Genomic DNA, 53640 nt, shown 5'->3' with positions numbered 1-53640 from the left:
TGTGTGTGTGTGTGTGTGTGTGACAGGCCACCCACACTGTAGTCCATAAAGGACAACTTCCAGGAGTTGGTTCTCTTCTGCCATTCCGTGGGTCTTAGGTTTACCTGAAGTTCTTGAGAGCCATCTTGCCAGCCCTCTGTCTTATTTTTTGACCGTCGCTCCATGAACTTGGGGCTCACTGATTCAGCTAGACTGCTTGAAAGGCAAGCTCTGGGGATCCTCCTGTCTGCCTTCTCAGTGCTGGATCTGCAGGTGTGTGAGATGGTGCCTGGTTTCTCACATGCGTGTTGGGGACACGTCCTGTTTGTGTGGCAAAGATCTTAGCCCCAGAACCGTTTGTAGCCCCTATTTGTGTGTTTTGTAAATCTGTTTTCTGAGACACTGCTGCTGTCTCTCTAGCCCAGGCTGGCCTGCAGGCTCCTAGCAGGCCTCCTTCCCCAACCTCTCACATAAGTATAGGTGTCAATGTTCATGCCTGTCACATCCAGCTTCCGCTAATTTCTTTTTTTTTTTGAATATTTCAAAGGTACTTTATTTTTTCTTCAATATGCCATATTTTGGTGAATACATGATTCTTTGACTTGGGATCACTCATAGGTTGGTTTTGAAACAATTCCTTGACTATTGCACCAGCTGACATGACTGCTTATCTCTCCGTTCCTTAGGGGTGACTCTGCCAACAGGTGACAGGTTCCATTCTACTCCAATTTGTGTTGCTGTATATGTCCATGCAGAAATACAGAAGAGGCCTCCAGCTGCTAACATAGCTTTTCCATATTTGTCGTGGAAATTAGGTGTCCACTCCTGGTGTCTGTAAGAACAGTGATTTCCTTTCCAGTGAAATCACAACTCGGTGACTTTCCAAGAACTGCCTGTCATGAGCAGGTGCCGGAAGTGGGTGGGGGCTTCCTACTTAGCTACAGGTTTGCCATTGAGTTCCTTCAATTTTCTTTTTTAAAAAAATGCAGCTTGCTGGGTGGTGGTGGTACATGTCTTTAAACTCAGCTCCTGGAAGAAGGAGACAGGTGAGATCTCTGCGAGTTCAAGGTCAGACTGGTCTATGGAGTGAGTTCCAGGACAGCCAGGGCTATACAGAGAAAGGATTTCTCAAAACAAAACAAAAAAGTAGTTCTTTGCAAGACTAAAAAAAAAAAAATGCTTAGTTTTTTCTGTTTTCTTTTGATGATTATGTTGATTTGGCTCAACATATAAAAATTAAATAATGGAAAAATAATGGAAAAATTAAAAATGCTGCAGGATCCCTGGAGGCAGCAGGCAGTGGAAATACTGCAGGTCCCCCAGTGGTGGCAGTGGGCCATGTGGCTGCAGGTAGCAGGCTCTGAGAGCAGCCAGTCCCAGGCAGGGATGGCTGCAGGTCCCTGAGCAGTGGCTGGTCCAAGGCAGGGAGACACATGGCGGGCGGGCAAGTGACAGGGACATGGATGGGCCTGACATGCAGAGTGAGGTTGGATATTTATTCAGTGGGTTCTGGAGGGGGAAGGGAGAAGGGGAGAAGAGGAGAGAGAAAGAGAGACGAGAGAAGGGAGAGACAGGGGAAGGGGAGAAGTGGGGAGAGGCAGAAGCTGTCTCTTCGAAAGGGAGACAGAAAAGAGAGAGAACTCAGGCTGGAAGCTGAAGATCAGCCTGCCTCAGCAGACAGGGGAGGGAGTGGGAGTGGCTTATCTCTTAAAGAGACAGAACAGATCATTACAGCTCCTATATGAGCTGTTTTCCATTTTTTTTTACTTTGTGGTGTGTGTGTGTGTGTGTGTGTGTGTGTGTGTGTGTGTGTGTGCCCTTGGAAGCCAGAAGAGTGTGTCAATCTCCTGGAGCTGGAGTTACAGGTGGTTGTAAACTGCCTGTGTGTGGACACTGGCCCCCTGTTTTCCAAATGTTTGATACTAATATCTAAATTTGTTAAATTCTCTCTCAACATTCGCCCCTATCTGGTCTGGTAGTTTGAAAGATATGTGCCCCACAGGCACATGTACTTGAATACCTGATCCCCAGTTGATGCTGTTTGGGGAGTCTTGCTGGAGGAAGTCCTTCACTGGCAGCAGCTTGGGAGTCCACAGCCTTGCTCCACTTCCAGTTGGCTCCATTTGCCGCTGAAAGTGTGACCTCCCTGCTCTGGCTGCCATGCCTCTCCCGCCATCATGGGCACCTTGTTAGAAACTGAAGCTAAAGTGAACTCTTCCATGGTTGCTTTGGGTCATGGTGTTTTTCGCACAGCAACAGAAAGTCACAAATACAGTACTTTACATGGAAATACAAAACCCAAGATGCTCCAAAATCAAAAACTTTTTTGTTGTTTTGAAACAAGGCCTCATGTAGACCAGGGTGTCCTAAAACTTGATATGGAACTGAAGGCAACTGTGAATTTCTAACGCTTTGTTCCACCTCCCATGTGTTGAGATTACAGGAGTAAGATGTCATGTCCAGTGCCTTTTTTTTTTTTGGTGGGTTCCTCTGTGTGGCCTCTGCTGTCCTGGAACTCTCACTGTAGAGTAGGCTGGCCTCGAACTCACAGAGATCCACCTGCTTCTGCCTCCCAAAAGCTAGGACTAAAGGTGTGTACCACCACAGCCCCATTTGTCCATTGTCTTAATTATTTCTCTTGCTGGGAAGAGACACCATGACAAGGCAACTCTTACAAAAGAAAGATTTAGTTGTGGGCTTGCTTACAGTTTTAAAGGGTTAGCTTGTAATCAAGGCAGAAAGCAGGCAGGCATGGTGTTGGAGTAGCGGATGAGAGCTTTACATCCTGATCGACAGGCAGCAGGGAGAGAGAGATAGACAGACAGACAGACTAGGAGGCTTGGTGTGGGCTTTTAAAAGGTCAAGTCCTACCCCCAGTGGCTTACCTCCTCCAACAAAGTCATACCTTCTAATCCTCCCCAAACAGTTTTGCTATAGAATAATCCTTTTGTACACTATATGATAAGTTTTTAATAATTTTTAATAAAAAACTGATTGGCCATTAGCTAGGCAGGATTTTGGGGGCAGAGAGAACACCGGGAAAGAGGAGGGTGGAGTTGGAGGAGTTGAGAGCCAGACATGGAAAAAGCAACATGGGAAGTTCATAGATGAAGTAACAGAGCCTTGGGGTAGCAATAGATTAATAGAAATGGGTTAATTTAAATTGTAAGATCTGGCTGGGGGCAAGCCTAAGCTATCAGCTGAACATTAATAATTAATATTAAGCTTCTGTGCGGTTATTTGGGGAGCAGCTGGCGGGACAGAGTTGATCGGTAATCTAGATAGAATACTCCAACTATAGAGTTTCATGCAGATATCTGGCATTATAGGGATCCCAGTGGATTGATTCCCAGTCAGTCCACCATACCTAGTTTGTGCAGTGCTAGGGATGGAAGCCAGAGCCTTGTGCAGTAGCTACCAACTGAGCTGCATCCTCAGGCCTGTTTGAATGCATACTAGAAGAACAAATGAAAAATCCCACAACAGACCTTTTATGACAGGTCTCAAATAGAGACTTGAGGGTGTGTGGTGACTCGTGCCTATTAGAACACTCAAGAGGTAGATGTGGGAGGATCAGAAATTCAAGGTCATCTTCAGCTACTTAGTGAGTCTGAGCCATCCTATGCTACAGGAGACTGTCTCCAAAACCAAAACCTGAAACTAGCAAGATGGCTCTCTAGTTTGCACTGGCTCTTCTTCCCGAGGACCTGGGTTTAATTCCCAGCACCCACAGAGTAACTTCAGTATCAGGAGATACAATGCCCTCCTCTGGCCCCCCTGGGCACTGCATGCATATGGTGCACATGGGCAAACACCCATACTTGTAAAATAAATCTTTCAAACAAACCCCAAACCTAAACCAAAAGCAAACCAATGAAACAACAACAAAACCTACAGCCCCCTCAAACTATGGTATAAAAGTTACCTTTAAGCTTGTGGTGGTTTGAATTAAAATAGCCTGCATAGGCTCATATATTTGAACACTTGGTCCATGGGTGGTGAAACTGTTCGGGAAGAATTAGGTGTGGTTTTATTGAAGGAGGTGTGCTGCTGGGGATGGATTTGAGGTTTCAACAGCCCACACTATCCCCAGTTAGTTCTCTCTCTCTCTCTCTCTCTCTCTCTCTCTCTCTCTCTCTCTCTCTCTCTCGCTTTCAAATCAGATATAAGCTCTCAGCTACTGCTCCAGTGCCATGCCCTCCTGCCTGCTGCCATGCTTCCTGCCATGATGTCTATGGACTGGACTCACCCTCTGAAACTGTAAGCGAGTCCCTGATTAAATGCTTTCTTTTATAAGTTGCCTCGGTCATAGTATCTCATCATGGCAAAAGAAAAATAACTAGGATCTATGAGTAGGGATATATGAAATGGTGAATTCTGTGTTTAGGCCTGCGTCATATCTCTAAGGTATCTCAGTATCTTATTTTATCTATCTATCTGTCTGTCTGTCTGTCTGTCTGTCTGTCTATCTATCTATCTATCCATCTATAAAGTAAGATTTCAGAATCTGGAAGAAATCAGAAATACTTCTGATCCCAAGCATTTTGGAGCAAGGATGCGCAACAGCTCTAGAGCCGTGTTTTCCCGTCTTTTTCATCTCAGTGGTCACACTTCCAGTTGCTCAGGCTCAAATCTCCACCATCTCCTCTCCCATCTCACTGGCCCAGCTGACATCACACCTCATTGCTCTGGGGTCCCTACCCTGGTATTCTTTTTCTCATCTTGGTTTCTGAGATAGCTGTTCTTGATTGTCAACTTAGCTACATCTGGAGTGAACTATAATCTAGAAATGGAAGGCATGCCTGTGAGATAATACTTTGATTGGTTTGAAGTGGGTGGATTCACTTGTGGTCTACCTTCAAGGTAGGAAGACACATGCCTTTACTCTAGATCTATCTATCTATCTATCTATCTATCTATCTATCTATCTATCTATCTATCTATCTATTGTTTTTATAGACAGTGTTTCTTTATGCAGTCCTGGCTCTCCTGGAACTTGCTCTGTAGACCAGTCTAGCCTCAGACTCTGAGATCTGCCTGCCTCTGCCTCCTGAGTCCTGGGATTAAAGGTGTGCACACCACAGCCCAGCCTCGATCTGGATCTTGAAGAGGGAAGACTCATACCTTTAATCTGGATCCTGAGGCAGGAAGACACACCATTAATCTGGATAAACCTTCTCTTGGAAGAAGGAAGCTTTTGATCTTTGCCTCTTTACTCTAGTCTTGCTCACAAGTCCATTCCTTCACTGGCATTAGAACCTACTTCTTCAGGATTCCAGCATCTACTGAAGACCAGCTGAGACATCCAGCCTTGTGACCTGAGCAGCTTCTGGATTCTTGGACTTTCCAATCATAGGCAGCCATTGTTGGATTAGCTGAATCCTAGCCTGTATGTCATTGTAATAAATCCCCTTCTATATACTATAAAGAGATTCAAAAAACAAACAAACAAAAAAAAAAACCAAAAAAAAAGCAAGAGATTCATCCTATAAGTTCTCCTACTCTAGAGAACCCCAGTACAGTTCCCTACTGTCTGTTTCTCATATGGGCGCCAGATCCTACCCAAAGTCCTTCGTCTGCTCAGACTCCTTCCATGGCTCCCCTCCCCCTCACTTCACAAGTCCTTGCCACGGTTTCCACAGCCCTTCCTCCCCCTTTCCCTGTCTCACTGCCAGGCTGTTTCCTGTCCTCCATCCGGCCACAGGAGCCTCCCTCTTCAGTGCCCCTTGTTTGTTTGCCTGGCTTACAAGAGTCCTTGGAATCTGTCCTCAGCACCAAATAGAACTGCAAGTACAAGTCTGGACGACCAGAATTTAGGAGGTGGAGGCAGGAGGTCATCTTCAGCTACATAGGGAAGGCTAGCTTAGACTACATGAGAACCTGTCTCAAAAAAGACATAAACTTTCTTTTTTGCTGCTTGTTCAGTAAATGGCAGATCTTTACTTATATACTTTCAGATTTTCCTCCTTTATCCTTAGGCCAGCACTGCCCTTGGGAGCACAAAAGTCTTAGGGTCTGGGGTTGCTTCTATGCATGGTGGAGAAAAATACTAAGCAATATACGGAGGGTGTGAAGGGATGCTTTTTATAGAAGCAAAGTCAGAGGCAATTGCTTCAGTAAAATAATATTTGAACGGAAAACAAAGAAAAAGTGAGCTGCATGGAGAAGCCTGAAGGGGAAGTATTAGCAGAAACGGAAGCAGAAAATGCGAAAACTGAGCTACATCCCAGCTGGTTTTATATTTATATGGTTTTTCCAAACAGGGTTTCTTTGTGTAGCCCTGGCTGTCTGGGAATTCACTCTATAGCCCAGGCTGCCCTTGAACTTAGAGATTCACTTGCCTCTGCCTCCTGGGTGCTGGGTTTAAAGCTGTGGGTCACCACAGCCTTTCTATGTTTATATATTTATATATATACTTTCCAGTGGGTTTTTTTTTGGCAATAAGTTTGAAAGAACAGATATTCTTAAGTTATGAATGGGGAAACTGAGGTTCAGTTCCCCAGTAACTGGTACTGAGTAGTTTTTCTGGAGTCTTTCCTCACCCATTTAGTCATTAATTCAACATTTGTGGCTCTGTAGCAGGCTTTGATGAACACAGAGTTGGCCCCGGACTTTAGGGTACTGGGGTCAGATCTAACTACTTATTAGTGGGTTATATTTGTAGAGTGATCACATGAATGTTTTATTAACTTAATTTTTGAGACAGTCTCAGTATGTAGTCCTGGATGACCTGGAACCTGCTATGTCGTCCAGGCTTGCCTTCAGCTCACAGTGATCCTTCTGCCTTTGCCTCCCAAGTGCTGGCACTAAAGGAGTGCACCACCACGCTCCGCCACAGGACTGTTTTAATAGTGCATGAGCTCCCTTGCTAGTCCCAAACTTTGGCTTTCCCGAAATTCTGGGGGGCAGGCAGCTGTGGGGAGGGCTTTTTTCGGCCTCTAGAGGGCGCCGAATCGCCCAAGAAGCGGCTCGAAGGGGGGCATGAGCGCGTTGTACGCAGTCGCAGCATGTATTGGCCCGCCCCCTACTCCGTATTGGCTCCTTTGTTCAGACGGGCAAGCTTGCGCTGTAGCGGTCTGCGCAGGCGCAGACCACTCGGGACCGGAAGTTGAGGAGTCCGCCGCTGTTTCTGAGGTAAGGGGCGGGGCATGCGCGCGGGGCTACTGCGTGGCGGCGGTGCCTTGTGCGGGGCTGAGAGGAGCTGGGGCACAGATAGACCAAGAGTCTGGGAACTGGAGAGGAAAAGGGGCCCAGGGTGATGGGGGTGCCTCGGAGAGCGGCTCTGAAGGGCGCCGGGGACAGATTGGGAGGAACGACTGGGTGGTGATGAGACCCACACTTAGGGAAAAACGGAGTTTGAACAACCCTCCCAAGTTAGAGAGTCGTTCTGAAAACTGACGAAAAGGAAGAAATGCACCCCAAATTCACATTTCTCCTGATGCTCATTTATCTTAGTAAAATAGAGTGGGGCCGGGCGGTGGTGGCGTACGGCTTTAGTTTCAGCACTCGGGAGGCAGAGTCAGGCGGATCTCTGTGAGTTCGAGGCCAACCTGGTCTACAGAGCTAGTTCCAGGACAGGCACCAAAGCTATACAGAGAAAAACCAGAAAAAAAAAAAAGGAAAATAGAGTGGGAATGGTGTTTTCTTAATGTGAGAAAGTGATCATATATGTCTACATACACGATTGAGCCTACACACACAAAATAGGCCATTAGAAGATAAAAGTATCGGGTGGAGCATTGAACACATAAACGGAGGATCAGGAATCAAGAGTGGAATCTGAGCACAGGAGGCTGAAGCAGGAGAATTGTGAGTTAAAGGCAAACCCATACTACATAGGAAGATTCTTGCCTACAAAAATAAATGAAGCTTAAGAAAAAAAAAACTAAAACAAAATGAAGAAGGTGGAGAAAGTCAAATGGAGGTTTGAGTAAGAGAGAGTTGAGTTACAGGCAAAAGAGGAAAAAAAAAGTTGGGAAGATGGTTCAGTAAACTATGTAACCACTTGCTGGGCAAGAGTGGAACCTTGAGTTTGAGGGCATGGGCTGCTCATGCCTGTCACCTTAGTACTGGTAGGAAAAAGAAGTAAGACAGACTGGGAAAGACTGACATCTGACGATGGAGAGCGAGAGAAACCCAAAAAAGGGACATGAGCCTCGAAGGAGTTCAAAGAATCAAGAGATGGTTAGAGCCCAATTTATAAAGAAAATGGAAGATCTAAACCCTAAAGGGCCAGGTGTGCCAGTGCACACCTGTAATCCCGTCACTTTGGAGGCTGAGTTTTATTCCAATCTGGTTTACAATGGCAAGTTTGTATCCAGAAGCCATACCCTTTTTGAAGTTAATGAATGAGAGTTAGGCAAGATGGTGCTTATCTGCAATCCCAGTACTTGGATGATGAGACAGGATGAATTCAAAGTCATCCTTACCTGTATAGAGAGTTCAAGGTCAACCTGGGCTACATGGATCCCTATGTCAAACAAAACCCAAATCAAAAGAATGAGTGCTTGAAGAAAAGACTCCTTGGTAGGCGTTGCATGCTGATGTTGGGCCTAGCATGTGTAGGTAGTTCGTCGCCTAAAAGGAATCCTCTCCTTTTCACTGTCTTTTTTTTTTTAAATTATTTATGTTTGTGTGGGAGAGAGAGCTTTTTTATTCCATATGATTCCAAGACTCAAACTCAGGTTCCAGACTTTTTGGCAAATGCCTTTACCCATTGAGTCATCTCACTGGTCTGAGAAATCCTTTTAAGAAGGAAGAATGAGCCAGGCATGGTGGCCCATGCCTTCAATCCCAGCACTCGCGAGGCAGAGGCAGGCGGATCACCTTGAGTTAGAGACCTACCTGGTCTACAAAGCTAGTTCCAGGACAGCCAGGGCTGCTTACATCTCCAGGGCGAGTTCCAGGGCAATTGCACAGACAGCCATATAGCTTTACTATGATATTTTTTCAACTGAGAGAAAACAAGATCCTGACTTTAAACAGAATGGCATTTTGTGGGATGGTGGTGTAGCTCAGTAGTAGAGCACTTGCCTAGTATGTGTGAGGCTTTGGATTCTGTCTCAGCACTGCAGGGAAAGAAGGCATTTTCTTACCTAGGCAAGAAGCAGAGGGCTGACAGGAGCTAACTCTTGAACACTAATGTTCCCAGGTATCTGCCTGTCCTTCTTACAGTGGCCATCCGTGTGTGCCCATTGTGTCTGTATGTAGGTTATTGTCTAAGGCACATGTCTGGGAAAGACTGACACCCTGAGCTACTCTGGATGGGTTCAGGTGTATCCCAACTTGTCTAGGTAGAACAGGTTTAAAAAGGAGAGGTTCTTTTTCTTAGCAACCAAGTGTAAATTCCAGAGCAGGGACCTGAAAGGGTCACATGCCCATTCTGACCAATCACTGATTAAAGGGGGAGAAAGTACCATGGCTGGCCAGGCCTTTGTGATTTGCCCAACCCACCAGAGCCGTGTGGATGCGATGGGGCTGTTCTCTGAAGGAAGCTGAAAACTTACCAGACAAAAGATGGCATTGTGCCAGGCAGGCAAAACCAATCCCTAGTACCATAGACATGTACTTTCAATTTCAAATTCAGTTTCAATTCAAGAAATTCAATTTCAGAGGGCTTCATTCAGTGTTGTGAAGCCCAACGGACCCCAGATGAAAAGCCTGTTCCCTATTTTCATTATTTCTGTTTTTCCTTCTCACAAGATTCTCTTATTGATTGACCATGTGACCTACATGTAGTGGCATTCATAACCTCCCCTTCTTAGTCCAGTGCTTTAAGAATAGCAGGCTTTTAATTGATGTTCTTTTTTCTTTCTTTTCTTTGTCTTGAATTTTCAAGACAGGACTTTTATGTAACAGTCCTGGCTATCCTGGAACTGGCTCTGTAGACAAGGCTAGCGTCGGACTCACGAGATCCACCTGCCTCTGCCTCCCGAGTGCTGGGATTAAAGGCGCGCACTACCACTGTCCGGCATTTAGTTTATGTTCTAAAAATGAATGGATGTCTTCTCTTTTCTCCACTAAGCATCTAGGACCTGGAAGTCCAAGATGAACCCTTGTCCCCTTCAGACATCATTGCAGAAGTCATGAGGTGCCTTGTGTGTCCCCAGCTCCTCCAGGCCCCTGGCTACCCACCCTGCCATCCACTTTGCTCTCGTACAAGGAAAAGGGAGTCTACTTTTTGAGGAGAAGCAGATGGAACATGGGGCGTAGGTGAGACAGAGACTTCTTGTGGCAGCACTGTGATAGGGGCCATGCCTCCTCCCAGGACAAGGGACGAGAGGGATCGCCGAGACCTCCACCACCATCGAGCTCCCAGGGAAGAAGAAGCCCTGGAGAAATGGGACTGGAACTGTCCCGAGACTCGTCGCCTCTTGGAAGACACATTCTTCTGTGATGAGGATTACATCCGTCGTGGTTCTGAGGAATGCCAGAAGTTCTGGGCTTTCTTTGAACGGTTGCAGAGATTCCAGCACCTCCAGGCCTCCAGGAAGGAGGAGAAGGACCCTGGCCGTCCCACACATGGCGTCCCTGCTCTAGCTGACCTACCTCGCACTTATGACCCACGCTACCGCATCAACCTCTCCATCCTTGGCCCAGACACTCGGCGTGGTCAGGGGCCGGGCAGGTTGCTGCCCCCTGAGAGAGTGTCTGAGTTCCGTCGGGCACTGCTTCACTACCTGGACTTCGTGCAGAAGCAGGCTTTTGGGCGGCTCGCCAAACTGCAGCGTGAGCGGGCAGCTCTTCCCATTGCCCAATATGGGAACCGCATCCTGCAGACACTCAAGGAAAACCAGGTGGTGGTGGTGGCCGGAGACACGGGCTGTGGCAAATCTACTCAGGTCCCCCAGTACTTACTAGCTGCTGGCTTCAGCCATGTGGCATGCACTCAGCCTCGGAGAATTGCCTGCATCTCACTGGCCAAGCGGGTTGGCTTCGAGAGCCTCAGTCAGTATGGCTCCCAGGTGAGTGACACAGCAGGGTCCCAGGTTTTCCCTTGAGACACTGGGGAATGATTTGATAGTCCTCATGGCGATGTACATTAAAGTTATCACTTAGGCACTGACCCAGAGATCTTCTAACTTCAGCCCAGTTTGTACAGTGTCCAAATGACAGAGGCGCTAGCATTCCTTACCTGGTCTAGCACCTTAACAGCCAGACAGATGGAAGCATCTTATTTCCTAGCAGCCATTAGAAAATTCTGATTAAAGACAGTTGGGGTTTTGTTTTGCCTTTTTTGTGGGAGTGCTGGGGGTTGAAGTAGGGTCTCATTCATGCCAAACAGTTGCTCTGTCTCTGGGCTGCCTCCCTAGCCTGTAACTCTCCATTATCAGGAAGTGCACCACACACTGCGCGAGCATCACCACACACAGTCTCCTGCATCCAGGGGGAGGAAATCTGGTGTCTAGGGTGGCCCTGTGTGCCTAGGTCAGTGGCCTCATAGACATGGCTTGGCCTCGGACTCCCATGTGGAGCAGGGAGGAGCTCTGGTGCCCTAACTCTCTGTTGTGTCCTCTCCTGACCTCACACCCTCCTACCTCCCACCCCAGGTTGGCTACCAGATCCGCTTTGAAAGCACACGCTCGGCAGCCACCAAGATCGTGTTCCTGACTGTGGGGCTGCTCCTACGCCAGATCCAGCGGGAGCCCACCCTGCCCCAGTACCAGGTCCTGATTGTGGACGAGGTCCATGAGCGGCACCTGCACAACGACTTCTTGCTGGGTGTCCTGCGTGGCCTGCTGCCCAGGCGGCCTGACCTCAAGGTCATTCTCATGTCGGCCACCATCAACATCTCTCTCTTCTCCAGCTACTTCAGCCATGCTCCGGTGGTTCAGGTGCCTGGGAGACTCTTCCCCATCACGGTGAGCCCTGGCTTCCCTGCCTCTGCTTCCCACTACCCTGTGCCATCTCTGCAGCTGACAGCCCCCCTCGTTAAAGCATCTGGTCCCCGAGCGTTCCGACCTGCTGAGGTCTGCTATGGGAGAAGCATATTTTTTCTTGTAGGACATCCAGCCCTTCCAGGTGGAAGAGCGCTCTGCTCCGTGTGGTCCTTCGGGCACTCAGGTTCCTCCTTTCTTTCTCACAGCAGGGACTGTTATCATAGAACCTTTAACTGCATCCCTCCCTCCATGTATGTGTCAGATGTGTTCCCTTCCCCCTGTTGGCACAGTCCAGATGTTGCCGTTGCGTAGTCAAGCCCTCGGGTAGGACTTCGTTGTTGCTGGGAGTTCGTGGATCTGCATGCCACTGAGGATGCTTCCTCATGTGCGGGGTGGGGTCCTCACAGGCCCAACTCTTTTTCTTGTTCAGAATATGGTTCTGTAAGAGCATATGTGCTGTTCAGTTAATACACCTTTGTGGTCAGCACCCAGAAGCTGTCTCGTCACCTCGCTGCTCTTTGATCTCACCGTCTCCTACAAAAGTTACTCACCTGGAGTGTGCCACCTGCCAACCTGTGTCCCCCTGTGAGCCCGTTGTCCCTTCCCCGTTGCCGCTCTGGAATGATTGCGTATTCCTGTCCTGACTCTCACAGGTAGTGTACCAGCCGCAGGAGGCAGAGCAGACGGCATCCAAGTCAGAGAAGCTGGACCCACGGCCTTTCCTGAGAGTGCTGGAGGCCATTGACAATAAGTATCCCCCTGAGGAGAGGGGGGACCTCCTTGTCTTCCTCAGCGGCATGGCAGAGATCAGCACAGTGCTGGATGCTGCCCAGGCCTATGCCAGCCTCACCCAGCGCTGGGTGGTGCTGCCCCTGCACAGTGCTCTCTCTGTGGCCGACCAGGACAAGGTACTACATGTAGCCTGCAAGACAGGGCTGGCGGGAATCTCTAGGCCAGGAACCAAGTGTGGCTACACATAGCACTGGCTATATCCCCGGCCCCAGGTCCGTGGGCTTGTATGGGGTTACAGCCATCAAATGGCCAAGCAGCCTGTAAATCCAGGATATTTGGCTCTGGAGAGCTTAACCAGGAGTCAAAAGGTTTTCTATGAAAGGCCAGAGGGTTTTGCTTTCAGGTTTGTAGGCTATAGGCTCTCTCTTTGAGTTATAAAGATATGTGGCAGGCTGGATGTGGCCATAGCTGTTGCTCTTAGCCGTTATGCCTAGCACCAAGAGAAGGGCTTCTGCAAAAGGGACTTGGGTGACAGCTTGAAGAAGCCAGGAGAGATGGGACTGACGGGTGTGTGTGTGTGTGGGGGGGGATGGACCACCAGGCCCTTGAAGACTCAGTGTGGTGCCCAGACTTTGTCACAACTACACTGGGGAGCCATAGGAAAGTTCTGAACAATGTGTGTGTGTGTGGGGGGGGGAGGTGTCTAGAGTGTGTTTGACTGGAGGCCAGAGAGCAGCTTTGTGGGCTGACGGTGGAGATGGAGGGGCCTGAACTAAAGGAAAGGGCCAGGGCTTAGGGATGGAGAAGGAAAGTTTAAGATGTTCAGGGTCTGGGGAGCTGAGGGAGGGATGCCTTGGATGGCTCAGGTGAAGTGTAGAGGCACCAGGGAGGTCCTGAGGCTGTTTTAGGTTGGGGTGAAGTATTCCTGGAATACCCAGAATGCCATTGAGCAAGCAGGTCCATCAGGGCTGAGTTAGTTCCTCCCTTGCCCCAGGTGTTTGATGTGGCTCCAGCTGGAGTACGGAAGTGCATCCTGTCCACCAACATTGCTGAGACCTCAGTCACCATCGACGGGATTCGTTTTGTGGTGGATTCTGGTAAGGACAGCGCTCAGTGCCCATGTACCACCACCATGAGGACCCGGGAGAAACGTAGGCATAGTGAGAGAGGCACAGATGTGGCCACAGAGCCCCAGACCACTGCAGGGCGGAGTTGGTATTGAGCTGTGGGGCCCAGGCAGCACCTCAGTGTCCCTCGGACGTTCCAAGCTCATATCTGTCTGCCCCAGGGTCTTTGTACTTGCTGCTCTCCCTGCTGAGATCTGTCTCTGTCCTCTTGTTTCATGGCTTGCACAAGTGTTCACACCTAGTAATCTCCCCTTCTTCCATTGTTGTGGGGACCAGAACTCTATTTTAAACCTGTGACTCTGTTTATACATGTCCTCCCACTGGGACGTCACTGGAAAGTCAGCCTGGCATAGTTGCTAAGAAATGACAGAGCTGGCCATTGGGTTCTTAGCGTTGACCCTTCTGTAAGATGGAAATAGTAATGACTCCATCCTTAGGCTGCAAGGAGGAGTGAGTTGATCCTCTTTGGTGTGTGGGCACCTGGTGCACTGTGAATGCCCAGGAGCCTTAGCATTTGGTGGTGACATGGTAGGTAAAACATCCCATAATGTCATGTGCCATGAAGATATTGTTTAAATGTCGTCAGTTTAGACGTGGTATGTTCTTGATTTTGAGGCTGTAGAATGTGGGAAAATCAGTGGGTGCTGTGTGGCAGTGCACTTGGTCCTGGGAGACCAGGGCTTTTGTTTGCTTGCGCCTGTCTCCCCAGAACCTGTGAGGGTGCTTATGCCTGGGCATAGTAGGTGCTTACTTAATCAGGGTGTGTGGGATGACTGACCATCCGGAGGAGCAAAGATCAGAGAGAAAAGGTAAAAAGGGGCGTGTGTGTTAGCCACCCTTCTACCTAACAGATCCTGCCTCATGGGTTCTGCAGAGATGTGCCCTGGCTCATGGCTTCTGTCGATGGTCTGGTGACCCTGCTACTTTGGGCCTGTGATAGACACAGCAAGACAGCTCACTCGGGGCCAGGAAGCAAATCCCCTTCACATCGCAGTGAACCGAAGCACACGTCCTTCAGTCCCACCTCTTGAAAGGCTAGGGATTTGTGTGTGCCAGGCACACTCTGTCCACCCGCTGGCAGGGCATAGATGAGGAAATGAACGCATAAGTGTACAGAATATTCTCTCAGGGCTGTGGTGGGGTGGCATGTGTGGAGTTGAGCAAGTGTCTAGCACTTCTCTGTGCTGTTGTGCACACTCAAGTGTCCTCCTCAGCACCACTTTTACCTTCTCTTCACCCAGGGAAGGTGAAGGAGATGAGCTACGACCCTCAGGCCAAACTGCAGCGGCTGCAGGAATTCTGGATCAGCCAGGCCAGCGCCGAGCAGCGCAAGGGCCGAGCGGGCCGCACAGGCCCAGGTGTCTGCTACCGCCTCTATGCCGAGTCTGACTACGATGCCTTCGCTCCATACCCAGTCCCGGAAATTCGCAGGGTGGCCCTGGATGCATTGGTGCTTCAGGTAAGGCCTCCTGACCTCGGCTGCCAGGGAGGAGTTGGGAGGGTTTTGACCCAGTCAGGGTTGGAGAATTGCTCCTCAGATTCAAGGGCACAGATAGGGCTTTGACTGGAAGCAGAACTCAGTGTAGAGTGGCTTTTGACAGCACTTTAACTCACGACCTTTGGTTTCATAGGGTAGCTTTGTTTAGTTTCTGGACAGGGACCCTTATGGGATGGCTAACAGGCCTCTCTTATTTTTGCTCTCTTGGTGGATCTCTGTACTCCTGGCTGGTCTGGAATTTGCTGTGTAGCCCAGGCTTTTCTTTCTTTTTTCTTTCCTTCTTTTTCTTTTCTTTTTTTTTTTTTCCTTAGTGGTGAGGGTGTGGCTTGAGGCAGGGTTTCTCTATTCTGTAACCCTGGCTGTCCTTGAACTCAGTACTTAGACCAGGCTGGCCTTTACTCACAGAGATCTGCCTGCCGCTGCCTCACAAGAACTGGGATTAAAGGCCTGTGCCACCACCACCCGGCCCAGTGCTAGGTTTTGTATCAAGATCCGATGTCTGGCTGTTCTCACTCCAGGGTCCTCTCCCGTGAAAGGCCCGGTGAAGATGAGTGGTGGCCTGTCATTCCAGCATTCGGGAGGCAAAGGCAAGAGGACAGCTGCAATTTAAAGGCCAGCCTAGAAGAACTGGGTGTGGCCACACATACCTTTAATCCCAGCAGATCTCTGTGAGTTTGAGGTCAGCCTGGTCTACAAAGTGAGTTCCAGTATAGCCAGGGCTGCATGGTGAAAATCTGTGCTGAAAAACCAAAACTAAAACAATAACAAAATCCAGTTCTGCTCAGTCACCTGCCAGTCACTTTAGGAAGGCCGGGACGCCCCAGCACGGAGGACCCTGAGCAGGCGGGTGCAGAGTTGCAGCAGGACCGAGGCTGCAGCTCAGCTCGACAGCACCTGCCACACCTGTCCCCCAGCACTCTGAAGGTGGAGGCTGAAGAGGGTCAGGTTCATCTTAGGCTACGTAGCGAGTTCAAGCCAGGCTGATCTAAGATGTAAGTTCCTGTCGTAAAATGAAACGTGGAGAGAGAGAGCTGGCCCTCGAGCCCAGACATAGAACACATTCTTAGCCCGTGTGAGGCCCTGGGTTCACTGTTGAAGAGTGAATGAAAAAGAGGAAAGAGAGCAAGTGACGCAGCCGCATGTCTGCCTTGGGTGTGTCAGGAAGTGGCACAAGCCAGTGCCCTTCCTACTGGCGTACACTCTGGCATCCTCTGTTCTGACTCAGGTTTTAGAGGGATTTTGATTGTGACACAACTCAGATCCCTTGACCCACTGGTGACTTATCCACTGCCAGCTAAAGTGACAATGGCTTATCAGGGGCGATGCTACATGCTTGGAGTCCCAGCATCCAGGAGGCTGGATTAGGAGGCTATACAAGGAGACCCTATCTCAAACTCAAAACACAACCTCAAAAGCACTAGCCTGAGCAGTGTGGGAAATCTAAAGCAAAAGGCACACTCCTCACTTTTGGTCACTTTTTAAATTTTAGTTTTTCAATGTGTGTGTGTTTTGAGGCAGGGTCTCACTCACTAGCTTAGGCTGGCCTTGAACTCAGAACCCTGCTGCCTCAGCCTCTTGAGTATTGGGTGACATTGTCATGTTTACTCATTAGATGATCTTCTCGACAGCACCGGGCCAGGGTGGGAGGAAGGTGGGCTGGTAGGTGAGCAGGTGGATGGCAGAATCTCCAAGGCCCAGATGGTCCAGGCAGGTGCTCCAAACCCTTGTCACATGGCCTTTCGTCCGCTTTCCAGAGAGGTGCTCGGCTTGTACGCCATGATGCGCCTGGTGATGGGGTGTTTGGTTACATTCTCCCACACTGCCACAGGTGTGTCACTGTCCCCTCAGAGCTACCTGCCCAGCTGAGGAGCAGTCCGGGCAGTCCAGTAACCTGGTAGCTCGAGTCTACCCAGCTTCCCTCACCTGGAGGGTGTGGAGGGTGCTCCAGCTGCAGGGTGCCTTGTCCCAGGGACGTTTTCAGTTGGGCTCAGTGCAGTCACATGCTCACTGGAAGTCAGTTGCTTGCTCTCAAGGGCTGAGGGTGAGAGCTGAGGGTTGCAGTTCCTTCCGTGTAGATTTGTAAGGGAGATAGGCCTCAGCATTAGACATTCTGGAGTTTGATGAGTTTGATACCCTGTAGTCCCTGAGCGACAGTGGCCCCTGGGTCCCCCCAAGGATATTTGCTTCTCATTTCAGATGAAGAGTATGATCGTGGGGGATCCACGGACCTTCCCCTTCATTGAGCCCCCTCCACCTGCCAGCCTGGAAACCGCTATCCTGTATCTCCGAGACCAGGGGGCGCTGGACAGCTCAGAGGCCCTCACCCCCATTGGGTCTCTGCTGGCTCAGCTGCCTGTAGATGTTGTGATTGGTAAGGACCCCTCCAACAGAGCTCACGGATTTGCTCCTTTCAGTGGCCTTCCCCGGGCACTCCCTCCCAGCAGCTCATTCATGCAGGTGCAGTGGACGCAACACACAGACCAGGAAAGTGAGCAGTGTGCACAGGTGCACAGGGGCCTGATGTCACAGGTGTGACAGCACGAGACGGGGGACGGTCAGCTCGCCCCCCCCCACTGTCACTCAAGGGAGGCTGACAGTGGGCGGAGACGTGGAGGTGAGGGTGTGAGTGGTGTGGCTGGAAAGGGCAGTGCATTCCCAGCGTCAGCTAGAAGTAGCACATGTAACCTCAGACTCAGCAAAGGGAGATGGGAGAACCCGTTTTCGATAATTCATTTTGCTTAAACAAAAATACCCCAAACATGCTTACAACATGTAATTGGTATAAAATTATCACAGTATTTATGTTGTTTCTTCCTGTAAATCTTGGAAATCCAATGTGCATTTCTTACTCCAGCACACGTGTTTGGATAAGCCACATCTCAAGTGCTCAGTAGCCACATGTGGCCAGTGGCAGCCATATTGAACAGATGTGCAGAGGCCCTGTGGTGGGAACCTTCGGGTGTGATGGAGGAAGCCTGTGTGGCTAGCAGGGGAAGAGTGGAGATGAGGTTCAGGGAGGAGAGGCCTTAGAAGGCTCATCCCGAGGCGGGTCCCTCTTGTTTGTACAGCCTACCCCTGCTCTGTCCTGGCGGCCCTGTTTTATCACAGGATGTGTCAAGCAGGCTGTCTCTTCCTCTTGCGCATTCTGAGTCATTCCAGTACCTCAGTTCTCCTGACTCACCATGTTCTGTTTCCACCACAGCCCATATTTTGCCACCTCAGCAGGGCCACCCACTCACCACTGCCCAAATCTGTGGCCGAGGCGAACTTTCACATCCCCAGCAGAGCAGCCCCGAGAGGCTGAGTGCTGTGGTCTCTGAGGTCTCCAGTGCCTCAGCAGGGGCTAGTGTTGTCTGTCTAGAGGGAGTCAGGCTAGATAAAGGAATCAGAGCTGAGGGATAAAGGGTGTTCCTGGGGCTTTTGCCATGCCAGGGGAGCTCCCAGCTCTCCCCCATTTCCTCGGATCTTCTTTAGGATAGGTGAGGAAGCAGACTCAGTTGGGGAACCGACATGGTGCCCTAGGGTGTAGAACAGCTGCCATCAGGGAAGCCATGGAGCTTGGCTTCATGTTCCACATTGTCTCCTAAAGTGATACCTGGGGGAAAGTAAGCCTGCGCAGAGCCGAGGGCGTGAGGCCCAGGTGACCCACAACGAACTGGTTCTAAGTATCCACAGTGAAAGACAGATGGTCTCGGTCCCTAGAAGCCCAGTGTTGTTTCACAGACACGAAACAGGTGAATAATAGAGACCTCGTGCAGGTCCGGGCCCTGCCTAGCCTAGCTACAGCCTTGCTTCAGTGCCTCTCGTTCCGTGGGGCCAGTGACAGATATTGGAGGACAGTGAGGCTGAGTAGGCATTTGTTGGGGCAGGCGGTCAGCCTGAGCTCTACACAGGTCTCCAGAGGCAGGGGATTCCTTGCTCCTCCTGATGGGCCTGGATTACGGGCGTGGGTTTCTACAGTGCTCCCACCACACCGAGTTCCGTGCCCATCACTTTTCTCCCCGTGGCCTTCCCTGCTCTCCTTCAACCCCCCTTTCTTCCTTTACTTCTGACTTCTTTCTCCTCTTTGTCCTTGAGCTGAATGATGATGGCAGTCAGTTTTATTCTGCTATAGGCACAGTCGGTACCAGAGCAGACCAGAGCAGACCAGAGCAGACAGGGCAGGCCACGGGCAGTTCTCACTCAGGGAGGAGAGTTGTGGCCATAGAGAGCTAAGGACAAGCCAGGGAGGGCTGGTGGGAGCACACAGGTGGCTCAGAGTTGTGGCCAGCACTCAACAGGGCCCCGTGGGCCTAAGGAGGTAGAAACACTGGTCACCTCCAGTGGAGAGATGGGGCGATGGAGGCTCTTGCCCAAGGTTACGTGATCACAGATCTCAGCTTGTGGGTTTGAATCTGTCCATCTGGGTCCTGAGGCTCTTTGTGAGCAAGGGGAAAGGAGGTTCAGTCAGGGCCCCAGAATCCCCCCAGAGTAGAAAGGTTGCTTTCGTAGGGTCTGGGAGGCTTAGCTCTGCCCCTGCCACCCACAGGGAAGATGTTGATCCTGGGTTCCATGTTCAGCCTGGCAGAGCCTGTGCTGACCATTGCTGCTGCCCTCAGTGTCCAGTCACCATTCACCCGCAGTGCCCAGAGCAGCCTGGACTGTGCCACAGCCCGGCGGCCACTGGAGAGTGACCAGGGTGACCCCTTCACACTCTTCAATGTCTTCAACGCCTGGGTGCAGGTGAGGCTGGCCTGGGTGGGCTGGGTGCCTCTGTCATTCTACACAGCTCATGTATCTGAGCCCTGGATCTACCTAAGGAATTCCTTGTCCCTGCCATTCATGTCTTGGGGCCAAGGGACAGTCAGGGTCCAGTCCAGGATCAATGGGGAGCTTGGGATTGCCAAATCCTGTCTGGGGGAAAAAACCCAGCCTTGCTGGGGGACGTCTTATGTCCTGCCCACCATTCCTGAGCCTCATCAGTGGCAGTTCAGAGTCATGACTCGGGGCGCCTAACCCAGCATGCTGTCTGGGTGCTCTTGTGGGGGTACAGTGCTGAGGCTGAGTCCTAGGGGAGGCTCCCAGCCTGTCCTTACTTTCGGGCCTCCCTTACTGGGGCTCCCTCCTCAAGCTCACCAGGCCCTGACTCTGAGGTGTTTGCCCCTCAACCAGGTGAAGTCTGAGCGGAGTGGGAACTCTCGCAAGTGGTGCCGCCGCCGGGGTGTGGAGGAGCATCGGCTGTACGAGATGGCCAATCTGCGGCGCCAGTTCAAGGTGAGGACCAGACTCCTCTTGGTGACCAGGGCCTCACAACATCACTGTCCAAGCAGACAAGCAGGACGGTGGAAAAATGTGGACCTTGAAGAGGGTTCCGTGGGAAGGTACATGGATCACTGTGTGTGGCATCCTGATGGGGAAGCCCCCCTTGGCCCCAGGGAGCACCTTCAGCTCAGGCTGAGTGCTGGGGACTGTGTAACGTGACAGGACGGCCAGTGTGTCTGGAGCCCAACATCATGCGGCGTGTCCCAGCTCTGCCACATTCTGACAGTGTGGCTGCAGGCATGCTGTCCCTTGGGTGGGCCTTAGCTTCCCATGGAAACTGGAACGTGAAAGTAGTGACAATCTTGCAACCTCCATGAATCCCACTGAGCAAATATACATAGCTCACTAGATGGCTGCCTGACAGGCATGCGTGTGGCTGTGTGGGCAGGGTGTCACTGTGGTCCCTGGAGATGAGTAAAGACAGAGCAAGTGCTCTCCATCATGAACTTGGACCCCATGTGGCTTCTGTCTCTCCATTGCTGGCAGGAAACTCAGATACACTGGGCTTTGCCGTGGTCCGGCGGCATCTGTATAGTAGACATAACAGGCGTTCCTGGGGTCGTCTATGACCCTGACTGCAGGGGCTCCAGTTGGGGCTCAGAAACCTTTCCAAGATCCCCATGTTGGGCCCAGTCATTCCCTCCCCATGTCTGCAGCTTTTGGAGCTGTGATTCTACCCTTGTTACCCCCAGGCACCGTGAGAGGCTGATGTGATGTGTCAGGACATAGGCACACTCGCATGTGCACACATACAGCATCCATGTTCTCAGACACAGTGGGGAACAGGCCCGTGAGGTGGCATCCTTTGAGGACTGTTGATGAAACTGTTGCCAGGGTGTGGGGGAAGGGAGACTCAGGTCTTTCCAGCTCCCACTGAATTCTGGAGTAATAAGGTCCAGGTTGATGGGATTTTTTTTCCCCAAGGCAGGATTTCACCATGTAACAGCCCTGGCTGTCCTGGCCTCAAACTCACAGAGATCCATCCACTGGCCTCTGCTTCCCAAGTGCTGGTATTGGAGGTGTGTGCCACCACTGCCTGGCTCTTTTCTTTTTCTTTTCTTTTTGTATTTTTGTGGTGTTAAATCTTGAACCCAGGGTCTTGCTCATGGTAGGTAAGTACTCTATTACTGAGCAGAAACTCCAGTCCCACTTTTCTTTATAGGGCCTTGATACGTAGCCTTGACTGGCCTTAAAGTCATGATCCTTCTGCCTCAGCCTCTTGAGTGCTGGTATTACAGATTTGCATGGCCATGTCTGGCTTGAGATTTGGTGTTCCTGACAGTTTCCTCAGGTACAACTCGGCTCTGAGAGGAATCTTCTGGGGTCAGAGGATTGTGGCCCACTCTAGACCTCAAATGAACCTGGAGGCAGCTCTGGGAGCAGCTGCTATGACCCTACTGTGAACCACCTGTGCCCGACCAGGTGTCCCAGCGAACCACCTGTGCACGACCAGGTGTCCCAGTGAACCACTTGTGCCCGAACAGGTGTCCCAGTGAACCACTTGTGCCCGAACAGGTGTCCCAGTGAACCACTTGTGCCTGAACAGGTGTCCCAGTGAACCACTTGTGCCCCAACAGGTGTCCCAGTGAACCACCTGTGCTTGCGCAGTTTTTGGGTTGTGTTACCAGTTCTAAGGTAACTAGTAACAGCCCTTTCCAGGGCACAGAACTCAAGACTTGGGCAAAAGATTCCCATCCAGCTCTGCAGGGGAACTGGGGCACCCTCATTTTGCAGTGGGAAAACACTGACTCTATGAGCCTATGTCAGCCCAGAGCCCACTAACTGTGCCCACTCCCCTGTGCCCTTCCTGTCCACAGGAGCTGTTGGAGGATCATGGGTTGCTAAGTGGGGCCAAGGTAGTGGCCCCAGGGGACAGCTACAGTCGGCTGCAGCAGCGCAGAGAGCGCCGGGCCCTGCACCAGCTGAAGCGGCAGCATGAGGAGGAGGGTGGAGGACGGAGGCGCAAGGTCCTGCGGCTGCAGGAAGACGGCTGCTGCAGTGATGAGGACAACGAGGGCTCTGCTTCCCAGAGGGCTGACAGCTTTGACATTCAGGTGAGACAGTTAGGTTCTTGGTCAGGGGCATAGAGGGGTGTACAACACAGGAGAAACAGCCACCCCCAAGGGATTAAAGAGTCTACCTTGCCCTCACCCCATAGGATTTCCATAGCCCCTTCCAACCCGTGCATCCTAGCACAGCACCTCCCTGTGTGTGTGTGTGTGTGTGTGTGTGTGTGTGTGTGTGTGTCCATCCCCAGAGCTGGCACCGGGGCCACCACCAATCCTTGTCTCTACAGGATGTAAAATTCAAGCTTCGGCACAACCTGGAGCAGCTGCAGGCAGCAGCCAGCTCAGCCCAGGACCTGACCTGCGACCAGCTGGCTTTACTCAAGCTGGTGCTGGGGCGGGGCCTCTACCCACAGCTGGCTGTGCCTGATGCATTCAACAGTGGCCGCAAGGACTCGGACCAGGTGTGGTTTCTTTTCCCTTCTGTCCCGAGTCTGTCACTTAACATTTCCTGACCACCTCTGTGTTCCAAGAGCTTTGTGTGACAGAAGGACCCTTGGCTTTTTCCTTGGGCTGCTAGCTGCTCTGTACGCTAGCCAGAGGGGGCAGGGCTGGAGGAGGGCAAGGCAGTGGGTCAGACCCAGCTGATGCAGGGGTCTGGAGGACATCATAGATGAGGAGGCGTCTGAGGTACAGTCATGGAGGAGGGAACTTGTCCCAGGGGAGGAGAAAAGGGGACTGGGCACTGGGTGGAGCAGGTCTGTGGCCTCTGTTTCAATGCTTGTCTTTGGCCTCTTCAGATTTTCCATACCCAGGCCAAGCAGGGCACCGTGCTGCATCCCACCTGTGTCTTCGCCAACAGCCCTGAGGTATTGCACACACAGGGGCAGGAGACCTCAGGCCGTGAAGGGAGTCAAGGTACAGTGGCCCTGGTGGCACATGATGGATGGTGACACAGCAAGCTCAGGTTGCTCACTCGGGTGTTCTCCAGGGCTCCTGACACACCGTCTGTGCTGTGCTGTGGGAGGGGAGAAGCCTTGCCAGGTAGCTGTGGGCAGCATACAGTGCTGAACTTCTGTGCTGCTGCCCGAATCCAGCCGATGGCACCTCGGTTGGCCCTGTGCTGGTCAGTCGGCCATAGCCTCAGCTTGGTCCTAAGGAGGAACGCTCCCCAGCTTTTGGGCAGACATGCAGGCAGAGCCCCAGGCGCCTAGCCCCAGGCTGGCACTGTGTCCCCTGATGTTGTGGGGAGGCTGCCCAGACACGAAATAATCACACAGAACTGTATTATTTAAATCACTGCTTTGTCAGTCACTCAAGCGTATCGCTAGCTAGCTCTTAAATCTTTTGTTAACCCATTTCTATTAACCTGTGTATCACCATGTGGCTTTGACTTACCAGCAAGGTTCTAGTGTGTCTGTCTCTGGTGGAGGATACATGGCTTCTCTTTGACTCCGCCTTCTTTCTCTCAGCATTCAGTTTAGTTTTTCCCACCTAGCTCTATTTTGCTTTGTGCAGGCCCAAAGCAGCTTCTTTATTAACCAGTGGTAATAAAACATAACAGCATACAGAGGGGAATCTCACATCACCCTGAAGCCTGACTGCAAACTCAGGAGCCAGCTCACCCTCCTTGGGTGACAAGGTTTAGGAGTGTCGGGGTCTAGAGTAGAATTAACTTTGTTGACCACCATGACCAGGTTGCAGCTCCCTCTGCCAGTTCCACTTCCTTCCTGCCTTCCTTTTTCTTGTTTTTGTGGTACTAGATATTGTAACAGGCTTTTTCTTTTGAGCCACCAGCCAGATCCCAAACCATGACACAGAGACATCTCATTAGTTATGAACGCTCACAGCCTTAGCTTCGCTCTTATTTTGTTTTTCTTTATCCACTTTTTGCCTTGGGGCTTTATCTTTTCCTTCCTTCCTTCCTTCCTTCTTTCCTTCCTTCTTTCCTTCCTTCCTTCCTTCCTTCCTTCCTTCCTTCCTTCCTTCCTTCCTTCCTTCCTTCCTTCCTTTTCTGTACATCTTACTTTCCTGCTGTTTCTGGCTGGCTGACTGGCAGCTGCCTGGCTCTGGCCCTGGGCACATCCCGCTCTTTCTCCCTTGTTCTCGCCTCCTCTTTTCTCTTTCCACACTCCACTCAAGCCTCGATTTCTTCTCCTATTTAATTTTCTCTGTCTACCAGTCCAGTCTGTTCCTCTTCTGCCTAGCTATTGCCATTCAGCTTCTTATTAGACCAATCAGGTTCCTTAGGCAGGCAAGGTGAAACAGCAACACATTTTTTTCATAATTAAATGCAACATAAAAAGTAACACATTCCGCCGGGCGGTGGTGGCGCACGCCTTTAATCCCAGCACTCGGGAGGCAGAGGCAGGCGGATCTCTGTGAGTTCGAGACCAGCCTGGTCTACAGAGCTAGTTCCAGGACAGGCTCCAAAGCCACAGAGAAACCCTGTCTCGAAAAAAACAAACAAACAAAAAAAAAGTAACACATTCTTACATCAATGCATCAGAAGCAAATGTAACACACCTTTTCACAGCAAAAGTCATAGTCCACAGCATAAACAAATGTAACACACCTTTTCACAGTTAAAGTCATCCACAGCATAAACAAATGTAACACACCTGTACACAGCTAAAGTCATATTTCACAGCGTACACAAATGTAACACACCTTTACACAGCTAGTCATATTCCATAGCATAAACAATGCAACACACTTTTGCATAGTTAAATAGTCCACAACAAGATATTGACCCCATAGCCTCAAATAAGTGAGCCAAGTGCCCTACCCAGCTACATCCTTAGCTTCTCTCCCTCTTTTTCATTTTGAAAATTTCCAATCATACAAGGTAGGGATGAGCCCTGGGTGCTCTCAGGCAGCCTCAACAACTGTCACCTTCCGTCAGCCTTGTTTCTTCTGTGCACCCCCCTTGTTACCTTCCTGCTGGGGCATCGTGTTTGTTTTTTCTTTTAAGTTGTTGTTGGAGCATTGTATTTTTACAAGTAATGTTTTTGCATTTCTTTACTTTGTGTGTTTCAGGGCACACATGTTACTACATGCATGCAGAGTTTGTGGGAGCCAGTTCTCCTTCTACCATGTGTGTCCTGGGAATAGAACTCGGGTTGTCAGGCTTGGCAGCAAGCAGCTATACCACCTAGAGCATTGAAAGCACATGCCAGACTTCATGTCGTTTAGTAGTAAGGACTGTTTGTGTCAGGACAGTGCTGATGACCTCATCCAGGTGGACAGCAGTTCCTTAGTGTCAGGCAGCCCAGAGCTCACAGACTGTGGCAGAGTGTTTACAATAACCCGAAAGTCACTGTAGCCCAAGCTTGGGAGTCAGGTGGGCCTGAGCTGGCTGCTTTCACCTTTCAGATGGCAAGGACCAAATGAACTGCAAGCACCAGCTCCTGGCCTTCGTCTCCCTGCTGGAGACCAACAAACCATACCTGGTGAACTGCGTCCGCATCCCCGCCCTCCAGGTAGGCCTCCTGCCTGACTCGGGTTGAATGTTGCTTGGAGGAGCTGCCCTCTGCCCTTGCTGGCTGCTGGCATGGGCTGTGGCTGTGGGTCATTATTTGTGACTCTATGCCATGGTAACTTGTTGAGTGTCTGCTGGTGCCAAGTACTGTTCCCAGCACCCAGTGGCATACTGAGGGCTCAGGCCCTCTTCTGCCCTCTTGGGCCCGCAGGTCAGGGAAGCCTATGTCATGTCTTCAAGGGAACATGGGAATGCAGGTGAATGCCTGGAACCCTAGTAGGACACTCATGAGTTTGAAGCCGGCCTGGGCTGTTTGAAATTTTGAGTGTGTGTGTGTGTGTGTGCGCGCATGTGCGTGTGTGTGTGTTTTAAATCACCAAGAAAAATAGAGATGGGGAGGAGTGGTAGGAGCTGATGAGGCGTGCTGACTGGCCGCAGTCCTGAAGAGACCGTGTCACACTCTGAGGCCAAGGCCCCAAGGCAGGAGTGTGCTGCTGTACGGCCGGAGACAGGGACAGGTTCTGATGTAGTCCAGTCCTGCGCACAGTCACCTCCGTGGTCTAGGCATTCACTTCACACAGAGGAAGCTGAGGTTGCATCACCACCTGGGCCACACACAGAGGGAGTAGCAACCACAAATCTAGGGTCACAAGCTACCCTAGCAGATCCCCCTGTCAATTGGATGTCCCCACTATTCAGACCCCTCCCTTTTTGTTTCCGGAGACAAGAAAGAAACTGTGCAGGGCCTTCAGGAGGCTGCGGCCCGTGACCTCCACTGAGGACTTTCCCTCAAGCCGTGGGTGCCAGCCAGATGGGGCTCACATGCAATGGTAGACAGTGCAGCCAGGGCTCCTGTCTACTATGGAGAAAAGGGTGGCATGGTGGCTGATGGGATGGTGGGAATGAGACATTTGCCATTTAGGGTGAGATCTGAACCCCAGTCCGCTCCCCTTTTACTGCTTGTTTAGGATGTGGAATCTCAAATGGGCATCACCCGCCAATCTCTTTGGTATCATCACTAGCCTCCAGCCCATCACCCATGGCCAGTCCTGCCTTTCCCGTGGGTTGTTCCCAAAATATCACCACCGAACCCTGCACAGGTGGTTCTGGTTGTGCCTTGGTGTCAGAGACCCACGTGCCTGTGTCTGGGGTCTTTCTAGCTTCCATCCTCCTGCCTCAGCCTCCCAAGCACTGGGATTAAAGCAGGTGTCATCAGTATACTGCTTCCTTTGATAGCATCCACTCCCTTCCCCGCTAAGATTCCATGACTCAGACTCCCAGGACAGTCTACTCTTTGAGTTTGTCTTTGTCTCTCCAAGTTGAATGTTGGCTGGTGGTGGGGCCAGCTTTGTGCTGTGCATTGGGTCTGCAGCACCAGAGCATGCAGAGGAGCCTGCAGGATTGTTGGGTGGTTAATACTGAGGAGACAGGTGGGGGATGAGCAGATAGGGAAAGAACAGGATGGGTTGTGAATGATGGGTAGGCAGAAAGATAACCTGGTAGACACTCTGAGGTGCCATCCCGAGCTGCACTGCTGTTTCCTGGCTCCTGACTCTTGTCTCTTTCAGTCCCTCCTGCTTTTCAGCCGGTCCATTGACACCAACGGTGACTGCTCCCGCCTGGTGGCTGACGGTTGGTTGGAGCTGCAGCTCACAGATAGTGAGAGTGCCGTCCGGCTCCTGGCAACATCCCTACGGCTCCGTGCCCACTGGGAAAGCGCCTTGGACCGGCAACTGGCCCACCAGGCCCAGCGACAGAGGCTGGAGCAGGAGGAAGAGGTGGAGTCGCCAGCGGTCAGCCCCAAGGAGGTAGCTGCTCTGAGCCGGGAGCTGCTGCAGTTCATGGCGACCAAGGTGCTGTGTGGCCAGAGGGCTGTCACTTAGTGGGGCTTCATTTAAGTGCTTTCAATTTAAAGAGGCTAAGTGGTACCCGAGGTCACAGGGCTAAAGGGGAGGAACTGGTAGTTGGCTCCTGAGGCCATGCTAGACACCACCCTGCGTCATTCATTGAACAAATGATAGGCACCTTCTGCATGCATGGTGCGAGCTAAGGACGTGGAGTGTGTGGTCTCAGGTGCCCCTGGTGAGGACAGAAAGGGAGACGTGGGTCGGGTGGACTGAAACCACACTCTTAGGTGGGAACGGACAGCTGCTTCTGATCCTGTCCCGTGGGAGTCCACGGGGAGGGTTGACTCCAGGCTGACTTCCTGGGGGTGAGGACAGGCCTAGGCAGTTGGAAAAAGGGCAACCAGCCTGAGATACCTTACAGGAGGGGCACGGTAACTCGGGGTTGGCTGTGGTTCCATCGGCAAGAAGGAGCAGAGGAGAGCCTGGGGAGGGTAGTTGGAGGGGCCGCTGGGGTCACAAAGGCCTGAAAGCAAGTCATGAGTAGCCTAGGCCTGGTGTTTCCATGCCCACAAAGTCCAAGGGAGAGCCTTAGGCAGAGCTGACTCAGGGGGCGCCCACCCCATTGTCTCTGTCTCTGGTCTCTTTCTGTAGGTCCCCTACAGCCTCCGACGGCTCACTGGCCTAGAAGCCCAGAACCTCTATGTGGGACCCCAAACCATCACAGCCGCCCCTAATCTGCCTGGTCTCTTTGGAAACTCTACCCTGTCCCCCCACCCCACCAAGGGGGGCTATGCTGTCTCCGAGTTTCTCACCTATAACTGCCTCACGGTGAGTGTGGTCACCTGCCTCCTGCAGCCTCCTGCTCCAGAGGTGGGTGGTTAGAAGCTCCACGTGCCCGACCGTCACAGTCCCTCTTAGGCTAGATTTCAGAATGGGTTTTAGCCCTGAAGGGTCTGGGGCACCCAGCTGGTGAGCAGGGGTCCTGACGCCGTCGCTCTGCTGCTGTGCTGTAGAGCGACACCGACCTGTACAGTGACTGTCTGCGCTCCTTCTGGACCTGCCCGCACTGCGGCCTGCACATGCCCTTCACGCCCCTGGAGCGCATCGCTCACGAGAACACCTGCCCCGAGGCCCCGAAGGATGATCCAGGCAAGTCTGGGGAGGAGGTGGGGATGTAGGGGTACGAGATGTGCCGAGATGCTGTCCTTAGCCGCTATCCATCACGTATTGCTGTCTGTGTCTGGCTTGTGGATCCTGGGGACCAGCAGCCCAATACCCTGACCCTAGCCTGGCCCTCCCTTTACCTGTCCTCTGCTTTTCTCTTCAGTGGCTGTCATGGTTTCTTTGTTGCACAGCCACCTCTGCCTCAGCTTGCTGCTGTCATATCTGCCACAGTACCAGTCCATAGTGGGGACTGGGGCTGGGTGCCCCAAATGCTTGCACCCATAGCCACCCTTTTCCTCCACAGGATCTGAGGAGGCTGCTCCTGCCCCACCGCAGAAGACCTCAGCCCTGCAGAGGCCCTATCATTGCCAGGTGTGCGGGGAGGACTTCCTCTTCACCCCTACCGAGGCGCTGAGACACCGCAGGCAGCATGTGTGATCCAGAGCTCCAGGGAGCACCCCCTGTGTGGGGGACAGTGGGGTGTCTGTGTGAATAAAGCTGACTTTGCATCTGAACCTTTGCCTCCCAGTGGGGAGATCCATAGCTGTGTTCCAGGGAGAGCTTCTGTCCCCTGCATTGGCACCCCTGAGGGGCCCTGGGCAGGTTAGGCTGCTGCTGCCTCCAGAGTCCCTGTGGGAATTTCAGAGTCTAGCAGCTCTCTCAAGGCCCCTCAGTCTGCTGCCCTAGGTTTGTCCTTCCACTCTCTGGGGTAGAGATGTGGTGGTGGGTGTTAATGTTCATGTGGGACCACGGGCTGCGCCTGGACAGCCCCCCCCCCCCCCGGCTGCTGGGTTAGTTCCTGGGGCCTCTGCTGGATTTCTAGTCACATGCCTCTTCATGGAAACCTGCAGAGATGGCGCACAGGGCCCTTCCCTGCCCTGAGTCCCTCTTCATCCCCTAGGGAGCTCATCCAGGCCCTGCTTCAGGAACCTCCACCCCACCCCCAGCCACTTGTGACAAATGCAGCCTCAGGAGTCAGGTGGAACCCAGCTGTGCAGTTGCTTCTGCATTGCCATGACCTCAGTCCCAGACAGAAGCAGCTTAAGGGATGGGGGATTTTATCTCATCGCTGCAGACTGGGAAGCAAGACAGTGGACAGAAGTGAGAGACTAACCTTTGAAGGCCTGTACCCAGAAACTTCTGTCGGCCAGGTCCCACCCTTAAAGGTTCATAGCTTCCCACAACAATGGCATGGAGTCTGGAAGTCACCATGGTTGGAAAAGTGCCTGCTGCTCAGGCAGGAGAATCTGCGTTTGGGTCCCCAGAACCCACAGGAAAGCTGAGCATAGCCACAGGCATCTGCAACTCCAAAGCTGGGGCTAGGGCTGAAGGCAGGTTGATCCCCAGAGCTCATTGGCTGGCCAAAAACCTTGTCTCAAAACAGTGGAGAGTAATCAAGAAAGATACCTGACACCAGCCACTGAGCGCTCTCTCTCTCTCTCTCTCTCTCTCTCTCTCTCTCTCTCTCTCTCTCTCTCACACACACACACACACACACACACACACACACACACACACGAGTGCAGAGTGCAGTCAGCTGGAATGGAGCAGATAAAAGAAGTAGGATGATGAATTTGAAGGAGCAATAAAGCTAGGAGGAAAACTGAGGCCTAGAAATGGAAGCAGCCAGTGCTGCAGGCCCTGTAGCATCAGGTTCTGGACCCGCATCCCAAAGCAGATACAGTCAGCTCAGCTCAGTAGGGCACTTTCTTCAAAGACACAGTCTACCAAAACTCACTGTTGGTTGCTTTTCTCATTTGTCTGAAAGAAACAAGGGAGGAAGGGTTTCCGGAAGCAGTCTTGCGTTGTGTACTTTGTTGTAAGGAGCGTCCCTGCAGGCTGGACAGAGATTGCAGGGCTGTCTCCCCTGCTCTGGACCCTGCACACTCATGATCGTGGATCATAGCAGCTGACTCATCCGCGGGAGGTCAGCGCATCCACACTTCACTGTCTTCTTGTGGTGCTGAGGGCGAACTCAGAGCCCTGCACATTCTAGGAAGTCCTCCCCAACCCAGCCACACCCCAGTTCCTGAAGCCAACCAGATCCGCCTGGCCTCTTCCTCACTCCGAGGAAACAGCAAAGAGTCTCTCTTGGACTGGCTGAGCCACCTGGAAGAGGTTTAGACCAACTGAGGACACTCGCCAACATGCTGAGCTGGCTGCAGGTTCCCTGAACTGACACCCATGCTGGGGTGGACTTTGGTGATGCAGCTGCCGTTGAGTCATCTCTTCTCCTATTAGTGACCACAATAATACTCACTGGTTCACCAGCGTGGTGTCCGTACTGTCACGGGCTCCCATCTGGGGTGAGTAAACCGTGTTGCACCTCCCCAGGAAAAGTTTGTCACACAACGTCTACAGAGATGTTTAGGATGTTTAAAAACCACTACCTTAAGATGGGCATGTTGTAAGGTCTGTAATTAGTCAGCCCTTGGGAGACAGAGAAGGGAGAATCTGGAGTTCAAGACCAGCCTGGGCAATTCACTGAGACCACATCTCAAAACAAAAGCAAACCCAAACAAACAAAAGGTAGTGATAATATCAAACCTGATTGTGCCAGCCACACCCATTGATTAAGCCCTGTGGCTCACAAAGGACAAACTCAATCAAAACAGACGTCTGCTAATAGAAGGGACTTGTTGAGAATAAAAAGGGGTCCAGCCCGAGAGAGAGGGGGATGAGAGGGGAATGAGGATGAAAAGCATCCGGATTCATTATATACGTGCATAAAATTTTCAATAAAAGTAAACATTAAAGTTTGTTAGTGATGGATACGTAGCTTAATGATATGCTAAAGGTGAATGATACAGTTATACTTAAGTGAAGCCGTCGTCCAGCAACATCCATGATCGGTATTCTGTAAAAGGTATTTGCTGCCAAGCCTGAGACCTGAGTTTGGTTCTGAGACTCTCCTAGTGGAAGGCAAGAACCCAGTCTCTTGAGGGCTTGTCGTCTGTCCTCCACACACACTCCTCCCAACAACTAAAGAAATAAATGGGGGGCTGGAGAGATGGCTCAGAGGTTAAGAGCATTGCCTGCTCTTCCAAACATCCTGAGTTCAATTCCCAGCAACCACATGGTGGCTCACAACCATCTGTAATGGGGTCTGGTGCCCTCTTCTGGCCTGCAGACATACACACAGACAGAATATTGTATACATAATAAATAAATAAATATTAAAAAAAGAAAGAAATGGGGGGGGCAGGTGTAGTGGTGCCTGACTTTTATCCCAGCACTTGGGAGGCAGAGACAGATAGATCTCTGAGTTTGACGCTAACCTGGTCTACATAGTTCTACCAGGACTATACAGTAAAACCATCAAAATGGGAGGAAATGTTAAAAACTTCATGGCTCCTCAGTGCCCCCTTGTGGGAACCTGGCTCACTGCTGCTCCGTGGTCCTTGTGTTGATGGCCTCCAAGGGAAGCTGACCCTGACTCCTAGCTTGCAAATGGCCTCTGCTCTGGCTGTGAAGGATGAGTCCCAGGAAATCTGAGGTACTCTAGATTTCAGTGATAGAGACTCCCAGTGCCCACATCTAGGGGGAGGGGGGGCTGATGACATCACTGGTGCTCATCATAGCAACTGTGCCCTGCCAGGGAGCTAGGTGCACAAGAGACTTGGAGACAGTCATGGCTGGGTTTGGGGCCCTAGCAGGCTGCTGTGAAGTACTGCAAATTTAACCCTGAGGATGACCTGACTCCATCAGCTCCTGCTTTGACAGGAGGCCCCCCAGTGAAATTTCTAGTCTCCCTAGTTGGGGGTTCAGTCCCCAAATTTGGAGTACTTTCTTTTATCCAGTCCATAGTGGTTCAGGGATGAAGCCACAGTCCCTTTTGTGGGGGTGGGGATGAGAGAAAGATTAGTGATGCCTATTTCTAGTATTCGTTGTTGTTTAAATGCTGAGGATCGAGTTGAGAGCCTCACAGAATGCTAGGTAGGGAAATCTACCACTGAGCCACACCCCAACCCCTCACTGGGGGATTCTAGGCAGGGGCTCTACCACTGAGCCACACCCCAACCCCTCACTGGGGGATTCTAGGCAGGGGCTCTACCACTGAGCCACACCCCAGCCCCTCACTGGGGGATTCTAGGTAAGTACTCTATTACAAAACCATCAGGTCCCCAGGTTCATTTTACTTCATTGTTTTGGATTTATTTTACTTTATGTATATGAATGATTTTCCTGCATGCATGTGTACCATGTATATGCCTGTTGGGTCCACTGGTGCTGGAGTTAAGGATGGTTGTGAGCTACCACATGGGTTCTAGGAATCAAACCTAGGTACTCTGTAAGAGAAACAAGTGCTCTTAACTACTGACCTATCTCTCCAGCCCTGGTTAGTGTGCTTGTTTGCTTGGTTTTGTTTTCTTGAAACAGGTGTTCTCTGTGTAGCCTTGACTGTTCTAGAACTTGCTCAGTAGATCAAGTTGGCCATGAACTCACAGGGGTCTGCTGCCTGTGTCCTGATTAAAAATCGTGAGCCACTACCACCAGGCCCGGTTTTTGGTTTTGGGTTTTTTTTTTTTTTTGTATTTAGTTTGTGTGTGGGCACATGCGTGTCATGGTGTGCATTTGGAGGTCAGAGGACAACATGTGGGTCTAAGGATCGAATTCATGTCATCAGGGTTGTGAACATACACCTTTCCCAGTTCATTTGTCTCACAGCCCCTCTCATCCTGAGACAGGTCTTACTAAATTGCAAGGCTGATTAGGGTCTTAAGATCCTCCTGCCTCAGTCTTCCTTGTACCTAGGCTTGCAAGCAGCCTTCCATGCCTGGCATCTTCTCTTCCTCCACACCCTGCTTCCTGCAAAGGGCTATGGGACTTGGAAGTGGCTCCATCTTGTTCTACATCTGGATCTGTGGGCAGCAGGAGACTATATGCCACACTTGATGTAGCTTGAGCATATGAGACTTCAAAGCCCACGCACAGTCACGCTCTTCTTCCACACTGCCTGATAGTGAGGCTAAGCATTCACACACAAGAGTCTGTGGGGCCATACCTATTTAACCACCACAGGGAAGGATTGTAAAGATGGTGCAGCAGTTTAGAGCATTGGCTGCTCTTACAGAAGACCCGGGTTCCATTCCCAGTACCAACATAGTGCCTCACAGCTGCCTATAATTCCAGTTCCAAGGGATTTAACATCTTTCCCATTTTTATTTCAGTGGTCACTGCATACACATGGTTCATGAACATACATGGAGGCAAAAACATTTATATTAAAAACAATTGGTGAGGGACTGGAGAGATGGCTCAGTGGTTAAGAGCATTGCTTGCTCTTCCAGAGGTCCTGAGTTCAATTCCCAGCAACCACATGGTGGCTCACAACCATCTGTAATGAGGTCTGGTGCCCTCTTCTGGCCTTTTTAATAAATATTTAAAATAAATAAAAAAAAATAAAAACAATTGGTGAATACAGGATGGAAGTAGTCCGAGCTGTAACCCTCTGGCATGCCCTTGGTGACCTGCCAGCCTTTGCATACCAAAGGTGTCACAATGCCAGGAAACATCGCTGCCTGTTTTGAGTGTCTGGGGGACTCACTACACCCAAACCACAGCACACCCTCAGCGTAATGCCACATAGCCACAGGCAGAGGGCAAGGAGGAAGACTCACTGGGTGAACATGGAAACTGCCTGGTCATCTCACCCAACTCCACACATAGAGATGTTACAGACACCTAGGACACAGACCCCTCTTTCCAACCATTCCAGTATGCCATTAGGATACACGGACTCATATTTCTGGATGGGAACTCACACAGGGCAAACAGCCTGGGACACACCTCTTCCTGGTGGTACATTGTACTGCATCTGACCAGGGTCACACTCACAGTGGCTCTAGTTGCATCGATCCCTCCAAATAATGGGAGGGTCAGCTTGTCACCACATGCTGTCTTCAGACAGCTGACTCCCACCCTGAGAACCAAATCTGACCTCTCCACCCTCACTTTGGTTCCACTACCTGTCCCCTCTGGGAACTGCCACTCATACCTTAAGGGTGTGCTGATTTCTTCCCCCAGGAAGAGGTATTTTTAGGTGCAATTAACCTTCCACCCTGTTTTCCTCCTTCTGGGTGGCCCATCAGACCCTGCTAATTAGGGAGAATTAAGTAGGAGTCATTTCCAGCCACTGAGAAGATGGGGGTTGGTAAAGCAGCTCCACCCACCTTTTCTCTACAACTAGCTAGAGTCTAGCCAGAATCCCACAGTCCCCCCGGCCAGCTGCTGAGACCCTTGACTGTGTCAGGCCGACGAAGTGAGTCTCACTGTTGGCAGAACTCAGATTTAGTAATCTCCCTTCTCCTGGATCCAACAGTGAGTGGCATGGAGGGTCGGGATGGTAGTCCTTCCAGCTGCCCATCCATCCTTCATCCCACTGCAGAGCTCTGGGGACTCTGGGGAGAAATAAACTCAACTTACCCAGTCACAAGACCAATGTCACACCTGTGAAGCAGTTCGTGTTAGCTAATTGTAAATCATTCATTCTTGTTTTCTTCTGTGTATGTGTGCATGTCTCTGGGTGAATGCTGTGTGTGTGTGTGTGCAGGTTTCTGTGGGGCCAGAGAGAGTGCTGCGTCCCCTGGAGCTGGGGTAGGGAAGGCTGTGAGCTACCTGGTGTGGGTGCTGGGACACACACTGCCCAGCACTACTTTAGAGACTCTCATTTAGGTCTTCGTCCATAGCCAGTCTGGGTCAGAGCTCACAATCCCTCCTCTGGCTCCAGAGTGATGGTGTTGCTGGCATGCCCCACCAAACCTGGCTCTATGTCACCTTTTTAAAATATCCAAGAATTTTGGAGTTTTAGTTTTACGTGGTTATTTTGCATGTATGTGTTCTGTGATGGCTGTTCTTGATTGTCAGCTTGACTATCTCTGGAATGAACTACACTCCAGAAATGGACGGCACACTTGTGGTCGGATCTTGAGGCAGGAAGACACATATTTAGTCTGGCTACACCTTCTGCTGGAAGCCTCTGTCAGGACCATGGCAGAAGGAAAGGTGGCCTGGTCTTTCTTCACTGCTTACCCTCGCCTTGTCAGCCCGTCCACTCCTTCACTGGCATTGGGTCTGCTTCGGGACACCCAGCGTTGTGGGATTGAACAACCACTCAATTCTTAGGCGTTCCATTCACAGCTAGCTATTGTTGGGTAGCTGAACTGTAGCCTGTGAGTCATTCTAATAAATTCCCTTCACACACACACACACACACGTGTGTATTTATGTGTATATGTATATATATTCATTCCATAAGTTCTGTGACTCTAGATAATCTTGACTAGCGCAGGTATTTTGCATTTATGTCACATATGTACACCACATATGTGCAGCACCTATGGAGGCCAGAAGAGGGTGTCAGATTTCCAAGAACTCGAGTTACAGATTGTGGTGAGTCACCATGTAGGTACTGGGAATGGAACTCAGGTTCTCTGGAAGAACGGCCAGTGCACTTAGGCGCTGAGCCATCAGCCAAACTCCTATTTTATTTTTTAATAATGTATTTAATTGTTGTGTGTGTGTTCTTACAAGTTCGAGTTGCACACTGCAAGTGCGGAGGTCAGAAGATAATTTGTGGAAGTCAACTCTCTCCTTCTGCCATGCTGGTATCAGGGAGTAAACTCAGTTTGTTAGGTTTGGTGGCAGCTCCTCCATCCACTGAGCCATCCCACTGGCCCTTTGTTCAGTTCTAATCTCTGGGTGTTATCCACCTCTGCACCTCAGGAAGTTGTAGAAGTCAAAAGACTGCCTCTCCCTGGGGGATTCCAGGCAGGGCTCCAGCACAGAGCTGCTCCCCCAGCCCCTCACTAGGGGTTCTGGACACCAATTCTAGTATTGACACTGTCCCTGCTCTAGACTCTTCCTCATCATGAAACAGAACAGCATAGCAGCAGTCTGGTGGACAGCGACTCTTACTGTACAGTGCGTCCACAGCTCTATGCACCTACGGGGCCATTTTCTGTGAGGGGCTTGAGCTTGTATGGGTTGGTGTCCACAGGGCACCTGGAACAGACCATCCATGAAGCTGGATGGAGCTGGTCACTTTCCTTAAGCAGGCGCTCAGATCTGAGCACCCTGGCTCTGCACGCAGTTTCATGGTGTCTTGGGGGCAAGTATCAGACTGACCCTGGGGTTTGTAGGCTTCGGTGTTGGGTTCCACGCTGACATGTCCGTGCACTGCCGAGTCCGCGGGGCTGCTGGAACTGGCCACCCATGCAGAGACTCGAAATGTTTCTAAGGTTTGTATGCTTCCTTCTGAGAACCTCTTCGGCATTTATTTCGCAGGGAGAGCTCCCATTGGTGTCATGGCAAGCATGTGGAAGTTAGGGGCTGCTTTCAAGAGCTGATTCTCTCCTTCCACTGTGTGGAGCTTGTGTATTGAAACTGTTGTGTCTTCAGACTTGGTGGTCAGGTGATGGGACTTTAACCCCCTGAATCTTCTCAGCAGTTTTGGTCTTTATGCTCCTCTCTACAGGAAGCCGTGTGTGTGTGTGTGTGTGTGTGTGTGTGTGTGTGTGTGTGTGTGTTAGGGAGCAAGTGGGAAGAGTCTGTTCTTTCCTCCCACCATCTGGGTCCTGGGGCTCACACTCAAGTCACCAGGCTTGAATACGAGCACCTTTACCCAATGAGCTATTTTGCTGACCCCTGTGACCACTTTTAAAGTCTAGCTGTGCCTTGTATAAGAGGGTACACAGAAGCATGATGACCCCAACAAGAGGAAATACTTTGAGCCACAGAATTTGGGGGCAGTTTGTTACACAGCAGCATCTAACTGATGCGTGTGGTATTTCAGAGCAGGGATCGGGAGAAAGACCCAGTGACTGTTAGTGTTTGTGATTCTTCAGTTTCAAATTACCATGGACTTGAAATCTTAGAGGACAAATGAGAATTTTGATTTAGATTTTTAAGACTTTATCATTAAAAAAAGAAAAGTAGAAGAATGTCAGAGAAGGGAGGTGGGGAGGCAGAGGGCAGGAGGATGGAGGAAACTCTCCTAAACTTTGGATGCAGGTGACCCTCTTTCCATGACCACCCTTGCCAAACCCCAAACCCTTCTCTGTCCTAGATTGGGGCCCCAGACACCATCTTCTGCAGACCCTGGCCCAGTTCTCAGCTCAGGTCCTGGGCAAAGAGAAGGACAGAAGGGTGCAGGACCTGGAGGTTCTGTCTTTGCCCTTGAGAGGCCCTCAAGAGGGCTCTTGGGTCCCCAAGCCTCTGGGGGCCCTAGGGAGGTAGGCGTTGAATGGGAGTGGGAGCTTTGGAGGCAAAGTCCTGAAGCCCAAGGACCAGCAGGAACCAATTAAGTACAAGGCTGGTGGTCACAGTCCAGAGGCTGAGGCCTGTGGGAGGGAAGATAGGCCAAGTCAGGAGGTCCTGCATCGGTCCTTATGCTAGGTGAGTGAGTAGATGGGTAGATGGATCCTGGATGAGTGGATGGATGTATGGATGGATGAATGGATGGGCAGGCAGACAGGTGAGTGAATGGGTAGATGGTGAGATGGATGAATGGATGGATGGATGGATGGATGGATGGATGGGCAGACAGGTGATGAATGGGTAGATGGATAGAGCATCTTCCCACCAAGCTTGGAAAATTCTCATTTCAGGGACCCAGACTGGGACTACTCTAGTTGGGTCCACTGCTGGAGTTTAACAAAGTTTGTTAAAGTTTGACTGCCAATCTCTAGACTTCGGACACTCACCCTCCTTTTGACCCCAACCTCTATAGGTAATGCCACTCTCCTTCTAAGTTCAGGTTCATCCCCATTGATCCTGAAAAGCAAAGAGAGGGTCAGTGAGCCTTTCTGCCCACAGATGCCCTAAGACCTCCTCTCCCCTTCTGTTACCCAGGGTCTGTCACCAGGATCAGATGAGTCAAGTGTTTAAGAAGGTTCTGAGTAGGGGCACATGGCTTTAATCACAGCACTCGGGAGGCAGATGCAGGCTCTCTGTGAGTTTGAGCCCACCCTGGTCTATAGAGCGAGTTCTAGGACAGCCAGTGCTACACAGAGAAACCCTGTCTCGAAAACCAGAGAAGGAGAAGGAAGAGGAGGTGGAGTAGGAAGAAAGGAAGTAGGAGAGGAGGAGGGATGGAGGAGGAAGAAGGGGAGGTGGAGAGGAATAAGGAAGAGGAGGAGGGGGCAGAGAAAGAGGAGGAAGTGGAGGAGGAGGGAAAGAAGGAAGAGGAGGAGAGGAAGAGGAGGTGGTGATTGTTCTGCTCTTTTAAGACAAACCAGTCTCTGATTCGGTTGAGCCTGGAGGAACTGGAGCAGGCCTGTGGTGTTATCTTCTGTGCCAGGTGTACAGGCGAGTCATGACTTATTCATGAGCTGGGTCTAGCAGCTGTGTTGTGAGAGGTGGAGCCTGGTACGGAGAGTGGTTTAGCATAGATAGGGAACTTACCTGGTGTCCTAACTGTCACTTGTGGCTGGGTCTCTGTGTAGCCTGTCATGGGCTGGCCCTCAGGGTTGAAAGATGCACCCTGCCCTAGGAAAGGGGATGGGGTATATGGTGAACCCCAGGAGGTCTACAAAAGTGTTGGCATGAAGACAAAGTTTCAGAAGTCCTGTGAAAGGGGCTGAGGCTGAGGCCCGGAAGCTCCTCAGAGTGGGCTGGGGTACAGGCAGAGGCCCAGGGGCCCTTCAGAGAGTTTCAGTGAGATAGACCCACTGGAAGTCACAAGAATAGGGTTGGAGCTGGATGGGGAGATAAATGCCTTTAACCCCAGCATTTGAGAGGCAGAGGCAGGCAGATCTTTGTGCATTCAAGGTTGGCCTGGTCTAAGAGTGAGTTCCAGGCCAGCTAGAGTTCCACAGTGAGACCCAGTCTCAGAAATAAAATAAAAAGTTGCCAATACTTATAGAAAAGAGCCCCAGGAGTCTAGAGAAGGGAGTTGGGGCTCAGGTGGAATTACAGAAGTGCCAAGAGGGGACCAAGGGTACAAGATGCATTTCAGGAAGCCTGAAGATGTTAGAGCACAGACTGAGGCACAATAGGTCTGGTCCTACCTGGGATTGGAGGAACTTCCTGCCCTTTGGTGTACCTGTGCGGTTGGACTGGTCAATCATGGGTTGTACGATCCGTCTCCGGGCATTAATAAACCTGGGAAGTGTCAGGGGCAAGAAAAAAGTGTGAGTAAGTATCCGTGGGGTCGGATAGTCACCAGAAGAAGGGACAGCAGAGGCAATCAGCATCTGGGCTATGGAGCTCAAGGCTCGGGAAATGGAGTTTCAGGACCACGGACAGCTCTCCGCCCAGCCACTCACCAGTTGTTCACCTGCAGGATGGTGAGTCCCGTGTCCTGGGCCAGCTGTTTCTTTTGCTCTTCTGAGGGGTACGGGTGCTGCAGCCACCAACAAGAGTCATTCTGCCTGCCCCACTGCTGTTGGCTCCCTAAGGTCTAGCCTTGGTGCATCTGGTCCCCAAGGCAGGAGGAGGGTAGGAGAGCCACTCTCCCTCCTTGGTCAAGGAAGCCAAGCCCCAACCAAGTCTTGGCGATTTATTCCCATCCCTACCTTTCACAGCAATGAGAGGCAATTTGGCAGGAGGGGACTCACAGGCGGAGGTTGCAAACAGTCCCACCCACCCAGTCCTGCTCAAGGCGTCCCACGGAGTCCCTCCTCGTCTTCTCCCCCTTCCACTATATATTCTCAGGTGTACCTTCTACCCTCAGGTTTTTTTCTGTAGCCCTGGGTGGCCTCAAACTCACCTTGTTGCTGAGGATGACCTTGCCTCCCAAGTGTTGTGGTTACAGGTGTGGTTCACCACATCCTGTTTATGCAGCACAGGGTGGAATCCGAGACTTCCTCATTCTAGGCCAGCAACCCACCCAGTTTAACTACAGCTCAACACCCCCCTTTAGAATTGCAATTATATTCTCATTCTGTGTGTGTGTGTGCATGCATGGGGGATCAGAGGACAACTGCAGGAGCCGGTCCTCTCCTTTCACCAACTGCGTTTCAGGGACCAAACTTAGGCTCTGCAGTCCACACCTCATCAGACAAACTCTTGTGTGGTTTGAACAGGGAGGAATCCTACCTAGCCCGGGTTGTCTTCAAACTCAGAATCCTCCTGCCTCGGCCTTCTGAGTGCTGGGATTGCAGGCTGAGCCGTCATTTCCCACTCTAAGGTTCCATTTTTCTGTGTCCATCTTCTTCTGTCCTCAGACCATCCATCCCATCACTGCCTTCCTCCCACCAGGCCCTCCCCATATCTGTTTTTAGCCTCTCCCTGTCTGCTTTTCGGTCTCCATCCACAAGGCAGTATGGTGGATGGAGTTAAGGCTAGACTGCTTGCACTTGAACCTGTGTCTGGCTGAGTGACCTCAGCAACAGGACATCCTCATGGAGCATCCTGCTGTGGGTGGTGGGTAGATGATTGATGGGTAGTTGCGTAGATGGATGGCGAGGAGGGACTGCTGGGAATGTTCACCTCGGGGTGGCTCTTGGTTGGGGCTTAGCTTCTGGGATAGTGACTTCCCTCTCTCCATGCCTGCTTCCACCCAGTCTGAAGGCTCTCACCGAGAGATGCTGGAACAACCAGGCCCTCATGATGTTGGTGGCCACTTTGGGGAAGATTCCCCTCTTCTTATTCCGTCGACGTTCCAGGTCCAGCTCCTCATCCTCGCCTGCAGAGCTCGGAGAGGCTATGCTGGTGTCCAGCCCATCTCCTGGGGAGGGGGACATGCCCAGTTGATGGTGGGAAGCAACAGTGGAGTGCGGTACCCTCACCCAAGACACCAGGCTGCAGCCGTTCCCCTGGATGTCCTATAGGAAGCCTAGCCTTAATCCTCAGAGACACTCCCAAACTTCCTCTGTCTTAGACTCACCTTGGTCACTTGAGTTGTCCCCACTCTGGGAGGCCAGGCCTCCACTGGATGGACCCGGGGTCCCCAAATGTACAGACCCACTGTCCTCATGGTCTCTGATCCATGTATTGTTCTAGGAAACAAGAACAGAATGTCAGTGAGAAAGCCCAGGGAGGCCAGTCCTTGTAGGTCACACCTGTCCCTTCCTGACTGTGCTCTAAGGTGAGTCACTTCGCCTTTCTGTGCCATTTTCAGCTGGGAGATGGACGACAATAGCAGCCCTGTTGTTGGTGCAAGAAGTGTGTGATGAGCTCACTTGTGTGAAGGTGTACCATGACTGTCAGGTGAGCTCACTTGTGTAAAGGTGTATCATGACTGTCAGGTGAGCTCACTTGTGTGAAGGTGTACCATGATTGTCAGACAGGCTAGCACAATCTACAGCACACCCATGTCTGATACCCTCAAGACCAGAGATACTTGATATTTCAGACCTCACACTGAAAGCCAGGCATGGTGATGCCCATTAGACCCAGTGTTCAGCGGGCTGAGGTAGGATTGTCATGAATCCCAAGGCAGCTTAGCTTACAGGGTCGGACCCTGCCTTGAAAGATCAATAAATGAAGTGAACAAAACAAACAAGCAAAATCTTTCTCATTCTGAGCCAGGATACTGGGGGAGTGGGTTTCCTATTCACCCCCAGCAGGAGCAGGGTTCTGCCTTAGCACCAACCCCATTAACATGCCCGGCAAATCACATGAATATTAACTAAGTGGAAAAATACAGGCTATAAATAGCCGCTCATTAGTTCAGGTTGGATTTTTTTTTTTTTTTGCCAAGGGATTTGCACTAAACTTGTGAAGAAAAATTCTTGTTTCCAAATGTGTTGTGTTTTGCTCAGTGCTGGGAACAGATCACGAAGTATCCTGCATCCTAGGCAGGAGCTCTACCACTGATTCCCACACCAGCCCCTCACTGGGGGATTCTAGGCAGGGGCTCTACACTGAGCCACCCCCCAGCCCTCACTGGGGGATTCTAGGCAGGGGCTCTACCACTGAGCCACACCCCAGCCCTCACTGGGGGACTCTAGGCAGGGGCTCTATTTCTGAACCATGCCCCCAGATTGCTTTCAGAACTTCATATAAGGGGGTGCGGGTACTATTTTTGTAGGCCTTTTTTTTTTTCTTTGAGATGGTGTCAGTCTGTAGATCAATCTGGCCCGAAAACTCACTGTGTTGTTCAAGATGGCCTCAAGCTCACAGTGCTGCTCCTGCCCCAGTCCTCAGGATTCCGGACTTACAGGCCTGTGCCACCATGCCATGCTTTGTCCTGAAACTCTCGTGTATGATATAGCGGAACATAATCTCTCTGAGTGTGAGTGCTGTTCCTCCAGACTCCCAGGTGGCAGCACTGCCAACAGACAGGGTGTCACTGTGTGTGGCTGTTCTGGGTACTGTGGGGTGACTGTGGTGGCCAGTATCAGGCTCATACGGCTGCAACTGATTGTGGTGATTACAGCCCTTTTCCCCTCTAGTTTGTGACACAATTCGAGAGTTGTGTTGTCTGTTTTTAAAAATACTTTCATCTATGTATTTAGTGTGTATGGGCATGAGTGTGCCGTAGCATGTGTGTGGAGGTCAGAGGGCAACTAGAAGGGGTTCGTTCTTTCCCTCCATCATATGGGTCAGGGGGCTCAAACCCAGGTTGTCAGGCTTAGTATCAAGACGCATTGCTCACTGAGCCTTCTCACCGGTCAATGGATTGCCTTCCAGGTTGTGGGTGTGGCTAGTGTGGATATGTACGTATATGTATGTGTGTGTGACTCTGAGGGGACATGTGTGTGTGTGTGTGTGACTCTGTGGGGACATGTGTGTGTGACTCTGTGGGGACATGTGTGTATGTGTGACTCTGTGGGGACATGTGTGTGTGCGTATGTGTGTATGTGACTCTGTGGGGACATTGTGTGTGTGTGTGTATGTGTGTATGTGATTCTGTGGGGACATGTTGTGTGTGACTCTATGGGGACATATGTGTGTGTGTGACTCTGTGGGGACATGTGTGTGTGTGACTCTGTGGGGACATGTGTGTGTGTGACTCTGTGGGGACATGTGTGTGTATGACTCTGTGGGGACATCTGTGTGTGTGTGACTCTGTGGGGACATCTGTGTGTGTGTATGTGTGTGTGACTCTGTGGGGACATGTGTGTGTGTGTGTGTGTGTGTGTGTGAGACCTGTCCTTCGAGCATATGGAGACGTGTAAAAGTCAAGTCTGAGCAGGGACCTCCCTGGGAGGGATACCCAGTCCTCTCATGCAAGTTTCCCTGAGCACATTCATGTGGCAAGTCTGGGGTCAAAGAGGCTGTATGTGTGTGCATGTGTGCACTTGTGTATGTATCTGTATGTGTGCACATGTGTGTTGAAGGTCTGGAGTCTTGGTTAAATTCTCTCTACCTTATATACTGAGACAGGGTCTCTTGATAAACCCAGTGCTCACCCATCCAGCTAGTTTAGTCTGCCAGCTTGCTCTGTGTACCTGCCTCTGCCTTCCAAGTGCTGGGATTGTGAGTCAAGCTATCAGACTCACCCAGCATCCTCGTGGGTGCTCTGGATCCAGACCCAAGTTCCTAGGCTTGCACTGTGAGCACTTTACTTATTGAATCGAGGGTTCATGAGACTCCTGTGTGGTAGTGTGTGGGTGTACCCCGGGCTCTGGAGTTGTGCAGTGTGCCTGTCTCTGGGTTGTGCCATTGCTGGATGTGTTGAGAGCATGTGGGTGTGGCCGTCACATGATTTTTCCAGTCGAGGTGACTTGGGATCCACACAGCTACTACATATGTAACCGTTGTCTGGTGTTTTGAGCCAATGGCTCTTTATTTACCTATATTTTTAAGTCTACACAGACGAATATGAGGCCATGTGGTTGGCTCCTGGGCAACATGGCATGTGTGCACATGCCTGCAGCCCCAATCGTTAAGTGTGATCAGTCTGTGTCCAAGTGTGACCAGATCTGAGTTTGTCCAGCAGTGCCTAGAGCTGTTTGGTTGGCTCCATCAGAATTAGCTGTGTGGCGGTGTGTGCTGTGGTTATCCTGAGAATGGCAGTGTGTGAATGACTGTCGGGTCTGTGCTACTGTCTCGCGGTTGGGGCTTGTTCCAGGAGGCTGAGGAGGACTATCTGTGCCTAACTTATGCTGGTTGTATAGGGAGTGCCTGTGCTGTGGTCCAGCTGCATCTGTGTGTTGTTGTGACATGGGAGTGTGAGTGCGATGCACACTCCACGGCAGACACTACCGAGGTGTTCTGGTATGAAGCGTGCCTTCCTGCTGTGTCCATGCCCACCTGTGGTTGCCAGGAAGTGCCTGGTGGCCTGCTGATGCCCACCTGGTCTGGGAGACTGGGGCAGGAGGCTGCGTAGTCCTCAAGGTCCTCCCTGCAGCCACCATCCCGATCCTCGATCACCAGGTCTATGGGCATCTTCCCCTTGAGGCAGGTGATGTAGCGATGACAGAAGTTGTCGCACAGGTCGTGGACCTGGGAGGGCAGCGGGGTACTGGGGGGGCCACCCGGGGGAGCTAGGGCTGGGGTGAGCAGCGTGAGGGAGCATTCTGCTTCCACTCCAGTGGGGAGTAGGGGGAGGGGGTTAAGAGGGAAAGGGGTAAGGCAGGTGCAAGTGAGACACCCTCACCTTCTCCAGCTCCAGCAGGTGGAACCGGAGTACCTGGATGGCCTGGACCATCTGCAAACAGAGGAGGAAGGAGGAAGAGCAGCTAGGTGTGGAGGCACACACATGGGATCCTGGCATCTGGAGGGGCTCAGGCAGGAGAATTGCCAACAAGGCACAAGGACAAGGCAAGTCTGAGCTACATAGTGGGTTCCTGATCAATAGGTGAGACACTGTCTCAAAAAAAAAAAAAAAAAAGACAGAAATATCCTTGAGACAACAGCAAGAAAAGGATAGGGACAGAGGCGCAGAGAGCACCAACTGTGCCGAAGGAGAAAAAGTCAGGTGTAGTGGCTCAACATTAGGAAGAGTTTGGCTGAGGTAGAAAGAAGCGACAGGGAGAGAGCCCATCACTACGGAGCTGACCAGCCCTCTGCTCTGTTCCCACCTCCACCTTGTGAACTACACGTCCTAGAGCCCTTTGCCCGAGGATGTACTGGGTTGCCGAGAAAGTATATGTCTCACTAGCTCTCCTTCTCTCGTTTCTCCCCTGCACTTTACGGACAGAAGAGTCAGGAGGTAGCACCACTTGCCCTGGCTCCCTGGTTCATGGATCTAGAGTTGCAGAGCCAGGATTCAAGCTCTAACCACCGGGAGTTCTCACACTGGGCAGCACTCCTGGGTTTGGGAACATGGGTCAGTGGTTTCCTGTCCTCTCCCCTCAGTCAACCCCAGGAACACACAGGCGGGGAAGGACGAGGGATGGAGGACTGGCTACTGAGGGCACGCGAGGTGTGCGGGGTGCGCGGGGTGGCAAGGGGGGAAGGCCTGGGCCTCACCAGGTTGTCCAGCTCCGGGTTGGAAGAGAACAGCGGCCTCTCGGAGCGGATCTGAGAGGGAGAGGAGAGGCCAGGAAGGCGGTCTGCCTCCCGCCCACCCTTCCCTTCCTACTGCCTCCCCTGGTGCCTCATTCTGGGGCTGCCCACCTGCTTAGCAAAGGCAGCAATGTCCTCATTGAAGGAATCGGAGGAGCAGACGTCGCCACCTGGGGATAAGCCCAGTCCAGCCGAGGCCCCATCGCGGGGCGAGCATGTGGCCAGCTCGCACTTCTCAAAGACCAGGGCCAAGAGAGGGAAGAGGGGGTGTCTGGGGGGGGAACAGAAAAGTGAGCATGCACGAGGGGAAGTATGGAGTGATCGGAGATAGACACAAAGACAGAAACAGACCCCAAGAGACACAAAGGACACTGGGCAGCCCCTGCCCTGTCCCTAGACTCACTCACCCATAGATGTCATCCTTCTCTCTCTTCAAGCTGTCGCTGTCCAAGCCTGGGGCTTGGGGCTGGGGAGGTCGGTGTGGGCCATATGGCCCAGGGGCTCGGGGTACTGAAGGTGCTGCCTCTGAGAAGCTGGCCAGGGTGTGCTCTGAAATGCCGGGGTAGTGGCGCAGCTCATCATACTACGGGAGAAGGAACAAACTGGAGGGCCGCATCCTCAGGGCTCAGCCTCCTTACCCCAGACCACACAAGGAGCACTCTGGTCTCCAAGGATCCCAGCTGCTGTCCTCTTAAGTTCCAAGTGTCTCACAGAACTGTCCAAGTGGGTATGAGAATCCACTCAGGATCCAAAAGAAGGGACCCAAAAGAAGGCACCCAGGTCAAGAGATGTCTAGGAAGGAACTGATGGCTGGTAACCCTGGGAGAGAAAAGGGCAAAGAGGTGTAGAGCCAGAGCTGTAGGGGGAGTCAGCCAGGGAGGGAGAGCATGAGGGGAGGGCAGGGCCTGACAGGAGGCATAACCCAGAAAATTCACAAAATTCACCTGCATATGTACAGTCTTTTCTGGTCATTTCACAAATGTGATAGTACACTTTCATTTATGGAGTACTGGGCTCCATTGCCTGTTGCATCCTAGGCAGGGGCTCTACCACTGAGTCACACCCCAGCCCCTCACTGGGAAATTCTAGGCAGAGTCTCTACACTGAATCACCCCCTCAGCCCCTCACTGAGGGAGTCTAGGCCAGTGCTCTCCCAGGCTTGTTTGTTTTTGAGATAGTGTCTTACTTTGTAGCCCATGCTGGCCTGGAACTCAGAGGAATCCTCCTGCTTTAGCCTTTGGAGTGCTGAGATTACAGATGTGAGTCACCACACAGCTAACTACACACCTCAGAATGTCTTGACAACTTATCACAACCAATATGTAAATCTACCAAACCCATATGCACACACAGTTGGTACACACTCATGTGACATACGTGCACATATACGCTATAGGGTATGTCCCCCACAGCATGCAGGCTTAGAGCACCACGTCCCCAGTTGCCAGAAATAACCCTATACACACAGACAGACAGACAGACAGACAGACAGACAGACAGACACACCAAGTAGGAATTGAATGAATAGGAAATGGAAGACAGTTGGCACAGTCTGACAAGAGTCAATAAATACATTTGGGGGAAGGGCAACCCCATTCCACCATGCAAACAGTTCCAACCAGAAATAAGTAAGAGTATGGGGGCTAGAATTCTGGGTTCTCTTGTCACAGAATCACCAGTGGGGCAGCAGGACCTTTGATCTCCAGGTCAAAGATTGTCCTAAGTCGTGGAGAGACCCTGGCTCCAAGAGGCAAAAGGCTGGCTGGTATGAGGTCCTGTGTGCTCCAACCAACCCGGGTGCGCGGGACCACCTGTGTGGCCCTCACTCCTCTTTTGCTTCCTGGTGAACTTCTCTAGGACCCTGAAGTGAATTCACCTGCTCCCTGTTGCTCATGAAGAACCCCAGAAGATGGGGTTCTCACCTCCTGCCAGGTCCGTCTCCAACCCTCCCTTGCCCTCCGGGCTCCAGTCTCTTCCCTCTCAGGACCAAAGGAGAGTCCCTTGTCTAGTAGCCCAGTAAGATGTCCCACCCCTAACCCTAGGGTGGGTCGGAGACAACGGAAGCCTTGGGGAAGGCAGAGGGGAAAGGACAGAGTGGAGGGAGTCGGGGTGGAGAAGACCCAAGAGACAGACAGTCGGGGTGGGGGGGTCAGTGACGGGGAGAGAGAGCAACAGAGAGGAATAGAAGGAGGGGCAGAAGGGACTCTGAGGGGGCAAAAAGGGACATTTAGGGGTAGAGAGGGGCTTGGGGGCAGGACGGGCGCGGCCACCTACCCTCCGGGCCATGGGCCGGCGCCGCCTGTTCTGGACTCGGGCGGTCACGGCCGGGGGCTCATCGCGGCCGGAGGTCCCCGAGGTCCTCCGAGCGGCCGAGACCCGCTGATCGCGGCCGAGGACGGCGGCGGCTCCTCCGCTCGCGCGGGCCGGGCCTGTGTCACATCCGGAAGTTCACGCGGAGACGCTTAACCCGCTGTCCGCCGGAGCTGGGCCTCCTCCCGAGCGTCCCCTCCCCTGTCTTGTCCCTCCCTTCTCCTTTGAGTTCCCTCCTACCTCTCCTCCCCTGCCCCCCCTTTTTCCCCTGTGCTTCCCCTCTCTTTTCTCCCCCTTTTGGGTTCCAGGCCTCCCCCAACCCACCTTGGCCGTGGCCTTTGTATGTCAGATTCGCGGGGTCCTGCGTCTGGAGCTTCCCCGGGTCCCCACCCTCCCTTCTTCTTGGTCCTCTCTGCTCCTCCTTGCTCTCTCCCTGCCTGGCCGCCAGGGGTCTGCTCTAGCTTTCTGCCCCTCCTTCTCTCTTGTCATCCTCGGTCTGTCTCCTGTCTGTGAGACAGGATTCGAGCAAATGAGGTTCAGGGAAGAACTAAACTTAGATTTTAGTTTGTCATTTTGCTCTGGTTCAGTCCCTTGCCTCCCCTGGGGCGAAAAGGGCGCTGTCGGCCGAGGCACCAGTGTGTGTCTCTGTGCCCCGAAGTGGCAAAGAATTGGGTTGATGGAGCATCCCTCAGGAACAAGTGTTGCGGTCCTTCTGAACACTGCCCTCAGGAAAGTCCTTATCCTAAATGAAGCCCCTCAGCTGCTGCTCTCAGGGAATGGGTAGGACCTCCAAGCCTGTGTGTGTGTGTGTGTGTGTGTGTGTGTGTGTGTGTGTGTGTGTGGTGGGGTGTGAATCGTGGGTCTGACCCCTAATGAGCTGCTATCCGAACTGCAAGACAAGCTTTGAGTGGGGTTCTGCTCACAAAAAGTAATCGTGCCAGGGCTGTGTGGCAGGAGGCTCACAGGCTGGATACAAGACTGGCTGTGTAAGAAGATTCTCCAAAACCAGAGTTCAGAAAGAGGCGGATGGGGGTTGGGGGGAGGAAGAGGAGGAAAGGGAAGAAAGGGAGGCGGGAACCTGAAAAAAGAGACAGATACTTGGAGAAGTGGGGACTGAATCCCAGAGATGGCCCAGAGAGTAGTGGCAGCTGAGAGCCTCTTCCCTCCCAGTAGGTGGTGCTAGCCCTGCTGGGCTGACTGGAGGTACGGTTTATGACTCCCATAAACAGCCCAGGCACTCCTTCATCTTCTCTGCTGGAAATAAAACAAAAACAGGGCAGGAGTGACAGGTGGGCTGGGCCTGAGGCTCAAGGGATGGTATGATGAGGGATGGGGGACTGGGATGGAGAGAGGACCAACAGGGACAGGTCTCTGGTTCTTCTCCAGGGCACAGTTTCTTAGCCTCCCAGAGTCTGCTCCTCCCTCTCCTGACTGCTCTCTTTCACCCCAGACACCCCCAGGCCCTGATGAATGCCTATGTTCTGGAGTTCAGACCTTCCTCAAAGATGCCTTTTTCTTTCTTCAACAAGCCAGGGCTTCTGGTTTCAGGGGACCTTGCCTGAGTGTGGGCTTTTCACAACCAATGGGGTCCCCCCTTCAGCTTTCCCCACTTTGGCCCTTTAAGGTTGTGACTGGGGGAAGGGGTCTGGTCACACATACCCACCCCAACATAGGTATGGTGGGTAGAAAATTAAATAACTTTCAGTTAAACGTGTAAATTTATCCCCTCTGCTTTGCGCTCGCCACGACGCTCCCCTCCCCCACTGTCCTTAGTGGGGGTTTATGGAGTAGGACCCAGCGGCCGGGGCCACAGCCATGATCTGTGTCTTGGTGGAATCACTTTTGTCCTCATGGGAGCTGATTTTGGGTGGGGACGATGATGACAGGGCATCACGTTACAAAGACTAACCTTTAGCTTGACACAGTGGAGGATGACCGTGAGGCATAATCCTCCCGCCTCAGACTCTTTGAGGTCACAAGCAGGAAATACCACATTTGGCTTGATTCTTCTGTTTCCCATCCCCACCTCCATCTTTTGAGACAAGGTCTTTGGAGTTCAAGCTGTCCTCAAAGCCGTGATCCTCCTGCCTCAGCTTCCCAAATGCTGGAGTGACCATGCATTGCTATGCCTGGTTCAGAAGCTGAGCCTGAGCCAAGGTGAAGCCTCACTCAGTCCAAGGTGGAGGGAGGGAAGGAGTGGACAGAAAATGTCAGGGAGGGGGTGGGTGACAGAAATAAGAGGGTATGCGCCCACAGAAACTCCAGAGCCGGCTGCTGTTACTCTGCGTACAGAGGGGATCGCTCAGCTCCGAGCAAAAAGCAGCGGCTGGGGCTCGTGGGTATAAATCTTTTTAATTAATGAAAGGGACTAGATGTTGGGAAAAGAAAGAATGAGGGTGTCTGGGTGATAAATTGATGGGAGAGGGGGGTGGGTGGGTGGGTGCGGGAAGAACGCTCACACGCCCCCAGTTTGTCTAACACGCACGTGTGCAAGCACACACATGCACACCTGTCCTCCCCTGAGCTCTGGCCAACTTGATATGGCTGCCTCCCTCCCATGAGGTTGGGACCCTGTCTCTGGGCCAGGCTCAGCTGGTAGCAGCCAGTGTTGTGTGGCTGCTGTCCTCTCTGGGAGAGTGGTGTCTGGACAAGTGAGCACGCATCTGGATGGAGCTCGGGATCTGTGCTGGCCTCTCGTTGGGACTGTGTGATTCCACTTCACCCGGGGAAGTTCCACACTGCATCCATTGCCAGTCCTCCCCGGGTGCATGGGACTTCACAGATCTTTCCAGCTCAGCCTCCCTGACCTGGGCTGTGACTATGGAGCAACCACAACCCCCAAGGATCCTCGGGGATCCTAGCTCTCTCTCTCTGTCTCTGTCTGTCTCTCTCTCTATCTCTCCCTGTGTGTGTCTCTCCCTCTATCTCTGAGATCCACCATCTGCCTCTCTGATTCTTTCCACACTCCATGTCCTCCCGGCCTGGCCTGGCTGCAGCAGAAGGAACCATTTATCTCAGGAGCCCTCCTCGGTACAGGCCTGGCCATCCATCACAGCAGCTGTGACTGGGGCAGCTCCTTTGTCACCTGCAGCCTGCTGGCCTCCCCTCTCGCCCCACCAAGCAATCATTCCATTAGCCATGGCTGTGTAGTCCCAGGGAACACTGCTTGACCCCCGGAGAGGGGGGCAGGAGGCTGCGGCTGTCTGCCCCAGGCGCCCATCCCCCCCACCCTTTTCAACTCTATTTTCCCCTGGCCCCCCTTCTTAGTCTCCTCCCTCTGCCAGCTGAGATTCTCTCCCTTGGTCTCAGGGCTCAATGTCCTCCTTTCTCTACCCCCTCCTCTTCCCTCCTCCCTTTCCTCCTCTTCCTTCCTCTTCCTCCCTCTTCTCTGTGCCCCTGTGACCACCTAGCCCTGTACCCCCCTCACCGTCTCAGCCTCTCTTTTCTTTCTGAGTCTCATCGCTCTGCCTGAGAGGTCCGTCCTCTTCTGACTCCAACTTCCATTCCCATCTGTCATCTTCCACTCCCCCTATCCTACAGGGGGCACAGAGGGAAAGGAGAAGGGGGGGGGGGACAGGAGGGAGGTGGGGCCTGGACAATGCGTGAGGCACTTGGAGATGATCTGAGGACTGATGTGCCTTAGACCTGGGAGCCCATCCTGTTCCTCCTTCCTTCTCTGAAGTCCTCCCGGAGTCTGACTGCAATCCTCAGGGCATGAGGAGGCTCCTTGGAGAGACCAGAGCTGGGGGGATGGGAGTTGCCATGAGGAAGTCTAATCCTCTGAGAGTGGTGCCCCAGGCTGGCACCAGACCCCGACAGTGGTGCCTCTCCTTTCCCATACCCATAGTTCTGTGGGAAGGAGGACTGGGAAGTCCTCTCTGCTCTGTAAAGCAGCCATGATGGAGGCCCTCCATGAACCCCCACAGACCCCAGGGCAACTATTATGAAGCAGCACTCCTGTCACTGCCCCAGAGAGGTGTCATGTGGCACCTCAGTGTCCTCGTCCTCTGGTGGGGAACTTAGAGAGCATTTTACACACTCCCCAAGAGGGCTCCAGGAGAATGGAGACCCCATGGCCCACACAGATGCCTGTTCGCCAACATGACCTTTAACCCTTCCTTTCCCTTCCTTAACGTTCCTGCCAGGTCCCATGGGCTTCCATCCTTGCCTCAGGCTGCCCTGTGGCGAGCTCAGCTGATGACAGTGACCAGATGCTGAGAAGAGAGGAGACAGGAAGACAGATACCCTGTCTTGTGATGGCTCACTGGAGGTGCCAACTCAGCAGTGCCTGGGTACCCAGCTGGTGGCTAAATGCCAGCCTCGATGGTGCTGGCATGAAAATGAGGGTAATATTTAAGTCAGTCGACCAGTTAAAACAGATTGGTTGTGTGGACGGTGTCCAAGACATTGAAGGCCATAATAGAAAGAGACAGACGGTCTAGGAAAATTACTCCGTGAAAAATGAACTTTCTGCGAAACCCGCAGACCTGAGTTCAGATCCCCAGCATTCCAGTATTTTATTATCTAGTGTATGTGTGTGTGTGTGTAAGTAACTAATGGCTTCTGGTGGAGAGGACGAGACAGACAGACAGACAGGCAGGCAGGCAGACAGACAGACACAGAAAGACAGAAATAGGCAGCATTAGAGACAGAGAGCCAGTCACATTTCTTCAATGATGGGGCCCCTGAGAGGCCATCTGTGCTCCAGCAGACAGGAAGCATTGAATGGGGGTGGAAAAAAAAGAACACATGAATTTGGGGAGGAAGAGAGGTGGGAAAGACGGAGGAGGAACTGGACAGAAAGTGCGAGGTGAACTCAGCCCTTTTTAATAAATAAATAAATAATAAATAAAGTTTTTAAGGCCAGCCTAGTCTACAGAGTCAGTTCCAGGTCAGCTAGGGATACACAGAGAAACCCTGTCTCGAAAAATCCGTAGATAGATAGATAGATAGATAGATAGATAGATAGATAGATA

General features: G+C 51.8%; 2 protein-coding genes across 3 annotated transcripts; one reads left to right on the top strand and one right to left on the bottom strand.

Annotated features, from left to right (window-relative positions):
- Window positions 1-7063: 7063 nt before the first annotated feature.
- Dhx34 (DExH-box helicase 34) lies at window positions 7064-29523 on the top strand. Its single transcript, XM_050130310.1, has 17 exons — window positions 7064-7113; window positions 10004-10943; window positions 11529-11840; window positions 12512-12766; window positions 13585-13687; window positions 14959-15176; window positions 17412-17586; window positions 19744-19937; window positions 20367-20468; window positions 22334-22570; window positions 22813-22986; window positions 23323-23440; window positions 25898-26004; window positions 27572-27856; window positions 28502-28678; window positions 28864-28999; window positions 29319-29523. Exons 2-17 carry the CDS (start codon window positions 10233-10235, stop codon window positions 29450-29452), a joined length of 3438 nt encoding a protein of 1145 aa, XP_049986267.1. The 5' UTR covers window positions 7064-7113; window positions 10004-10232; the 3' UTR covers window positions 29453-29523.
- Window positions 29524-37546: 8023 nt separating this feature from the next.
- Window positions 37547-49099, bottom strand: Meis3 (Meis homeobox 3). Of its 2 annotated transcripts, none has more exons than XM_050130311.1 (14): window positions 48989-49099; window positions 48629-48783; window positions 46762-46937; window positions 46466-46625; window positions 46319-46369; window positions 45504-45554; window positions 45200-45349; window positions 41844-41955; window positions 41536-41684; window positions 40282-40358; window positions 40059-40117; window positions 39419-39502; window positions 38719-38788; window positions 37547-38355 (listed from the first exon to the last, which is right to left on the bottom strand). In XM_050130311.1, the coding sequence occupies exons 2-13, from the start codon at window positions 48638-48640 to the stop codon at window positions 38739-38741; spliced, it is 1131 nt and encodes a 376-aa protein (XP_049986268.1). In that variant the 5' UTR covers window positions 48641-48783; window positions 48989-49099; the 3' UTR covers window positions 37547-38355; window positions 38719-38738. The 2 variants fall into 2 exon arrangements, with proteins under 2 accessions (XP_049986268.1, XP_049986270.1); XM_050130313.1 differs by having other exon boundaries at window positions 45200-45298.
- Between the last annotated feature and the right edge of the window lie 4541 nt (window positions 49100-53640).

Source organism: Alexandromys fortis, unplaced genomic scaffold (genome assembly GCF_014885135.2).
Source record: "Alexandromys fortis isolate MF-2015 unplaced genomic scaffold, M_Fortis_MF-2015_v1.1 scaffold_325, whole genome shotgun sequence".
Classification (NCBI taxonomy): domain Eukaryota; kingdom Metazoa; phylum Chordata; class Mammalia; order Rodentia; family Cricetidae; genus Alexandromys; species Alexandromys fortis.
The sequence above is the reverse complement of the archived record's forward strand: the minus strand, read 5'-3'. Positions and strand labels throughout refer to the sequence as shown.

Coding starts and splice junctions, on each gene's coding strand:
- Meis3 (XM_050130311.1), bottom strand. Junction 45,350..45,503: donor ACCTGCTGGAGCTGGAGAAG/GTGAGGGTGTCT, acceptor CTGCCCTCCCAG/GTCCACGACCTGTGCGACAA. Junction 39,503..40,058: donor TGACCAGTCCAACCGCACAG/GTACACCAAAGG, acceptor CCCCTTTCCTAG/GGCAGGGTGCATCTTTCAAC.
- Dhx34 (XM_050130310.1), top strand. CDS start 10,233: ATGCCTCCTCCCAGGACAAGGGACGAGAGGGATCGCCGAGACCTCCAC. Junction 10,944..11,528: donor TCAGTCAGTATGGCTCCCAG/GTGAGTGACACA, acceptor CTCCCACCCCAG/GTTGGCTACCAGATCCGCTT. Junction 11,841..12,511: donor GGAGACTCTTCCCCATCACG/GTGAGCCCTGGC, acceptor TGACTCTCACAG/GTAGTGTACCAGCCGCAGGA.